At 41.2% G+C, this 72,089-nt stretch overlaps 1 protein-coding gene and 4 pseudogenes across 2 annotated transcripts; 2 read left to right on the forward strand and 3 right to left on the reverse strand.

The window, feature by feature from the left end:
• Nucleotides 1-16,065: 16,065 nt before the first annotated feature.
• LOC117084547 lies at nucleotides 16,066-16,238 on the reverse strand (annotated as a pseudogene).
• Nucleotides 16,239-19,897: 3,659 nt separating this feature from the next.
• Nucleotides 19,898-28,433, reverse strand: LOC117084595 (putative zinc finger protein 730; the record flags this gene model as incomplete). The annotated part of the gene is made up of 3 exons (XM_033213288.1): nucleotides 19,898-19,941; nucleotides 27,371-27,466; nucleotides 28,283-28,433. Coding segments are annotated over 3 exons (291 nt in total), but the record flags the coding sequence as incomplete, so codon positions are not given.
• Nucleotides 28,434-34,276: 5,843 nt separating this feature from the next.
• On the reverse strand, nucleotides 34,277-35,023 carry LOC117084611 (annotated as a pseudogene).
• Nucleotides 35,024-35,037: 14 nt separating this feature from the next.
• LOC117084627 lies at nucleotides 35,038-35,570 on the forward strand (annotated as a pseudogene). The gene has a single exon (XR_004437554.1). The product of XR_004437554.1 is annotated as a sorting nexin-6-like (transcript).
• A 13-nt stretch (nucleotides 35,571-35,583) lies between these two features.
• Nucleotides 35,584-47,854, forward strand: LOC117084563 (annotated as a pseudogene).
• Nucleotides 47,855-72,089: the final 24,235 nt, after the last annotated feature.

The raw sequence follows: 72,089 nt of genomic DNA on the forward strand, positions 1-72,089 counted from the left end.
TTCTATGCCAGCCTCTTCCATTTAAATGAAATAGCACATGTAAAATACTTATCATGGGCCAGGTGTAATGGCTCATGCCTGTAATCCCAGCACTTTGGGAGGCCGAGGCAGGCAGACCACTGGAGGACAGGAGTTCGACATCAGCCTGGCCAATATGGTGAAACCTGGTCTCTACTGAAAATACAAAACTTAGCCAGGTATGGTGGCAGGTGCCGTAGTCCCAGCTACTCGGGAGGCTGAGGCAGAAGAATTGCTTGAACCTGGGAGGCAGAGGTTGCAGTGATCCAAGATCATGCCACTGAACTCCAGCCTGGGCCACAGAGTGAGACTCCATCTCAAAACAAAACAAAACAAAAACAAACAAACAAAAAGACACTTATCAATGGCTGGGCACTGCAGCTTATGCCAGCACTATGATAGACCAGGACAGGTAGACTGCTGGGGCAAAGGAGTTGGATAGCATCCTGGGCAACATAGCTACACCCCATCTGTACAAAAAATAAAACACATTAGCCAGGCGCAGTGGTGCACACCTGTAGTCTCAGCTACCCAGGAGGCTGAGGTGGGAGGATCATTTCAGCAAGAGACTGAGACTGCCATGAGCTGTGATTACACCACTGCCCTCCAGCCTGAATAAAAGAGTGAGACCGTATCTAAAAAAAGTAAAAACTAAAATGCATATCATTTATTCTAGCAGATAATAAGCAAACAATAGATATTAAATATTATTACTAATAAATAGTATTAAATTCAAAGTTCATTTGTTTATGAATGAATGTAGTATAATTTAATATTTAGTTGAGTAGGAAGGTTTTGTGGTAAGTTGTATTATTGTTTCCTGATATTTGATGACCCTCCCAAGAGAATTATATTTTCCTACCCCATAGAGATCAGACTTGGCCTTTTAACTTTATTTGGCCAGTGAAAATAGACTAAAGTAATGTGTGTCACTTCTGAGCATACATTTTAAGAGTCAATGTGTGGTTGATTGCTTTTTCTTCTTTGAGATGGAGTCTCACCCTGTCACCAAGGCTCGAGTGCAATGGTGCCATCTCACCTCACTGCAACCTCCACCTCCCAGGTTCAAGCGATTCTCATGCCTCAGCCTTCCGAGTAGCTGGGACTACAGGCACCCGCTACCATGCCTGACTAATTTTTTGTATCTTTACTAGAGATGGGGTTTCACCATGTTGGCCAGGCTGGTCTCGACCTCCTGACCTCATGATCTGCCTGTCTCAGCCTCCCAAAGTGCTAGGATTACAGGCATGAGTCTCCATGCCCTGCCAACCACTTCTTTTCTCTAAGCCATGAAAATCAGAAAGATGTAGACAGAGGCTGCTTCACCAGCCTGGATTTTGGAATAAAGATAAAAACTAGTAAAAATGCAGTTAATCTGTGTAACAATTCTATGAACAAGAAACAAATCTTAGCCGGGTGGGGTGGCTAAGGAGAGAGGGAGGGAGGGAGGGAAGGGAGGGAGGGAGGGAAAGAGGGAGGGAGGAAGGAAGGAAGGAAGGAAGGAATTATTGTACTTAGGGCACAATGAGTAAACCGGTTCCCAAATAAGTACAGACAAGCCTGCTCAGTGCGTTATCTGTGTTTTTGAGTGAAAGGAACAGCTCTTTGCAGAAAATGAATTTTAGATTTGGCACTAGACTGAAAGCATTATAGGGGCTCCTAGAGCTTTACTTGGAAGAAGAATTGTAATTTTGGATACTGATTTTACACAGCCTTGCATAGCAGGCAATTACTATTAGTATTTATCAAATGATCTCTTTTCAAAAACAACTTGTAGGTACAAAAATCAAAGGTAGGCCTGTAGAGTAGCAATTATTTTGTTTGTTTACTTTCCTAATAAACTTGCTTTCACCTAAAAAAAAAAGTAAAAGTAAAAATTTCGTTGTTAAAAATAAATCTCAGAGAAGTGCATTGAATTTATTCATTATGCAAGAATAAAAACGAATTAAGAAAATCTCAGTAGGATTAGAAAGAGAAGGTAGAATGGCCAGGAGCGGTGGCTCACACCTATAATCCTAGCACTTTGGGAGGCCAAGGAGGGTAGATCACAAGGTCAGGAGTTTGAGACCAGCCTGGCCAATATAGTGAAACCCCATCTTTACTAACAATACAAAAATGAGCCGGGCATGGTGGCACACACCTGTAGTCCCAAGTACTTGGAAGTTGAGGCAGAAAAATTGCTTGAACCTGGGAGGCAAAAGTTCCAGTGAGCCGAGATCATGCCACCTGCACTTCAGCCTGGGGGACAGAGTGAGACTCCATCTAAAGAAAGAAAGAAGAAAGAAAGGAAGGAAGGAAGGGAGAGAGAAGAGAAGAGAGAGAAGAGAAGAGAAGAGAAGAGAAGAGAAGAGAAGGAAAGGAAAGGAAAGGAAGAGGCATGATAATGGAAATGAAACTTTACATAATCATAAAGCAAAGAAGATGTAAGGTCAATCCTATTAAAAATTGTATACCTTTAATAATTATGCTTTTAAAAGTGTTATTACATATATTTGATCATGAAGTTTATAGTTTAGTAGTATAATACTACTAAAAAGTGTATTAAAATTGTTACAAAATACAAAAATTAGCCGGGCATGGTGGCAGGTGCCTGCAATCCCAGCTACTCAAGAGGCTGAGGCAGGAGAATCCCCTCTCTTGAATCCGGGAGGTGGAGGTTGCAGTGAGCCCATATCACGCTACTGCACTCCAGCCTGGGTGACACAGCAAAAGTTGGTATGAAAAAAAAATTATGCAACAGACCTTTAGAATTTTTACATTTTGCAAAAGTAGAACTCAAAACTCAAACCCATTAACCAAGAACTTCCCCTTTTACCCCCTACCCCAGTTGTTGACAAACACCATTCTACTTTCAATTTTTATCAGTTTGACTGCTGTAACTAAGCGAGTTATAGAGAAATGCCACACTTTGAGACAAGTTAAAGAGTCTTTCATTAGCCGGCAACTGAGAGGTAGCTAATGCCCAAAATTCTCTTGGACCAGAGGAAGGGGCTAGTTTTGTTTTTATACCGTGGTCTAAACAGGGGAGGGGGATTTTAGCTGAAGCAATTTTTGCAGAAGCAGAACTGGCAAAAAGTTAAAAAATTAATTGGTTACAAATGCAGTTACAAAAAAACAAACAGTTCCAGGTGCAGGGGCTTAAACTATCACAAAGAGATAAGTGTAGGGGTTTTGGGTGCCGTCCACCTAGTGCGTCCCCAGAAGCTGCTGGTGCAGCTCGCCTCAATATCTTATCAGCAGGTGTGTTCCTGGACGTGCTTTGAGTCAGTTTTACACTAGCTATGCCTGGAGGGAGGTGAAAGGGGTTACAAGTGAAGAAACTAAAATGGAGTCTGTCCGGCTCTCTCTCTGCTAGGAGAGAGCCACTCAGGTTAAAACAAGGTAAGATATCACATTCCTTACTTATGTTTTGGGGAATGAAATCTTTGATTCTTCAGTTATAGCAAGGGGGTTATACTAGGTTCTGAGATACATAAGTTTGACAGAAGTTATGCACTGTTTTACAAAGTTAAGGCACAATTTAATATACAAGGCCTGAAGATTAAACTTAAGAGGAGGAGAAGGGGTCTTGCCAATCTAATAATTAGTTAGTCATGGATTCTACTTGAACATGATTTGATACTAGGGGGTTACTTTCTCATTCTTGTTGGTATCTATTTAGATTTTCTTGAACTCTTTGGAAGTTATCTTTTATGACTCCAGACTGGTTGGCATAGAAACAGCAACTCTCTCCTAGGGCTGCACATAATCTTCCTTGGGAGAGAAATAGTAGAAATAAGCCTCAGCGGTTTTGAAGAACTACTTCAGCTAGAGACTTTACCTGGGTATGTAGCGTATTTATGGCTGACTGGAGGTTGCTTAAATCAGCATCTACTTGCTAAGACAGGGACATTAGTCTAGTCTTTTCTTTAACTAGGGCAGCCGTGCCAATGGCTGCTGACCGAGCTATGCTAAGGTCAGCATAGCTAGGACCTACCCCTCCATGCCGGCTAGGATGGGTACTAGGAGTGGGGCAGCTTTACGAAACCTGGAATGCAATTCAGGGAGAGCGGTAAGAAGTTGCCTTTCTGGCCTGCTGTACACATAGACTTGGGGGAGTACATGAACTAACACACACAGGAGAGCTCCGGGTTTAGTCCTATTGATGCAGTGAGTGAGGCCTGAAGTACAAGCCAACCAGGTATTGTTAGGTGCCTGGTAGGAAACTGATGCGTTTAAGGAAGTAAGTAGAGATTGATTACAGGTGGCCTGAAAGGGAGATGCAGATAAGTTATACCTGTTGCTAATTAGTCAGGAGGGGTTCCTTAACACATCTCCTAGTGTGAGGGCATGGGCTAGTGTATGACAAGAGAGAGAGTTAACCTTGAACATGGCCTCTACTCTTTAACATAATATGGGGGTTTTGCTTTTAGGCACAACTAACAATCTCAGACTAGTTTAGGCTGGGTGAGATTAAGAAGGTGATGCATTTTGTCCAGATTGGACATCAGGTTAGGTTGGAGATGTTGTCATTGTAATTGGGATTTTGGAACTAGGAGTGGTGGGACAGTTAAATTGACCTTGTCTGGGTGTGTTTAGAACATAGGGTCGCCTAAATCAGTTAGAGGTCTGATTGACTTAGGAGGGCCTCATGGGACTAGGACTTTTTTCTGAATGGGGAACATAGTTCTAACATTAAATCCTGAGATGTAAAGTCTTAATCCTTATGACATGCCATAATACTATTGAGCTGAATTACGGTTACGGACAGTTATAGTAAGAGGGCTGCAGTTCCTTAGAGTACATGGTCGAGGATGGGAACTGCGAGTTATGGAGAGGATTGAGCACCAGGTTGATCCTCCAGAGTAAGTGCCCAGGGTTACACACAATTAGTGAGGGCAGAAAAACTGATAGGAATCTCGACAACTAGAGTCAGAGTGATTTCTAGGACAAAGGTAAAAATCAGTGCTCTGGAGTCTTTTTTTCTGCACCTTTAGAGCTCCTGCATCTAGTCCGGCTTCCTGTATGTCCGAATCCTGCAGCCAGGTCAACGTTCCCTGCTCCTGTGGCTGGCAGATTGCATTGCTTTCCATGCGTATGGGCAGGCTCTGGGAATAAAGCACATAAATCAACTGCAAAAGAGACTTCTTTGGAGGTTCCTGCCTTCCAAGTAGTGTTTGCAAATACACGTCCTGTCGTGAAAGAAGTAAGGAGAAAAGAGTAGGATGGAGCAGAGGACGTGATAGGTGGAAACAAACAAAAGAAGTAAACAAAAAGAATTAATTTGATGGCTTCGCCGACTTAGGTGCAGTTTTAAGAGGCTTGGCCTAGGCTTGGGGATCTATGTTTCTTACTGGGCTTTGCTGGCCTTTTTGATGCGAGAGTGATGAATCTAAGCAAGAATGCCATCTAGCTTTAGAGCTGAAGGCATGGTGAGGATAACAGTATGAAGTCCTTTCTAGGCAGGAATGAGTCCTTCTTTCTGGAAATTTTTAACATACACTAGGTCACTTGGCTGGAAAGAGTGGCAGGGTCCTGTCTGGTCAGGAACTGGATTTGGGTGTGCTCCCTGGACAAGCAGCTGGATGATGTCTTGTACTTGTTGGAGAGACTGCAAGTACTGTAATAAATTCACTTGAGAGATTTCTGCTAAATGGATGTCTAGGCATCCTAGGCAGGATAGGTGGAGCCCTTCTCTACATAATTTCAAAAGGTGTAAACCTAGCTCGGTAAGGGGTGCATCTTACTTTAAGAAGGGCTAAAGGAAGTAGTCTCATCTAATTCTAACTAGTTTCTAGAATTAATTTTGTAAGAGTATTTTTTAGGGTGCAGTTCATGCATTCTACTTGTCCAGAGCTGTGGGGTCGGTAGGCCCAATGGAGCTTCTATTTGATGTCTAATGCGTTGCTGACTGACTGAACTACGGATGAGGTGCAGGCTGGCTTATTACCAGACCTTATGACAACAGGCAGCCTGTGTCTTGGGATGATTTCATTTAGTAAAAATTTAGCTACTCAAGTGGCAGTTTCGTTTCTGGTGGCAAATGCCTCAGTCTACCTGGAAAAGGTGTCTACTACACCAGGTGGCACTTATACTTTGCCCGGTGTGGTTTTATCTCTGTAAAGTCAATTTTCTACCTTTCTCCTGGTGAGTCTCCACAGAGACGGAGGCCTGGGTTGGGTTTGGGACCTTGCTTAGAGTTTAGTTGAGCACAAGCTGTACACTGGAGAGCTGCTTGGTTAGCTAAGTCCTGAGGGTGGGGTATCTTGAAACGATTCCTTAGTAGCTGGATGAATTTTACTCCTCCTAAATGGGTGGTAGAATGTAGATGATTGATTAGAGTTTTTCTGAGGGCTCGAGGTATGAAGACTCTGGAAACAGTAAGAATCTATCAACTTTCTTGATTTGTATTAGATCTGAAGCCTGTTTGTCTTCTTCTGTGGAGTATTTTGGGTGATTTGGCAAGTTGGGTTGTGGAAAAGACATGGCAGGCCATAGGACTAAGGGCACGACTGGGAGCTGAGTGGCTTCTTGGCGTGCAGAGTCTACTCTTTGCTTACCACGGGCAACGGCTCTGTCTTCTCTTTGATGTGCTTTGCAGTGAATTACAGCTACCTTATGAGGAAGCCAGACAGTTTCACGCAGGGATAAAATTTCTTCTTTGTTTTTAATAGTCTTTCTTGTTGAGATGAGTAGCCTACACTCTTGATAAATGACTCTATGTACATGTACAGTAGCAAAGGCATACCTGCTGTCAGTGTAAATGTTAATACATTTGCCTTTATTGGAGAACTTGAGTGAGGGTGAGCGATCAATTCAGCCTTCTGGGCTGAAGTATTTGTTGGCAATGCCTGGGCTTATAGCACTTTAGACTCCATGGTAACGGCCGCACCAGCCTTCCATACTCCTTGTTCGAGGAAGCTACTACTATCTGTAAATAAGGTGGCGTCCACCTTCTTTAGATGCAAATCTTGGAGATCAGGTTGGCCAGTTTCCATAGTTTCTAACAGTTCTTGGCAATCATGGACAGGTGTAGCGAAGTCTGGATCAGGAAGTAAAGTAGTTGGATTTAAACACCTTGTGGGAGGGAAAGTCAAATGAGGCTGATCTAACAATAAACTCTGATACTGCAGGATGCAAGAATTAGACATCTATTTGCTAGAAGCACTTTGTAGCAAGGTCTCTATGTCATGTGAAGCTGTAAGGGTTAAATTTTGGCCTAGAGTCAATTTATCAGCCTCTTGGACCAGGCTTGTGGTTGCTGCTATGGCTTGCGGACAGCTTGGCCATCCAGAGGCCACAGGGTCCAGTCTCTTAGACAAATAGGCTACTGGGCATCTCCAGGGTCTTAAAGTCTGAGTGAGCAACGCTTTAGCAACTCCTTGGCTTTTATGAATAAAAAGGTGAAATGATTTTGAGATATTAGGGAGGGCTAGAGTGGGGGCCTCAGTTAGTGCCTTTTTCAGGTTTTGGAAAGCCTGTTCTACAGTGTCAGTCTAAACTAGTGGGCCATTCCTTCTGGTAGCAGTGTACAGGGGTTTAGCAATTTCTATGAACCTTAATATCTACAGGCGACAGTATCCTATGACCCCCAGGAATTCCCGTACCTGTCTTTTGGTGGTGGGAGTGGGGATTTGTAGGATGGCTTCCTTACGAGCACCGGTGAGTGCCTGTTTTCCTCTGTTTATTTTATATCTTAGGTAGGAGGCTCTGGGAAGACAAAGCTGGGCTTTTTTGGCTGAGACTCCATACCTGAGTTCCTGAAGAAGGTAAAGTAGGTCTTTGGTATGTTGCAGGCAGCTGTCAGTAGTTTCAGTAGCTAATAAAAGGTCATCTACATATTGAAGAAGAGGACAATTAGGGTGTTTGTCTCAAAATGGTACAAGAGCTTGTTGGAGGGCTTCCTTAAAAAGGGTGGGGGAATTTTTAACACCTTGAGGTAACTGAGTCCAGGTCAATTGGGTGGTGTCTTCTGAGCCAGGATCTGTCCATTCAATGGCAAATATAGGTTGACTTTTGGGGGCTAGAGGAATAGCAAAGAAAGCATTTTTTAAATTAAGGACAGTGTACACTGTGTGTTCTGGTGGGAGCAGGCTGAGTAAAGTATAAGAGTTAGGGACTGTCGGGCAGACAGTGACTGTCCATGTGTTAACTTCCTTTAAGGCCAGTAGTCATTTGTTGTGGGTTTTTGGACTGGCAAAAATGGAGTATTCCAGGTGGACTGACATGGTGTAAGTATGCCAGCCTGTAACAGTCACTGAATATGGAGATTGATTCCTTTCTTAGCCTGCTGACTCATAGGATATTGCTTTACCTGGACTGGCAAGGCATTGGCCAGGAGTTCTACTACTACTGGCAGATGGTGCATAGCCAGTCCCGGGGGGTTTGACTCAGCCTAGACTTGAGGAAAGAGAGTCTTTAAGTCCAGTAGGAGAGGATTAGTTTTATTTTCTGGCAGTTGTGAAGGTGAAACTAAGAGATATTCTTCTGACAGAGGGATGGTTAGCAGGATCTGGGCAGTGGGAGGTGTTGTGTCTCCTAGCATGAGGTGAGCTTGTTGGGCTGAGAAGGAAACAGATGCCTGCAGCTTGTGGAGCAGGTCTCATTTTAGCAGGAGAAAGGGACACTCTGGGACCACAAAGAATGAGTAGGTTACTCTTTTCTGTCTTAAACTCATCTCTCATGAGTGGGTGACAGAATATTCTTGAATAACTCAACTAGCATTCTGTACAGCCACTTTCTTACTAGAGACACTGCCTAGGGGCATCTGTAGTATTATGTATTCTACCCTGGTGTCAATTAGGAAGCATATGGGCTGGCCCCCTATTGTGACGGTCACCATGGGCTCCCAGGGGCTAAGTGGAAAGGAGCCCTAGCCCTGTCACTTATCAGATTCCTCTGCAGCGGGGAGGGTGAGGACTTTTTTCTCTTCTGATTTTTCCTCTGGCCTAAATGGGCATTACTTTTTCCAGTGTCTTATCTGCTTGCAATAAGTACATTGGTTTTTCTCCAGGGGAGCCCGCTCCTCTTTCTGGCCTTTTTGGCGGGGACCCAGGGTTCCTTGACCATTTTTCTGTGACAGGGGCCTTTCCTTCTTGACTTCCTGAATAGCAACCACTATGATTTTTGCCTGTATTTTTGATGCTTTGTCAGCGGCCTTTTCAGCTGCCTGAGCTGCTTGTTTCTGCTTTTCAAACTCTTGGTTGTCAAAAACCTTTTGGGCTATCTTTAAAAGCTGACCGATGTTCATCTTGGCAAATCCCTCTGGCTTTTGTAATTTTCTTTTAACGTTGGGGGCTGCCTGAGCCACAAATGCCAAATTAAGAGCATGGCTATTTTTGGGAGTTGTAGGGTCAAAAGGGGTGTAAGTCTGATAGGCCTCCTGGAGGCATTCTAAAAATGCTCCTGGTGACTAGTTAGGCCCCTGGACAACTTCAGTTGTCTTAGACAAATTTATAGGTTTTCGAGTGACTCCTTTGATACCTACAAGGAGATATCACTGAAAATCATCTAAAGTTCTCCTTCCACCTAAGGAATTTGGGTCCTAATTAGGCAAAATTAGGTAGAGGGAAAAACCTCTTCAATTTGGTCTCGGGTTTCCTCTTCTGGCCTACTAGCTGTTATAAGGTAATACTTTCTGGCCTCCCTTTGGATAGCTCCCTCTGTTCAGAGGTGAAGGGGTAAAAGGAGTTGCTGACAGTCATCCGAGGTGGGGCAGTGAGTCCAGAGCATGGACTCCATTAGTGAAGTCAAAACCTGGGGATTTTTAGAAAAGGGGGGATTATGAGCCTTCCAGTTGTACAGGTCAGAGGTAGAGAAAGGGGCATAAACTAAGAAGGGAGCTGAGCACTCTTCACCTGGAGGGATTTGAACCTCTCTCAGTGGGAGGAGGGGGTGGCTACCTCCTCCTGCCTCTACAGCAATTGGGAGGCTATCGGCAGAGAGCTCATTGGAGATGTAGTCAAGGAAACAAGGGAAGAAGCCAGGGGAGCAGGAGGGTTATAGGGCGGTGGAACTGGGAGAGGAAAACTTTCTTCTTCTTCAGAAGGAGGCAGTACAGGAGGAGCCGAGGGGACTGAGGGTCGGGGTAAAAATACAGAGCAGCTCAAGGGACCTTGGAAGTGGGATCATGAATGACACATGAACGGAGTGAGGGAGGAGGGCTCCGGAGCAAATCTAGCCATTGATCAATGTAGGGAAACTGATCGGGGTGACCGGGGCTTCCAGTAATGACCTGCCTGAACAGCTGTGGGGTTAAATGACCTTTCTGGGGGCCACCTGGTTCCATACTGTGGCCATTCTACTTCACAGAATGTCCAGAGTTTGCCTTTTTTCAGGCAGACTCCATAATCCTCTGAGAAGCCTATAGAGAAATTCTACAACATACACTGGAGAGGACTCCACTCTTTACAGGGCCAGGAAGAGAAGTTTCCTATTTTAGAGGCAGTTTAATAAGGGTGAACAGAGATATTAAACCTGGCACGGACAGAAAGATTCACAACTTGGGGGGCTGGCGTATCAGAAGAACAGAAATACAATCAGAAAGAGCAGGAAAACCACCACAGCTAATACTTCTTGCCACATGAAGTTGGTTTTCTTAAGCTTCAAGATTTAGGGAGGAGGAGTAGCGGCTGACCCAAGGCCTCTTTGGCCGGCTGGACCTCCTTCCCTTGAGCTATACCCGAAGTATTTTTGGTGTCTGCGTGATTCAAAGGCAAAAAGTTCAAACTCAGCCTTTTCTTTCAAGGGTTTTAGGAGGGAGAGCAGGGCTAAAGTTTAGAGGCTCTGGACTTGCTGTGACACAGGAAAACGAGATGTGCCGGGTAAGGGATAAGGATGAGGAGGAAAGGGACCACTCGGATCTCTCCTAAGGTAGGAGAGTAGCCATGGGGAAACAGAATAGGAGTCCAGAGGGAGAAAAGGAGTAGGAGCCTAGGCTTCTCTGCACAGTCTTCTATTCAAAGGCAGGGGAAACGTTACAGGATGACAGAAAAGGTGGGCAAGGAGGTCTGCAGCATGACTATTTTGGACCTACCACTGATCTAATGTGGAGGCAGTCCAGTTACTAGGGCATGGGATGTGGCAATCTAAATTCCAGCAGCCTTTATGGTGCCAGAAGTTCTAAATGGGTGAGTATTTCCCACTCCTTCCTGTAACAGCACTTGATTTCTTTCTGACAAAAAAGGCAGGACTGGGACGGCCAGCCCAAATGACTGATGAGAAATTTGACCTCCTGTGGTAGAGAATCAGTACTGAGGACCTTGAAGAAGTTCTTTCCCAGTCACCTTGGGCAGTATCGGTGACCTGACATATGAAACTTAGACACTAAATGAGATGATAGACACCAAGCAGGACAATCAACGTAAAACAAACAATAGACCTTAGGGTATATAAACAATTATGGCAGTTTTTATTAGACAGACAAAGGGGTGTCCCGTGATGGGATCAGTCAGGTGCCCGCCTGGCCGCTCCCCCTGAGGGGACTCAGGCTCCTCTTAGCACTGGCAGGCTGGTATAAACCCCCGGCTCGGATCGAGCTATGCCTGATGCTGCCTTAAGCCTTATGAGGTCACCACGGAACAGCAGGCCAGGGCCCACTCAAACTCCGTAGCTTTCGCCATGGAGCTACAAACTGGAAGTTCAAGCACAAGCCCTTGACTTCATCATCCACTCACCATTCACACAGTTTATAACAGTTTTTTCTTATTCTGAAACAGAGGTCTCCAGGAAACTGGAACTTGAAAAGGAGGAGAGATAAGCAGAGAGGAGAGAGAGACAGAGACAGAGACAGAGACAGACAGACTAGTCTTTAGTGGAGAGACTGGCCTGCCAGAAACCAGGACTCAGTCTTCCAGCATCCTGGAATATGGACTGAGTCAAGAGAGGGCCCCCATCAGGGCCACTTCCCTCCCAGAGAGACACAGAGATGCCTCACAGAAAAGCAGGACTCTGTCCTCCAGCGTCCTGGAATGTGGGCAGAGTCAAAGAGGGAGGGTCCCTGTCAGAGCCACATCCCTCCCAGAGAAACAGAGTCAGATCTGACTTACCTTCCCAGGACCAGAGAACTCAGGAGTTGAATTTTTATGGGCACACACCAGTGGTCGATCCGTTCCCCTCTGGAAGACAGGGTCTTATGGGGCCCTGGAACATCTTCGGGGTGCCTCCCCTATAAGTCTGCCCTCAGTCTGGGGGAGCCTGGAATGCGTCCGGCTCTCGCACGGTGGCAAACATCTCACTGGGGCCTCCAAATGTTGTAACCAAGCGAGTTGTAGAGAACCGCCACATTTTGAAACAAATTAGAGTATTTGATTAGCTGGCGACCCAGAAGCAGCTAACGCCTAAAATTCTCTCTGCCCTGAGGAAGAGGTTAGTTTTGTTTTTATACCATGGTCTAAATAGGGGAGGGGGATTTTAGCTGAAGCAATTTTTACAGAAGCAGAACTGGCAGTAAGTTAAAAAATTAATTGGTTACAAATGCAGTTACTAAAAAACAAACAATTCTAGGTGCAGGGACTTAAACTATCACAAAGAGATAAACGTAGGGGTTTTGGGTGATCTTATCAGCAGGTGTGTTCCTGGATCTGCTTTGAGTCAGTTTTACACTACCTATGCCTGGAAGGAGGTGAAAGGGGTTACAAGTGAAGAAACTAAAATGGAGTCTGTCCGACTCTCTACTGGGAGAGAGCCACTCAGTTTAAAACAAGGTAAGGTATCACATGACTACTGAAGATAACTCATATAACTCAAATTATATGCTCTTTGTTATTTTGTTCCTGGCATAATTTACTTAACATAATGTCCTAAAGGTTTATCCTGTGTGTGTGTGTGTGTGTGTGTGTGTGTGTGTGTGTTGCCCAGCTAGTCATAAACTCCTGGGCTCAAAACATTTTTTTGCTTCACCCTCTCAAACTGTTTGAATTACAGGAGTGAGCTGCCACACTGGCCCTAAAGGTTTATCTTTATTGTAGCATGTGACATAATTTCCTTTTATAAGGTATAATTATATTTCATCGCATGTATATGTTATTTTAAAAATCCATTTATATGGCTGGGTGTGGGGGCTCAAGCCTGTAATCCCAGCACTTTGGAAGGCAGAGGTGGGCAGATCACCTGAGGTCGGGAGTTCCAGAGCAGCCTGGTCAACACGGTGAAACCCCGTTTCTACTAAAAATACAAAAATTATCTGGGTGTGGTGGCACATGCTTGTAATCCCAGCTACTCCAGAGGCTGAGACAGGAGAATCACTTGAATCCCGGAGGCAGAAGTTGCAGTGAGCTGAGATGGTGCCACTGCACTTCAACTTGGATGACAGAGTGAGACCCTGTCTCAATTAAACAGAAAAAAAATTCATTTACACATCAAAAAATCATTTAAGCAGCTTCCAAGGTTTGATTTTATGAATAATAAGATTATCAACATGAGTATGCAACTGTTACTTCCAGCTTCTGCTTTGCATATATAGACATTTTTTGTATAATATGCCAAAAAAAGGGTCCAAGTTTTTGTTTTTTGTTTTGAGACAGAGTCTTGCTCTGTTGCCCAGGCTGGAGTGCAGTGGCATGATCTTGGCTCACTGCAACTTCTGCCTCCTGGGTTCAAGCAATTCTCCTGACTCAGCCTCCCGAGTAGCCAGGAATACAGGTACGTGCCACCATGACCAGTTGATGTTGTATTTTTAGTAGAGATGGGGTTCTCATCATGTTGGTCAGGCTGGTCTCAAACTCGTGATCTCCAGTGATCTGCCACCTGAGCCTCCCAAAGTGCCAGGATTACAGGAGTGAGCCACCGGGCCCAGTCCCAAGATTTTTTTTTTTTTTTTTTTTTAATTTAAACATTAAGCTCTCTGGTGCCATTTGTTGGAGAGTCAGTCCTTTTCACATTATTTGGTCATGGTAATGACCATGCAACTAAAAGCTGGAGCTTCTGCTCTTTTCATTTCTGGAACATCCTGTCCATGAGTACCCTCAGATCCACCTCATGCTACCTGACCCAGACAAATGCCAGCCCTGACCGCCTCCCTGCCCGAAGCATCCTGCACCTGGAGGTCCTGTCACCTCTCTTTCTGTGTAGCTGGCTTCCTCCTCTGGCTCCTTCAGCTTTCTTATTCCTGGTTCTCATGGTTAAGCATCTGGCTTCTTAGAGACGCAAGAGTAGAACAGTTTCTTGGGTCCTGAACAGATGAAGTGACCAGGACAAAACCTGTCAGTAAGTAATATTTTGTAATATGTTAGTTGATTTTTTAAATATTAAGCTAACGCTAAATTTGTGAACAAATATTACCTGGTCATGGTATGTACTCATTTTCATATGTTGCTGAGTTAATTTGCTAGTGTTTCTGAAAATTTCTGCATCTACATTTATATGGGACATTGTTCCATAGTCTTCATTATTTCTGATTCTTTTGTCTGGTTTTGGGATCATGGTAATCCTGGCTAATAGATGAATTGGGAAATGTTACCTCTTCTATTGCTGACAGTTTTTGGGGGAAATTGGTATCAACTTTTCATTAAGTGTTGGTAACATTTAAAATTTAAGCAACTTGACACTGAGCTTTTTATGTAAAAACATTTTAAGTAACCTTTTTACTTTACTTGTTATATGGCTATTTATATACTCCATTTAATTGTAGATATAATAAAAAGTGTGTGTATATATAAATGTACACCTCTTAATAGAATCTATTTCTTCAGTGTACTTCTGTAATCTGTGACTATCACATTTTCTAATTTCATAGTATATTATTAAAATTCATATTCTAGTTACTTGACATGAAATAATCTGTAATAAAATATAAAATAAGACTTTAACACTATTAAAAAATAACTCAAATGTTTCTCCATTGTTAGCATGAGAATATAACTATAATTGTGTTATTTAATTCTCGTGTTTACTGTGTGAAACAAATGAGTTACTGAATAAAAAGAAAAAAAGCAAAACTGCTATTTGACCTTGGAATTAATAAATCAGGCAAACCAATCTTCTGTATTTTTATCAATATTTAGGCATGACAGAAAAATGAATTTTAATAAGAAAAACAAAATATTATATTTAAAAACGCTATGAACAAAAGAGAATCTGACAGTCACAGTGATTAGCATATAGGATATGCAGTGTAAGACATTATCTAAGCCATTGAACATTTATAGGCTTCACACCTAAGAATTTAAAGTGACTATATCAAAGATTCATTGAATAAAAAATAATTACTCCTTTTAAAAGATTATGTTTTTAATCAAAATATAATAATTGCATGTATTTGTTGGCTACAATGTCTTTTTTTATTTTTAGATTGAATCTCTTTCTGTCACTCAGGCTGGTGCAGTGGTATGATCTCAGCTCACTGCAAGGTCCGCCTCCCAGGTTCACACCATTCTCCTGCCTCAGCCTCCCAAGTAGCTGGTACTACAGGCACCCCCACCATGCCAGGCTAATTTTTTTTTTTTTTTGGTATTTTTAGTGGAGACAGGTTTCACTGTGTTAGTCAGGATAGTCTTGATTTCCTGACCTCATGATCTGCCCACCTTGGCCTCCCAAAGTGATGGGATAATAGGCATGAGCCACTATGCCCAGCCAAGAATATAAAAGAGCAATTGAAATTGAAGATGAAGCCAGGCACGGTGGCTCACACCTGTAATCCCAGCACTTTGGGAGGCCGAGGCAGACAGATCGCCTGAAGTCAGAAGTTTGAGACCAGCCTGGCTTAACATGGTGAAATCCCATTTCTACTAAAAATACAAAAAAATTATCCAGGCGTAGTGGCAGGCACCTGTAATCCCAACTATTTGGGAGGCTGAGGCAGGGGAATCACTTGAACTTGGGAGGCAGAGGTTGTAGTGAGCGGAGATCATGCCAGTGCACTCCAACCTGGGGACAGGAGTGAGACTTTGTCTCAGAAAAAAAGAAAAAAAAAAAAAAAAGGAATTGAAGATGAATAAGTTCAAAGTTGAAGGTTGTAGATCATATAATCTTTTTTTCTTTTCAAATGTTTATTTTATATACAAAGAACTATCATGGTTTTTCATTGAGTAGATGCTTTGGATAATCCTTTAAAGGAAGATCATAGATCATTTAGTCCAACGTAATGAAACCGATATCCTTCATGTACTGATGGAAACATCGGAGGCACATATGGAGGCCATATTTCTGGATCAGACCATGCCGGTTTGAACAGATGCAACAAGAGTGAGAACCCTGGCCTAATTTTCACGGGTGGCTCCAGTACAGCTGCTGGTGACCCATCTTGCTCTCAGGAGTGCAACAAGGTAAAGAAAAGGATCATATAATCTTATATAAAAAACCATAAACCATGTGGTAAACCTGTCTAGGCTGGGTGCGGTGTCTCAGGCCTGTAATCCCAGCACTTTGGGAGGCCAAGGCGGGTCTATCACCTGAGGTCAGGAGTTCAAGACCAGTCTGGCCAACATCGAGAAACTCTGTCTCTACTAAAAATACAAAAATTAGCTGGGCATGGTGGTACATGCCTGTAATCCCAGCTACTCGAGAGGCTGAGGCAGGAGAATTGCTTGAACCCAGGAGGTGGAGGTTGCTGTGAGCTGAAATTGAGCCATTGCACTCAAGCCTGGGCAACAAGAGAGAAACTCCGTCTCAAAAACAACAACAAAAAACTCTGTCTCAAAAACAACAACAAAACTGTCTAAGCTAATAAATAAACTCAGTAAGTTAGCAAACCGGTAAATTAACAAACAAGTATAAGTTATGGTTCCATACACTGAAAACAAACTGACAAAGTAGAGGAAGAAAATTATTTTATTTACAATAGCATTAAAATAATAAATTTTCAAAAATGAATTTACCTAATGAGATAAACAATCCTTACAATGAGATATATAAAAAATGAATTATAGAAGAGACAGACTTCAGAATATCTATGCCAACAGATTGAAATAATAAATGTTAGTTAAAGTGTCATGTCATCCAAAGCAATCTATAGATTTGATAAACTCCCTATCAAATTTCCAGTGACATTTTCTTCATGATAATGGAAAATACAATTCTAAAATGTATATGAAACTACAATAAACTTTGAACAGACAATACAATCTTGAGAATTTACATTTAACAGAGTTTAATTGAGCAAAAAACAATTTTCAAATTAGGCATCCTCTAAATTCAGAGTAGGCTTAGCGACACTCCAGCACAGACACGTAGTACAAAATGACTTATGGACAGAAAAACCAAAATGACATACAGAAAATGGAATTAAGGTACAGAAACACCCAGATTAATTACACCTTGAGACTCACTTTATTTGAATATGGTTTGAATAGTTGAAATCCTCATATTGGCAAAAACACAGTGGTTGGTGCTGTCACGCGTGTCCGTGTGAAGAGAGTCCACCAATAGGCTTTGTGTTAGCAACAAGGCTGTTTATTTCTCTTGTGTGCAAGTGGGCTGAGTCAGAAAAGAGAGTCAGCAAAGGGAGATGGGATGGGGCAGTTTTACAGGATTTGGGTAGGTAGTGGAAAATTACAGTTAAAGGTTGTTATCCTTTGTGAGTGGGGACAGGGTCACAAAGTGCAGGGTTGGGAGATCATGAGACTCATTGTCCAGGGGAGGAATGTTGGGGTGGGGCAGGAACAAATCACAATGGTGGAATGTCATCTTTTATGGTTCTTCAGTTGCTCCAGGCCACCTAGATATATACATGCAGGTCACAGAGGTTATGATGGCTTAGCTTGGACTCAGGGGCCTGACATTCCTGTCTTCTTATATTAATAAGAAAAACAGAACAAAATAGTGGTAAAGTGTTGGGGCAGTGAAAATTTTGGGGGTTGGTATGGAGAGATTATTGGTGATGTTTCTCATGGCTACTTTGAACGAGATTAGGGGCAGCCTGGGAACCTAGAGTGGGAGAGATTAAACTGAAGAAGATTTTTGAGGTAAGAGGTGATATTTTGGGGTTGTTAGAAGGAGCAATTGTCATATAGAATGATTGATGATGGCCTTGATGTCATTTTGTATGAATTGAGGAACTAAATGGAAGACACAAGGTGCAAATAAGAGGAGAAAAATAGGTATTAAAGGACTGAGAATTGGAAGGACCCAGCATATCCAATTAGAGAGTGCCCAAGGGGGTTCAGCATAATTATTTGCTTGATTGGTGAGTTTTGGGGCTCTATCCTTCATTTTTTTATATGTTGTTATATACCAGGCCAGATTAATTAAGGTAAAAATAACATTCTTCATTTAAAAATATACAAAGTCCCCTTTTCTAGCAGTGAGTAAGTCAAGGCCTTGGTGGTTTTGGAGGAAACAGAAATGCTAAGCCAGCAATTGTTTGTTAAAGAAGGATTATAGAGGGCTCAGAGAGAGTGAGAGAGATTGATAGTGTGGTGGAGATAGCTGGAGAGAGGTAGAGGGTGGCATAAAAATGGGAACAAGAATAAGAGTGAGTATAAAAGTAAAGAATAGGACTTTATGAGGGTGAGAGTATTGGAGGGTTCCCTGTTAGCAAAGATTATCCATTCCAAGAGGGAGTCAAAAGTGGTGGATTGGGGAGAGTACCCGGTGATAACTGCTACGATGGTTTGGAGGATAAGTGTAAACTGGCAGTGTAAACAGGGGCAGGGCATTTAAGACTAGTTGAGAATGGTGAATAGGAGTATGACTAGACAGAAGATAGCAGGGATGACAAGTTTTTGGGGTGCAGTCCAAGTTGGGGAAGTGACTGTGTAAACCCCATTGTAAACAGTTAAAGTAAGGAAGAAGAGACCTAATAAAAATGAAAGCATGTATTAGGTTTATAAGGATTACTATTATCCTTTAGGAATGTAGGTGAGTTTAAGGGAAGTAGGGGTGAATACTTCCAACTTCCAGGAGGAAGAGGAGAGACTGTCTGTCTGACGGTCACAGCTTTATTCTGGAGTGGTGAATCTAATGGGGGAGGGTCCTGCAGATGGATGGCAGTTGGGGTACTATAGATGATTAACTAGGGTCTGGTCCGTTGAGGCTGTAGAGTTTGAAGGGTCAGACTCTTAACAAGAACTGATCGTCCAGCTAGGGTATCTTCACATGGCTGGGTATCTGGAGTAGGCAAGAGAAGACTAGCAGCCTGGAAAATTTCCTGTCTGGCCTGCTGGAGGACTGGAAGATAGTAGCCTAGAGGGCTGGTGTCCGGGATGAGGTTGGGGCTGAGCAAGAAAGTGTGTCCATATAAGAGTTCAAATGGACTGTACCTTTAGCATCTCAAGGACAGGCTCTAATTCTGAGAAGAGCAAGAGGTAAAAGTGCTGTCCAGTCCTTTTTAAGTTGGTGGCTGAGCTTGGTGAGGTGTGTCTTTAAAAGCTCATTAGTCCTTTCTACCTTTCCTGAGGATTGAGGATGGTAAGAGGTATGAAGGTTCCACTGAATACCAAGAGCCTGAGAAACTGCTAGGATGATTTAACTAATAAAGGCTGGTTCCTTATCAGACTGTTTAGAGGTGAGAAGGCCAAACTGAGTAATTATGTCTGACAGAAGGGAAGAAAGGACTGCAGTGGCCTTCTCAGACCCTGTGGGAAAGGCCTCTACCCATCCAGTGAAAGTGTCTACCCAGACCAAGAGGTATTTTAGTTTCCTGACTTGGGACATGTGAGTAAAGTTAATTTGTCAGTCCTGGGTAGGGGCAAATCCCTGAGCTTGATGTGTAGGGAAGGGAGGAGGTCTGAAAAATCCCTGAGGAGTAGTAGAATAGCAGATGGAACACTGAGAAGTGATTTCCTTGAAGATAGATTTCCACAATGGAAAGGAAATGGAAAGGAAACTAGCACTAAGAGATGTGCTAGTGGCTTGTAACCTACATGGAAGAGGTTATGAAATGATAACAGAAGGCCAGGTGTGGTGGCTCATGCCTGTAATCGTAGCACGTTGGGAGGCTGAGGTGGGTGGATCACAAGGTCAGGAGATTGAGACCATCCTGGTTAACATGGTGAAACCCCGTCTCTACTAAAAATACAAAAAAGTAGTCAGACACAGTAGCAGCCACTTGTAGTCCCAGCTACTCTGGAGTCTGAGGCAGGAGAATGGCATGAACCTGGGAGGTGGAGCTTGCAGTGAGTCGACATCGCACCACTGTACTCCAGCTTGGGTGACAGAGCAAGACTAAATCTCAAAAAAAAAAAAAAAAAAAAAAAAAAAAGAAAAGAAAAGAAAAGAAAAGAAATAGAATGGACCTGTGAGGCTAGAAGGAGATATTTTCCTTGGTCCAAGAACCATTTGCCTTGAGTGGGGAAGGACTGATAGGTGGAAACTTCAGTGGGAGAGTAATGACTGATGAGAAGGAGAAAAACTCACCATGAGGACAGAAGTAGGAATACTGGCTGCTTCTTTAGCTGTCTTATCAGCATAATTGTTGCATCTTTGAGAAACATGCTTTCTTTGAGACCCAGAACACAATAATGGGTTGTGGAGGGAGGTATTGAGGATAGGAGAATATATGGGTTTGGCACCACGAGGTGGATAGGCAAGACAATTTGGTTGATAAGGCAAAGATTCTGGAAGACTTTAATCCCTTCAAAATCTGTTGAGGGATGGGATACTGGTGTTGAGCAGGATAAGGGTGATTAGGTTTTAATGGGACAGTCATGTGTGTGTGATTGGTTGCCAGGGAGGGATTAGAGGTGTCCTATACTTGTGGGTTAAGGTGGGGGGTATACAAGAGGAAGACATGAAGGAGGCTTTGGGTTGGGGAGAAGAGCAGCAATATGTGGCTGCCGTCCAGGAATAGTCAGGGTAGCAGATAATTTTGTTAAAATGTCTTGACCTAATAAGGGAACTGGGCAGGTGGGGATAACTAAAAAGGAGGCATAAAAGAATGTTGTCTGGGGGGCATGCCCAAGATGGCCAAATAGGAACAGCTCCAGGCTTCAACTCCCAGCGTGAGTGACACAGAAGATGGGTGATTTCTGCATTTTCAACTGAGGTACTGGGTTCATCTCACTGGGGCGTGTCGGACAGTTGGTGCTGGTCTGCGGGTGCAACTCGACCAGCAAGAGCTGAAGCAGGGCGAGGCATCGCCTCACCTGGGAAGTGCAAGGGGGAAGGGAATTCCTTTTCCTACCTGAAGGAAATTGAGACACACAACACCTGGAAAATCGGGTAACTCCCAGACTAATACTGTGCTTTATCAAGGGTCTTAGCAAATGGCACACCAGGAGATTATATCCCACACCTGACCCAGAGGGTCCCATGCTCACGGAGCCTCTCTCAGTGCTAGCACAGCAGTCCAAGATCTAACTGCAAGGCAGCAGCGAGCCTGGGGGAGGGGCACCTGCCATTGCTGAGGCTTAAGTAGGTAAACAAAGCTGCTAGGAAGCTCGAATTGGGTGGAGCCCACCACAGCTCAAGGAAGCCCACCTCTGTAGACTTCACCTCTGGGGACAGGGCATCGCTAAACAAAAAGCAGCGGAAACCTTGGCAGATGTAAATGCCCTTGTCTGACAGCTTTGAAGAGAGCAGTGAATCTCCCAGCACAGAGGTTGAAATCTGAGAACGGACAGACTGCCTGCTCAAGTGGGTCCCTGACCCCTGAGTAGCCTAACTGGGAGACATCCCCTACTAGGTGCAGATCAACAACTCACACCTCACACAGTTGGGTACACCCCTGAGACGAACCTTCCAGAGCAAGAATCAGACAGCAACACTCACTGTTCAGCAATATTGTATCTTCTGCAGCCTCCGCTGCTGATATCCAGGTGAACAGGGTCTGGAGTGGACCTCAAGCAAACTCCAGCAGACCTGCAGTTGAGGGTCCTGACTGTTAGAAGGAAAACTAACAAACAGAAAGGACACCCACACCAAAACCCCATTAGTATATCACCATCATCAAAGACCAAAGGCAGACAAAACCACAAAGATGGGGAAAAAGCAGTGCAGAAAAGCTGGAAATTCAAAAAATCAGAGCACATCTCCCCCTCCAAAGGAATGCAGCTCATTGCCAGCAACAGAATAAAGCTGGACAGAGAATGACTTTGATGAGTTGAGAGATGAAGGCTTCAGTCAATCAAACTTCTCAGAGCTAAAGGGAGAACTATGTAACCAGCTAAAAGAAATTAAAAACCTTGAAAAAATATGTGATAAATGGCCAACTAGAATAACCAATGTAGAGAAGTCCTTAAAAGAAGTGATAGAGATGAAAACCATAACACGAGAACGAAGTGACAAATGCACAAGCTTCAGTAAAGCGACTTGATCAACTGGAAGAAAGAGTATCAGAGATTGAAGATCAAATGAATGAAATGAAGTGAGAAGAGAAGTGTAGAGAAAAAAGAGTAAGAGAAATGAACAAAGTATCCAAGAAATATGGGATTATGTGAAAAGACCAAATCTACGTCTGATTGGTGTGCCTGAAAGTTACAGGGAAAATGGAACCAAGTTGGAAAACACTCTTCAGGATAACATGCAAGAGAACTTCCCCAAACTAGTAAGGCAGGCTAACATTGAAATTCAGGAAATACAGTGAATGACACAAAGATACTCCTCGAGAAGAGTAACTCCAAGACACATAATTGTCAGATTCACCAAAGTTGAAATGAAGGAAAAAATGTTAACGGCAGACAGAGAGAAAGGTTGGGTTACTGACAAAGGGAAGCTCATCAGACTAACAGCAGATCTCTCGGCAGAAACTCTACAAGCCACAAGAGGTTCAGGACCAATATTCAACATTCTTAAAGAAAAGAATTTTCAACCAAGAATTTCATATCTAGCCAAACTAAGTTACATGAGTGAAGGAGAAATAAAATCCTTTACAGATAAGCAAATGCTTAGAGATTTTGTCACCACCAGGCCTGCCCTACAAGAGATCCTGAAGGAAACACTAAACATGGAAAGGAACAACCGGTACCAGCCATTGCAAAAACATGCCAAAATATAAAGACCATGGATGCTAGGAAGAAACTGCATCAACTAATGAGCAAAATAACCAGCTAATATCATAATGACAGAATCAAGTGCACGCATAACGGTATGTACCTTAAATGTAAATGGACTAAATGGTCCAATTAAAAGACACACACTGGCAAACTGGATAAAGAGTCAAGACCCATCAGTTTGCTGTATTCAAGAGACCCATTTCACATGCAGAGACACACATAGGCTCAAAATAAGGGGATGGAGAAAGATCAACCAAGCAAATGGAAAACAAAAAAAAAAAGCAGGGGTTGCAATCCTAACCTCTGATAAAACAGACTTTAAACCATCAAAGATCAAAAGAGACAAAGAAGACCATTACATAATGGTAAAGGGATCAATTCAACAGGAAGAGCTAACTATCCTAAATATATATGCACCCAATACAGGAGCACCCAGATTCATAAAGCAAGTCCTTAGAGACCTACAAAGAGACTTAGACTCCCATATAATAATAATGGGAGACTCCAACACCCCACTGTCAACATTACACAGATCAATGAGACAGAAAGTTAACAAGGGATCCAGGAATTGAACTCAACTCTGCACCAAGCGGACCTAATAGACATCTACAGAACTCTCCACCCCAAATCAACAGAATATACATTCTTCTCAGCACTACATCGCACTTATTCCAAAATTGACCACATAGTTGGAAGTAAAGCACTCCTCAGCAAATGTAAAAGAACAGAAATTATAACAAACTGTCTCTCAGACCACAGTGCAATCAAACTAGAACTCAGGACTAAGAAACTCAATCAAAACCGCTCAACTACATGGAAACTGAACAACCTGCTCCTGAATGACTACTGGGTACATAACGAAATGAAAGCAGAAATAAAGATGTTCTTTGAAACCAATGAGAACAAAGATACAACATACCAGAATCTCTGGGACACATTTAAAGCAGTGTGTAGAGGGAAATTTATAGCACTAAATGCCCACAAGAGAAAGCAGGAAAGATCTAAAATTGACACTCTAACATCACAATTAAAAGAACTAGAGAGGCAAGAGCAAACACATTCAAAAGCTAGTAGAAGGCAAGAAATAACTAAGATCAGAGCAGAACTGAAGGAGATAGAGACACAAAAAACCCTCCAAAAAATCAATGAACCCAGGAGTTGGTTTTTTGAAAAGATCAACAAAATTGACAGACTGCTAGCAAGACTAATAAAGAAGAAAAGAGAGAGGAATCAAATAGATGCAATAAAAAATGATAAAGGGCATATCACCACCGACCCCACAGAAATACAAACAACCATCAGAGAATACTATAAATGCCTCTACGCAAATCAACTAGAAAATCTAGAAGAAATGGATAATTTCCTGGACACTTACACTCTCCCAAGACTAAACCAGGAAGAAGTTGAATTCCTGAATAGACCAATAGCAGGCTCTGAAATTGAGGCAACAATTAATAGCCTACCCACCAAAAAAAGTCCAGGACCAGATGGATTCACAGCTGAATTCTACCAGAGGTACAAGGAGGAGCTGGTACCATTCCTTCTGAAACTATTCCAATCAATACAAAAAGAGGGAATCCTCCCTAACTCATTTTATGAGGCCAACATCATCCTGATACCAAAGCCTGGCAGAGACACAACAAAAAAAGAGAATTTTAGACCAAGATCCCTGATGAACATCGATGCAAAAATTCTCAATAAAATACTGGCAAATCGGATTCAGCAGCACATCAAAAAGCTTATCCACCATGATCAAGTGGGCTTCATCCCTGGGATGCAAGGCTGGTTCAACATTCGCAAATCAATAAACGTAATCCAGCATATAAACAGAACCAAAAACAAGAACCACATGATTATCTCAATAGATGCAGAAAAGGCTTTTGACAAAATTTAACAGCCCTTTATGCTAAAAACGCTCAATAAATTCGGTATTGATGGAACGTACCTCAAAATAATAAGAGCTATTTATGACAAACCCACAGCTAATATCATACTGAATGGGCAAAAACTGGAAAAATTCCCTTTGAAAACTGGCACAAGACAGGGATGCCCTCTCTCACCACTCCTATTCAACATAGTGTTGGAAGTTCTGGCTAGGGCAATCAGGCAAGAGAAAGAAATCAAGGGTATCCAGTTAGGACAAGAAGAAGTCAAATTGTCCCTGTTTGCAGATGACATGATTGTATATTTAGAAAACCCCATCGTCTCAGCCCAAAATCTCCTTAAGCTGATAAGCAACTTCAGCAAAGTCTCAGGATACAAAATTAATATGCAAAAATCACAAGCATTCTTATACACCATTAACAGACAAGCAGAGAGCCAAATCAGGAATGAACTTCCATTCACAATTGCTTCAAAGAGAATAAAATACCTAGGAATCCAGCTTACAAGGGATGTAAAGGACCTCTTCAAGGAGAACTACAAACCACTGCTCAGTGAAATCAAAGAGGACACAAACAAATGGAAGAACATACCATGCTCATGGATAGGAAGAATCAATATCGTGAAAATGGCCATACTGCCCAAGGTTATTTATAGATTCAATGCCATCCCCATCAAGCTACCAATGACTTTCTTCACAGAATTGGAAAAAACTGCTTTAAAGTTCATATGGTCCCAGAAAAGAGCCCGCATTGCCAAGACAATCCTATGTCAAAAGGACAAAACTGGAGGCGTCACACTACCTGACTTCAAACTATACTACAAGGCTACAGTAACCAAAACAGCATGGTACTGGTACCACAACAGAGATATAGACCAATGGAACAGAACAGAGTCCTCAGAAATAATACCACACATCTACAGCCATCTGATCTTTGACAAACCTGAGAGAAACAAGAAATGGGGAAAGGATTCCCTATTCAATAAATGGTGCTGGGAAAATTGGCTAGCCATAAGTAGAAAGCTGAAACTGGATCCTTTCCTTACCCCTTATACGAAGATTAATTCAAGATGGATTAGAGACTTAAATGTTAGACCTAATACCATAAAAACCCTAGAAGAAAATCTAGGTAGTACCATTCAGGACATAGGCATGGGCAAGGACTTCATGTCTAAAACACCAAAAGCAACGGCAGCAAAAGCCAAAATTGACAAATGGAATCTAATTAAACTAAAGAGCTTCTGCACAGCAAAAGAAACTACCATCAGAGTGAACAGGCAACCTACAGAATGGGAGAAAATTTTTGCAACCTACTCATCTGACAAAGGGCTAATATCCAGAATCTACAAAGAACTCAAACAAATATACAAGAAAAAAAGAAACACCCCATCAAAAAGTGGGCAAAGGATATGAACAGACATTTCTCAAAAGAAGACATCCATACAGCCAACAGACACATGAAAAAATGCTCATCATCACTGGCCATCAGAGAAATGCAAATCAAAACCACAATGAGATACCATCTCACACCAGTTAGAATGGCAATCATTAAGAAGTCAGGAAACAACAGGTGTTGGAGAGGATGTGGAGAAATAGGAACACTTTTACACTGTTGGTGGGATTGTAAACTAGTTCAACCATTATGGAAAACAGTATGGCGATTCCTCAAGGATCTAGAACTAGATGTACCATATGACCCAGCAATCCCACTACTGGGTATATACCCAAAGGATTATAAATTATTCTACTACAAAGACACATGCATACGTATGTTTATTGCAGCACTATTCACAATAGCAAAGACTTGGAATCAACCCAAATGTCCATCTGTAGCAGTCTGGATTAAGAAAATGTGGCACATATACACCATGGAATACTATGCAGCCATAAAAATGGATGAGTTTGCGTCCTTTGTAGGGACATGGATGCAGCTGGAAACCATCATTCTTAGCAAACTATCACAAGAAGAGAAAACCAAACACCGCATGTTCTCACTCATAGGTGGGAACTGAACAATGAGATCACTTGGACTCGGGAAGGGGAACATCACACACTGGGGCCTATCATGGGAAGGGGGGAGGAGGGAGGGATTGCATTGGGGAGTTATACATGGTATAAATGATGAATTGATGAGTGCTGACGAGTTGATGGGTGCAGCACACCAACATGGCATAAGTATACATATGTAACAAACCTGTACATTATGCACATGTACCCTAGAACTTAAAGTATAATAAAAAAATAAAAAAAAAATAAAATAAAAATAGTTCGACATAAAGTTTCTCAGAATTATGCAAATATCTGTGTGTTTCCAGAAACAATGGAAAAGGAGTCAGATTGTGCAGTCTATTATATGCCATGAAATGGACTTTAGCTCTCACTGTAAACTTTAAGTAAGATTACCAAAGGGAAACAAGAATTTTTAGAGATTGAATAAAGATAAAGCAAAAGATGCTTCTATGTGAGAGGAAAAAAAATGTTTTTAAAAGCAAAATAAATAAAAAGAAACAGAAACAATTTCCTTTGTAAAACAGCTTCCCAAATTATTTTTAAAACTGGTTTGTTTTTTTTTTTAAATGTAGATTTATTTTCAGTCTTGTCTATTGTATTTACTCTCACCTACCTGGGGGTTTGGCTACCATATCATATGTCTTCACATTCCAAGGCTCTTTTTCTTGCTCCAGACACGTGATCAGGTCTGGCTTTGAGACAGTAATACCTGTTTTATGAAAAATAACATGAATTTTGCTCATATTCTCCAATTACCAACTTAGTAATGCTCTCAGTAAAGAGAATGTAATGGAATATTCTAGTAAATTAAACCCAAAATAATAATTTATAACAAATTTCTATAATATATTGGGCACAGTGGCTCATGCCTTTAATCCCAGCACTTTGGGAGGCTGAGGCAGGTGGATCAGAGTGAGTTTAGGAGTTCGAGACCAGCCTGTCCAACATAGTGAAACTCTGCCTCTACTAAAAATATAAAAAAATGAGCCAAGTGTGGTGGCACATGCCTGTAGTCCCAGCTACTCAAGAGGCCGAGGCAGGAGAATCACTTGAACCCAGGGGGCAGAGGTTGCAGTGAGCTGAGACTGTGCCATTGTGCTCCAGCCTAGATGACAGAGACTCTGTCTCCAAAAAAATTAAAAAATTTAAAAAATAAAGAAAAATTGCTAAATATTTTAAAATATTTTAATTTTATAGGTTTTTAATTTAACTACCTCGTACTAATTCAAAAATTGGTAGTGGTAATGAAATTTTAAGATGTGGGCAATAATAAGTTGCAACTAAATTTCTAAAATTAACCCTAATCTAGACTGAAGAAAACAAATCAGCTCAGGAAAGTGGAAAGTAAAGGTCAAAATAAAACATTTTGAAATTATTTTCTACATGGACAAATCCTGAAGACAACAAACAAACAAACAAACAACAACAAAAAATAACAACCCAGGATCCGAAAGCATAACACTTTTACAAAAATAAGTGAAACTTATAAGGTATATTAGCAATTGTGTATTAAGGTTATCCTCACCCAGGAAGACCAGGTTTCTGTAGTTATCTAACATCACATGTCTATATAAATTCTGCTGCTCAGTGTCTAGACATTGCCACTTCTCCAGAGAAAATTCTATGGCCACATCTCTAAATGTCAACGCTCCCTGAAACACATAAACACACACACATATTTACCAAGTGGCCATGGGCAGAATTTTAAATTTGACTCAAGGTGAAATAAGAGTAAAGATAACTGGGTCTTACTTATAGGGGTGACTGAAATTATCTAATAACTTTCAACACAGAAATATTCTCTCACGTATACTCTAACTCCGAGAAAAGAGAGTGGCATAAGATCCAAAATATCAGTGTATATATGATACTTTTCCAGATGATGAAGTAGGACATGAACAGTAACATGTACATTTTTGAGTGCTATATTTACATCATACAGAAAGAGTTGTATAAACTTTTCAGATGGAAAAGTCATACTGAGTTAGAAGGTGCTGCACAAATTTTAATGTGTACAATAAACTGAAGATCTTGTTAATGCAGTCTGTGACAGAAGGTCTGGAATAAAGCCTGAGTTTCTGGATCTTGGTGTGGTAGCTCATGCCTGTAATCCCAACACTTTGGGAGGCTGAGGCAGGCAGATCACCTGAGGTCGGGAGTTCGGACCAGCCTAACCAACATGGAGAAACCCTGTCTCTACTAAAAACACAAAATTAGCCAGGCATGGTGGCGCATGCCTGTACTTCCAGGTACTTGGGAAGGCTGAGGCAGGCGAATCGCTTGAATCTGGGAAGCAGAGGTTGTGGTGAGCCAAGATTGTGCCCTTGTACTACAGCCTGGGCAACAAGAGCGAAACTCTGTCTGAAAAACAAACAAACAAAAAAACCAAGATCACCAGTGATGCCAATATTTATGGCCTAAGAAGGCTATTTTGTCAAATTGGAGTAATTGGAAGAGTCTGTGGTCTTTTTTTCCAGTTTTTCTGGCCTGTAACAAACATTAGAGCTTTCATTTTCCAAAGGCAGATAAAGACAAAGAAAACATGAGAAAGAAGGGCAGCTGCCAGATTAAATGTGATGCTTTCTGTACATCAGCTGCATAAAGAAACTTACTAATGAAGAGAGAAATAATTAATTCCATATTGAAGAAATCTGTCAGAGAGCTTCATTAATCAAGTGAGTTATTAATATCAACTGGACTAAGACAATTTTTATGATGTGCTGATGCACACAGGACACAGCATCACTGTGGTAATACTGGCCCTCCAAAAGTAAATTACAGCCTGAATTTAACTATAAAGAAACATCAGTTTTATGCAAAGTTCAAAATACAGATATCTCCCATGTTCTATAATTGTTAATAGTTAATAGTTATTTTAAATAGTCTTTCTTTAGCACCCTGGAGAACAAGTATCTCCTAATAATTTTTTTCAGAACTTACTGGGTAATAAATGCCATCCTGTTTAAATAAGCATTTTCTTCATCCTTTTCTACACAGAACTGATGGAGAACAGAGACAGAAGCTCAACATTAAATGGTCTTTATTTTTATGAAGAACCCAGCCTTTCCCCAATAGGAATCTTGAGCATCCACACCGTCCCATGTTCAACAGCCACAAAGGGAACATTTTTAATGATGCAGATTATAAATTCATGGTGAGAATACTGCATGGCATATAAGAAGCCATGATGTACAGAATGTAGAGAAGGCTCTGGTACATAGGAAAGAAATATTTTTCAGAGATCCTTGACAATTATAAGAATTTAAAATGTAGCTACAACAAACTCATTTAAGAGGAAAAGCACAAGTAGAGAATTAAAGTTTTTTAAGTACTAAAGGCATGGCATTCTAGCAGGCAGAATGGACAGAACTCTTACTCCGAGGCATGTTTAGCTGAAAAAAAATCCATTCTTTATCTTCTCCTCTTTCTCTGGAATTTCTTCTCAGATGAGATTTCTGAAAAAAATTACATCTGCATCTGGAGAATATGCCTTGAAAGATGTAAGCACCACATCTTTACCTGCTACCACCACACTCGTAGGCAGGACCAATACAGAAAAATTCTACCCATTTCTGTCCTTTATAACAGAAGATAATCAGGAACAACAAGCTGCTCCACAGATGTAAAAATACAAGTTTCTCCTTTCCTGTCCTCAGGTGTCCTCCCCTGACAAAGACAACAGCAATTTCTGCTACAGTAATAAAAATGTGGGCCACACTGCCCGGTTCCTAAGAAACCCAAACAGAACAGGTTCTGGGACCACCTGTTAATGCAAAGGTGAGAATTAATTATCATAAATGTATCTTGAACCCTCATATTTGATTCTGGCCTCAACTTTGAGTCACATGATTCTAATTAGAAGCCTGGGATTATAACCATTTAAGCATTGCCTCCCCAGCTTTAACAAGATTACAAATCACTTGGTAACTTTGACCCTATTCTATGAAATGTGATTCTGCAGGTTTTGAAAGGGTACATGAATGGGTGTTATAAACAAGTTTTCTATCAATGCTGATGTTTCTCCACCTGGGGTCATTATTAGCATTAGTTAGAGCAAGCAGGCACAGCTCCAAGTTCCTTACACTTAGCAGTCTTGTGACAACACAAATACTTTTGGTATAAATAAGGACAACCAATCTCCACCTTAAAGTATTATAATCTTTGCCAGCTTTAAGTTTACAGAAGAAACAAAGCAACAATGTTTTTTGTTTGTTTTTTTGTTTTTGAATTTAGAAAGCAACAATGTTTAAATCTGCATTTAGAAAACAACATGTACACATGTAGTAATGCAATGTTTATTATTCAAGTACTACATGCTCAATAAGATGCTGCAGGGCACTGTGATAGCACATTACAGGATTTAATCTTAATAACACACTGTGTATTGATACCAAGTGTTCAATAATTCCCAGTATTTAGAAAAATGACCCAGATTTTTTTTCTGTTTCACTGTCATTGACCTTTTTAAAAAATGTGTAGAATAAAAGCTAAACATAAACAGATGAGAGGAATAGAGAAATGAAGAGTATAATATAACTTACAGGAATTTTTATTGTGTTTATATTTACTTCTTGTGGCTTGGGGAGCAACTACTAGCTCTGCAGGAATGGAAAACAAGTTGCTAAATAAAATGTCTCTGCAAGCACTGGTTTTTTATTTGTTTATTTTTTATTTTTTATTTTTTATTTTTTGAGACAGAGTCTCGCTCTGTTGCCCAGGATGGACTGCAGTGGCGCGATCTGGGCTCACTGCAAGCTCCACCTCCCGGGTTCACGCCATTCTCCTGCCTCAGCCTCCCGAGTAGCTGGGACTACAGGCGTCCGCCACCTCGCCCGGCTAGTTTTTTTGTTTTTAGTAGAGATGGGGTTTCACCGTGTTAGCCAGGATGGTCTCGATCTGCTGACCTCGTGATCCGCCCGTCTCGGCCTCCCAAAGTGCTGGGATTACAGGCTTGAGCCACCGCGCCCGGCCCAGCACTGGTTTTAATAATTTTAAAAAGACCCTAAAATTCATGCTTTATATTTCTCATGTATCTGCTTTTCTGTTTCAGAAAATTGTGAGCACCAGCTCTAAAAGTGGAACAGGATTCATCACCCAAAACTGATCTTTTCTAATCAGTTCTGTGAGGTGAGACTCCAGGGTAGGGCCAGACCTAAATAAGGCCTTCAAAAGGGGTGAATCTGAACAGGACTGGGACAGGGAGTGGACCCTAGCAAGAATTTGGTTCTCTACGCCAATGGGGGTATTTCCAGTTTTGTTTATCCTAAGCTTACCTAAGAGAAATTTGTATCTCAGAGTTTGTGTAATTTAAACCTTTTATAGCCACTTCCCTGTCAATTTTATAACATATACTAATAAGCCATTTAAAAAAATCATTTAAGGTTTCCTAGGATAATTTTATTAAAAGATGAATATGTTTTTTTAGTAAGGTAAAAGAAATACAAATAATAATAACAACGCTTCTGTTCATAAATAGTCCTTCAGGTAAAAACACCAAAAGTCACAACAATATAAAGAATGTGGCCGAAATAAAGCCCAAGTTTTTTTGCACACATTTATTTACCTACTATATGATGCATAATTCAACCTTTTATTCAGTTGCTAGTTTTTATTAGTCTGTTCTCACGCTGCTGATAAAGACATACTGGAGACTGGGAAGAGAAAGAGATTTAATGAACTTACAGTTCTATGTGGCTGGGGAGGCCTCACAATCATGGCAAAAGACAAGGAAGAGCAAGTCACATTTTACATGGATAGTGGCAGGCAAAGAGAGAGCTTTTGCAAGAAAACTCCCATTTTTACAACCATCATATATTCTGAAATTCATTCACTATCATAAAAACAGTGCAGGGAACACCCACTCCCATAATTGAAACATCTCCCACCATGTTTTTACCATGACTTGTGAGAATTACAATTCAAGATGAGATTTGGGTGGGACACAGCCAAACTATGTCATTCCAGCCTGGCCCCTCCCAAATCTAATGTCTTTGCATTGCAAAACCAATCATACCTTCCCAACAGTACCCCAAAGTCTTAACTGATTTCAGCACCGACTCAAAAGTCCACAGTTCAACATCTTTTTTTTTTTTTTGAGATGGAGTCTCACTCTGTCACCCAGGCTGGAGTGCAGTGGTCGGATCTCAGCTCACTGCAAGCTCCGCCCCCCGGGTTTACGCCATTCTCCGGCCTCAGCCTCCCGAGTAGCTGGGACTACAGGCGCCCGCCACCTTGCCCGGCTCGTTTTTTGTTTTTTTTTTTTTTTTTTTTTTAGTAGAAATGGGGTTTCACCGTGTTAGCCAGGATGGTCTCGATCTCCTGACCTCGTGATCCGCCCGTCTTGGCCTCCCAAAGTGCTGGGATTACAGGCTTGAGCCACCGCACCCGGCCAACACAGTTCAACATCTTATCTGAAACAAGGTAAGTCCCTTCTGCCTATAAGCCTGTAAAATTAAAAGCAAGTTAGTCACTTCCCTGATCAATGGGGGTACAAGATTGGGTAAATACAGTCATTCCATAGGGGAGAAATTGGCCAAAACAAAGTGGCTACTGGCCCCATGCAAGTCCAAAATCAAGCAAGGCAGTCAAATCTTAAAGCTCCAAAACGATCTCCTTTGACTCCATGTCTTGCATTGGGTCATGATCATGCAAAAGCTAGGTTCCCATCATCTTGAGCAGCTTCACCCCTGTGGTTCTGCAGGGTACAGACTCTCCTGGCTGCCTTCATGGGCTGGTGTTGAGTGTCTGTGGCTTCTCTGGGCACATGAAGCAAGCTGTCAGTGGATCTACCATTCTGAAATCTGGAGGACAATGGCCCTCTTCTCACAGCTCCACTAGGCAGTGCCCCAGTAAGGACTCTGTGTGGGGGCTCCAACACCACATTTTTTCTGTACAACCCTAGCAGATAGTTCTCATGAGGACTTCACCCCTGCAGCAGCCTTCTGCTTGGACATCCAGGGGTTTCTGTATATCTCTGAAATCTAGGTGGAGGGTGCTAAACCTCAATTCTTGACTTCCATGAACCCACAATCTCAACACCATATGGAAGATGCCAAGGCTTGGGTTTTCCACCCTCTGAAGCAACAGCCTGAGCTCTACCTTGGCCCCTTTTAGCCATGACTGAAGTGGCTGGAATACAGGGTACCAAGTCCCTAGGCTTCACAGAGCAGGGAAGCCCTGGACCTGACCCATAAAGCCATCTTTTTCATTTAGGCCTCTGGGCCTGTGATGGAAGGGGCTGTGGAGAAGACCTCTGTCTGTCATGACCTGGAGACATTTTTCCCACAGCTACCTTAATTTCTCCTCCAAAAAATGAGCTTTTCTATTCTATTGCATTGTCAGGCTGCAAATTTTCCAAACTTTAATGCTCTGTTTCCATTTTAAAACTGAGTGCTTTTAACAGAACCCAAGTAATCTCTTGAATGTTTTGCTGCTTATAAATTTAATTTTTCTTTTTAAATTTTGCTGTCAATAAGTTAATTTTCTTCATCTGAAAAAGCCTCATTGAAAATTGTTTGGTTTAGTTCTCAGAAGCCCATTCATAAGCTCTGAGGAAGCTTGCCTTCTTTTGAGTTACTCGACCTTTCTTCTGAGCAAGGGACATTTTGTGATGGTTCCACTTCTTTTTAACTTTTTTCTTGGGCTTCTTCTCATAGACTGGATTCTCTCACATAGTAGCATGAGCTTTCTTATACATCTCCTTCATGTCTGGAGTTACGCTTTTGTTTATGTATTGCTAGAACAGTTTCCTGTAAGCATCTTCATCTTCCTTCATTAAGTAGTGCATGTAATCTGCAACATTCTGGCCTATGATGTGCTTCTGGTGTAGTACTGCATTAAATCTCTTGCTTTCAGAATCATAACCAGGGAATTGTTTGGTACTGTGAGGGATAAACAAGCCTCCACCTACTGCTCTCTTCAGGAACAAAAACTTTATTGCCAGTGGTAGTTCTGGGAAGGCCTACACCCAAATAGCAGGTAAAGGCACTTGGCTGACCATCAGTGCTTTCCACATTGTATTCATTGCCAGTCATCTCCACTTGGCCTTCACAGATCTTGTCCATGCCATAGGTCACAGATCTTCACCTACTGAGGAGTCTGTAGGCCAGCAGCAGGCCAGTACAATACGCTGCAGTGTAATTGCTTAGGCCAATCTTCACATCACATTTTGGCAGTTTACGTGCATATGCTGTGCATACTATCATGTCCTATTCTATATGGATGTATGCAATCTGACAATATCTCTGTTTGTTACACAAACTATCATCCTGGGGAGCAGCCATGATGGAAGACTTGGATGATGGCCCTGACTTCCTCTCGGGAAGAGAACTGTGGACTTAAAGCAATAAATGTAGATCTTCAAAGTGATCCTCCTCTGCAGGTGGACATCTCTGATGCTCTTAGTGAGTGGGATAAAGTAAAATTCACTGTTCACACAAAAAGTTTATTGCCAAATTTTAAACAAAATGAGTTTTCTGTTGTTCAGCAACACAAGCCATTTATCTGGCATCGCACTTCCTTTGTTAAAAATGAAGACTATGCAGGTTACATCATTTCACCAGCACCACCAAGACCTGATTTTGATGCTTCAAGGGAAAAAGTACAGAAGCTTGGAGAATAAGGGTCAATGACAAATGAAGAATTCACAAAGACGAAACAGGAACTGGAAGCTGAATATTTGGGAATATTCAAGAAGATAGTTGCGATGCATGAAGTGTTTCTATGTCATGTGACAGCACATCCTATTTTGAGAAAATATTTAAATTTCCATGTCTTCTTGGAATATAATCAAGATTTGAGTGTGTGAGGAAAAATAAAAAGAGAAACTTGAAGATTTCTTTAAAAACATGGTTAAATCAGCAGATGGAGTAATTGTTTCAGGAGTAAAGGATGTAGATAATTTCTTTGAGCATGAACGAACATTTCTTTTAGAATATCATAACTGAGTTAAGGATGCATCTGTTAACTCTGGTAGAATGACAAGATCCCACAAAAGTGCTGCAGATGATTACAATAGAATTGGTTCTTCATTATATGCTTTAGGAACTTAGGATATATGAAAGTTTTTTCTACAGATATATGAAAGTTTTTTCTCAAAGTTTCAGAAATGTTTGATGAAGCAAGAAAAATAGAAGCATGAGTGTCTGCTGATGAGGCCCTCGAACTTTCTGACCCTTAAAAATATTACTTAAGAGAAACTCAAGCTGCTAAGGATCTCCTGTATTGAAGGTCTAGGTCACTAGTGGATTATGAAAATGCTAATAAAGCACTGGAAAAAGCAAGAGCAAAAAATAAAGATGTTCTGCTGGCTAAAACTTTCCAACAATTATGTAGTCAGAAATTTGAAAACAAAAATCTCAGTCTGCAAAACAAGAACTTATAGATTTTAAGACAAGAAGTATGGCTGCATTCAGTAAAAATTATTGGAACTGGCAGAGTTAGAACTGAATCATGCAAAAGCTAACTACAGTTGCTGCCAAACTGCCTGGCAGTGCTAAACAAAGACATGTAAGCCACACTCTGCCTTCCTGTTGAAAAGGGCTGCCTTCCTTCAGATTTTATTTTTGTTTTCTTAATGATGTTAAGCATGTATGCTCCCTGGGAACAAATAAAAAACAGCCGATAAAATGGACCTACTCTTTTTCTGAGAAAAACGGAGCAATGCCATGTACAGGCAATGCCAGTCTGTGTGGTGTAATGCTGAACTGTGTTCCCCAAGACAGTGGTCCATTATTGTGCACTCATCATACTCAGAAGTCCAAATTTTATTTTTCTTTAAAGTAGCCTCTATAACTGTATTTAGTTTATAAATAGTATTCCTTATGGATGCCAATCTTATTTACCTTTAAATAATTTCTGAAGTTTAACCTTTTCAGAATGCATTATTCAAACAAGATAAAGATTGCCTTTATTGAATTTTTTAAAATTTTGTTTTAAAAAAGCATTATACACCACCTTAGTTCATTCATGTATAACAGTAAAGCATCTTAATCAGACTTATTTTTAACTACTGAATATTTCTTAGAAGTTTTGGGATAGATTTTATGTAATCTTTGTGAATTCTGAAGGAAAGCAAATGCATTAGTATGTCTGCCTTAAACTTGTAGACTAATTATTGTCAAATAAACAGCAATAACAGTGAGAGTTTTTAACTCTGTGGTCATTGTATCACTCTTTAACATTTGGAGTAGCTATAATAAATCTACTCCTGTATTATGCTTTAAAAAACCCAACTAACAAAAAAACTATCATCTTGTATTTGGGTGTGTTGTATTTATTTTTATCCTGTATCACCAAGCATTTCCAAGAATAATAATTAGTTCTACCCTCTTGTCCTCTAAATTTCATTTGGTATCTCTTAAAAGAGGCATTATTCTTAACAACTTTAACAAAACCTATCCTGCAGAACACAGACTGGCATCCCTGGCTCAACAGAGACCTGTCTTGCTTAGAAATTTCTTCTGCCAGATAACCTAAATCATCTCTCTCAAGTTTGAAGTTTCACAAATCTCTAGGGAAGGGGCAAAATAACACCAGTCTCTTTGCTAAAACATAGGAAAAGTCACCTTTGCTCCAATTCTCAGTGAGTTCCTCATGTCCATCTGAAACCATTTCAGCCTGGATTTTATTTTCCATATCATTATCAGCATTTTGGTCAAAGCCATTCAACAAGTCTCTAGGGAGTTCCACACTTTCACACATTTTCCTGTCCTCTGAGACCTCTGAACTGCTCCAATCTCTGCCCGTTACCCAGTTCCAAAGTCACATGCACATTTTCAGGTATCTTTTCATCAATGTCCCACTCTACTGGTAAAAATTTTTTGCACCAGTCTGTTCTCACACTGTTGATATAAACACACCAGAGACTGGGAGGAAAAGAGATTTAATGGACTTAAACAATACCACATGGCTGGGGAGGCCTCACAATCATGGCAGAAGGCAAGGAGAAGCAAGTCATATCTTACATGGATGGTGGCAAGCAAAATCAGAGCTTGTACAGGGAAACTCCCATTTTCAAAATCATCAGATCTTGTGAAACTCATTCACTGTCATGAGAACAGTGCAGGAAAGACCTGCTGTCATAATTTAATCACCTCCCTCTGGGTTCCTACCACAACATGTAGAAACTGTGGGAGTTACAATTTAAGATGAGGTTTGGGTGGTGACACAGCCAAGCCATATCACTAGCCTAGACTAAAAGTTTCTGTATGGTAAGAACCCCATAACTGCTCTACCTATTTTTCTAATGATAATATGAAATGAAAGCAATCAGTTTCTCTGTTTTGGTTTCCAGACCTCTTTTTCACCCAAGTACAAGAAAACTGGGGAAACTGTCATTTGAGTACCAGCAAAAATTATCTCTTGTATGAGGGAGGAACAAATATAGAATGACTTATTTCTTTTACACTGAGAAACAAGTAGAATGAACCACTCTTGTCAGCCTGATAAAATTCTGCTTTGGATATTCTCAAATGTTTCAAAGATGGCTAGGTAATCGTGAGAGGGTTCCCAGTTACCCCAGGTTGACTGCCCAATGATAAGCCAGGCAGAAGAGACAGGTTGATTCTAAATAAAAAATGGAACTGCTTTGGTGGAGCTCCAGAACCTGGATCACCTGTCCAGATTCTAGCTCTTGAGTAACAGGAAGGACAAGAATACTCTACTCAAGTCTTGCATTTTACCGGTAGGTATAGTTGTGGTTATGGCTCTGGATACTTTCTGGCCTTGATCTTTCACTCCTAAGATGCTTGTTTACATTTACAGATTTGGCCATCAGATTCTATTTACTCTCGGAACCTCTCACAGGATGTAGAACATGTAGCAGGTCACTGAAGTAGTTATGAAGAGCTCAAAAAGCCACACTCTCAAAGGGAAGCTTCAAGATGTCTGTGTTGACATTTCACAATGCAGAAAATGCCTCCAATTAGTTTTCTGTACATATTCAATCCAAAGTCTTGGCCTGTCTTGTAACTACCAGGCAGAGGACAGAACTTATGTGCAGATTCTGGGTGGGATTAACCTCACTCTGCATTTTTGGGTGTTACAGCAAGTAAAGTACAATTAAAAGAGAGGTCCCCTCACAGAAGGTGCTCTTCTAGATAATAGTTTACAGAAATGGAAAAACAGATGACACAACACGAATATAAGTAGACAGTTTATTTGGACCAAGCTTGAGGATTTTAACCTGGGACCAAAGATTCTAGTTGTCTGAAATCTATACAGGTACAAGTGAATTTGTGGCTGGGGTGATGGCTTACACCTGTAATCCCAGCACTTTAGGAGGCTGAGCCAGGTGGATCACTTGAGGTCACAAGTTCATAACCAGCCTGGTCAATGTGGTGAAATTCTGGTAGTTCTAGACAGTATGTGGGAAATAATAAAATAAAAACTTTCTCCAGCCCCAGAGAAACTCCACAATGTTAGAACAGAAAGTATACTGTTTTATTATGAAATTAAACCAGAATGGGACATGCATCACAGTGAATCTGCTTACGAGATTTGAAAGACAGAGAGAGAATAACCATAACTAGTCCAAAAGTAGAAGAATTTACAGCATGATGTCATGTATAGTTCATCCTAAATTCACTGGTAATTAGGGAGGCTATCCATGTATGCTAATTGGTTATGCAATGACAAAATAAACTTTTTACATTTTCACAACAGGAGGTAATTTTGCAACTTGAAGCCAGGTCCCTGCTGATAAGATAGGCTCTCACTCTCCTACTGAAATTGCTGAATAGGGTGTTATGGTTTTGGCTATATTCATTTTAAAGCAATGGCTCTTTACTCCCCAAGGAATGGGTTCGAGCACACTGTTTGCGTTCTCCTGATGGCCAGTGTCCTCTCTTTATGCCTACCAACTTCCATTGAAACACAGTCCACAACACACAGCTCAAAGCTGCTAGCTCACATCTTACATGAACCCCGATGCCACAGCAGCATTCTAGTGTCACATCAGAGAGTGAAGCTTGGGCTGCAGGGAAAACAGCCTGCAGGGCTCCTTCACAATTTACTCTCAGAAGAACTGCACCTTCACAGTAATGGGAATGGGAGCAGTATTTCAGCCTCAGTTTCTATTTATAATGGTGACATTAAAAAAAAATACTGCTAGATTTCCAGCATGAATCCAGATAGAGATAGCTCCAAGAATTCTCCCTATGACAACCCATCTCATTCACAGAGACCATGGGATACTAACAGGGCTTCTGAAACAGACACTCAAAGCACTGGAGAGAAAAACAGCTCTCAATCTAGCAAGATTACATTGAAAGAAAAAATAAGTTACAAGCATCTTCAAGAAAAACTCAGATCAGATGTAAGACTAATAAACTTGGTCAGAAGATAGTCCCCCAAAAGGAATTTTTTTTGAAACTCTCAAAATGCACAGCTACTCTCAGCATGTCAGCATGAGAATCATAAGCCTTATGAAAAAAAAAGGCATGCTCTCAGCAGAATTTTACAAGGGTTCTTTTTCATGTCTTCTGCCCTCCCATCTCCTAACCAGTGAATTGAGGATCTATACTGGAATACATCTGACAATTTTCACCAGCACTTTTTCATGAAAAACTGGAATCTGACTTTGTAATACAGTGGAATATATTTGAGCTTACAACATAGCTAACTGAAGAGTTATTATGGTTTTGGGTCATCACATCACCCATCATGTTTATTTGTCCTGTAATAGCAGCATTTGAATTTAGTGAAATGAAAGACACAAACCATGTTTACCTATAATTATCCCTAGTGGATAAATTAATAAGAAAGTCAAACTAATATCTGCTGTAACAATTTTGTAGTGAATTTTCTTTGGATATTAGCTATAAATATCTAAGTATAAATAATTTTAGCTGGGCACAGTGGCTCAAGCCTGTAATCCCAGCACTTTGGGAGGCTGAGACGGGCGGATCACGAAGTCAGGAGATCGAGACCACCCTGGCTAACACGGTGAAACCCCGTCTCTACTAAAAATGCAAAAAATTAGCTGGGTGTGGTGGCAGGCACCTGTAGTCCCAGCTACTTGGGAGGCTGAGGCAGGAGAATGGCGTAAACCCGGGAGGCGCAGCTTGCAGTGAGCCTGGGTGACTGAGTGAGACTCCGTCTCAAAAAAAAAAAAAAAAAAAAACTAGCCAGGTGAGGTGGTGGGCGCTTGTAGTCCCAGCTACTCAGGAGGCTGAGGCAGGAGAATGGCCTCAACCGGGAGGTGGAGCTTGCAGTAAGCTGAGATCTGGCCACTGCACTCCAGCCTGGGCGACAGAGCGAGACTCCATCTCAAAAATAATAATAATAATAATAATAATACTTTTAAAGTACTTGTCATAATGTATGTAGAACTTTAAAAATATCTATAACCATAATTCAGTTAAAACACTTTATATTTCAAGAGTATAAATAACAATATTAAAATGACTAATTAAGGGATTTATTCAAATATTGTGGCCTTCTATTCATACTATTGTACAAAATGTTTTTAATTTATGTGAATGCAAGTTGTCTACAAACACTACACCTAACTATACTAATTGTACTGAAGTAACAGAAACCAAGGTACACCTACAGACTCCACTATTTAGTGAATAAACTGAACTGTTCTTGCCTTTGCAGTGTAAGTATTTCAGTCTGCAAATATGAGATAATTACCTTGGATAATCAGTTTTGCGTCAAAAAAATTTACTCAGTATCCTTTTTATTCTTTATCATTCTGTGTTGCAAAATTTAATCTTATCTTTGTGCTCAACTTTTGTATGCTCTTAAAGTAAGCTTTAAACAGCCAGGTGTGGTGGCTCATGCTTGTAATCTCAGCACTTTGGGAGGCCAAGGCGGGTGGATTACCTGAGGTCAGGAGTTCGGGACTAGCCTGGCCAGCATGGAAAAACCCCATCTCTACTAAAAATACAAAATATTAGTCGAGAGTGGTGGCAGGAGCCTCTAATCCCAGCTACTTGAATGGCTGAGGCAGGAAAATCACTTGAACTGAGAGGTTGCAGGGAGCTCAGATTGTGCCATTTTATTTCAGCCTGGGTGACAAAAGTGAAACTCTGTCTAAAAAAAAAAGCTTTAAACAAATTTGTGTCTATTTTAAAAGACTAAAAAACAAACAAACAAAAAACAAAAGAAACAAACAAAAAAACCTTTGCCAAAGCAAAAACAAACCAATGGTTCTGAGATCCTAGATGAAGACAATTCTGAGTCAGAAAGAATAACAAAATGTTCATATAGCTGTTACTATGATTTACATATATTTCTAAAAAGCAGAGAAAACTATCTACATGTAATCTAAATGTTTTAAAAAAAAGAGAGATGAATGAAATATCCTCCCTTACTTTCAGGTAAGAGAATAAAGCTTCTTATCTTTAATTTATAATTTATTCTAAAACAGCCAAGCCTCTGGACATGTTCTTGAACACTTGACATCTGAATTTCAGTAGACACTGGATGCAGACATCTAAGATGTAGCCTTGGGCATACTGTGTGCACTTGAAAGAATGTTTATGAAAAAAAGCAGACAGAAAAAATGTTATTAAAAATCCATGCATGCAAATGAATAAAACGAGTTCTGCTGGGCATGGCAGCTCATGCCTGTAATCCCAGCACTTTGAGAGGCTGAAGCAGGTGGATCATGAGGTCAGGAGTTCAAGACCAGCCTGACCAACATGATGAAACCTGGTCTCTACTAAAAATACAAAAATTAGCCGGGCATGGTGGCACGTTCCTGTCATCCCAGCAGCCCAGGGGGCTGAAGCAGCAGGAGAATCTCTTGAACTCAGGAGGCAGAGGTTGCAGTGAGCTGAAATCACGCCACTACACTTTAGCCTGGGTGACAGAGTGAGACTGTCACAAACACACACAAAAAAAGTTATTAGAGAACTATGAAGAGACGTAGATTCTGACTCCTATGACACCCCACATATACTATTAGACAGATCATCGAGGCAGAAAATTAACAGAAATATCAGAACTAAACCCTTGACCAAACAGTCCTAATAGACATCTACAACACTCTCCATCTGAAATCAACACAGTATACATTCTTCTCACCACCACGTGTCAAATACTCTAAAACTGACCACACAATCAGAAATAAAACAATTATCAGCAAATTTAATAATCCCCATATCATACCAAACATATTGTTAGGCCACAGCTTGATAAATATATAATTCAACACCAAGAAAACTGCTTGAAATTATACAATTACATGGAAATTAAACAATCTGCATGTGAATGACTTTTGAATAAATAATGAAATTAAGGTAGAAATTAAGAAGTTTTTTGAAACAAATGGGAACAAAGATACAACATACTAGAATCTCTGCAACACAGCTAAGGCAGTGGTAAGAGGGAAATCTATAGCACTTTTTGATGCTCACATCAGAAAGTTAGAAAGATGTCAATATAATGACCTAACATCATAAATAAAAGAATGAAAGAAGCAAGAGAAAACCAACTCCTAAGCTAGCAGAAGACAAGAAGATCTGAACTGAAGGAGATTTAGACATGAAAAGTCATACAAATAAGAAATCTATTGAGTTAAATCTTTTGAAAAAGTAAGATAAATCACTAATAAGATTAGTGAAAAAATAAGATCCAAATAAACACAATTAGAAATGACAAAAGGGACATTACCACTGACCCCACAAAAATATGAATAAGTATTGAGGTCTACTATAAACATCTCTATGCAAACTAGAAAATTAAAAAAAAAAAAAAAAGGATAAATTTCTGGAAAAATCCATCTTCCCATAACTGAACAAAAACAACAAAACACATCAGTGAGTAGACCAATAACAAGCTCTAAAATTGAAATAGTAGTAAACAGCCTACCAACCAAAAGAAAGCCCAGGACTGGCCAGGTATGCTGGCTCACGCCTGTAATCCCAGCACTTTGGGAAGCAGAGGTGGTAGGATCACCTGAGGTTAGGAGTTCGAGACCAGCCTGGCCAATGTTGTGAAATACTGTCTCTACTACAAATACAAAACTTAGCCGGGCATGGTGGCACTGGCCTGCAGTCCTGGCTACTCAGGAGGCTGAGGAAGGAGAACTGCTTGAACCTGGGAGGCAGAGGTTGCAGTGAGCCGAAATCCCACCACTGCATTTCAGCCTGGGCAACAAAGCGAGACTCCGTCTGGGAAAAAAAGAAAGTCCAGGACCAGACAGATTCACAGCGGAATTCTAACAAATGTACAAAGAAAAACCAGTATTATATCTTAGAAAACTATTTTAAAAAATTGAGAAGGGACTCCTCCCCAACTCATTATATAAAAACAGCATCATTTTATTTATTTATTTATTTATTTATTTATTGAAATGGAGTCTCATTCTGTTGCCAGGCTGGAGTGCAGTGGCATGATCTCGGCTCACTGCAACCTCCACCTCCAAGGTTCAAGCAATTCACCCGCCTCAGCCTCCTGAGTAGCTGGGATTATAGGCATGTGCCATCACACCCAGCTACTTTTTGTATTTTTAGTAGAGACAGGGTTTCACCATGTTGGTCAAGATAGTCTGCATCTCTTGACCTCGTGATCCATGCACCTCAGCCTCCCAAAGTGCTGGGATTACATGCGTGAGTCACTGCTCCCAGGAACAGCATCATTCTAATACCAAAATCTGGCAGAGATAAAACAAAAAAAGAAAACTTCAGGCTAATATCCTTGATGAACATTGATGTAAAAATCTTCAACAAAATACTAGCAAACCAAATCCAGCAGCACATTAAAAAGCTAATTCACTATGATCAAGTAGGTTGTATCCCTGGCATGCAAGGTTTGTTCAACAGACACAAATCAATATGTGTGATTAATCAGATAAACAAACTACAGATAAAAACCACAAAATTATTTCAATAGATACAGAAAACGTTTTCAATAAAAGTTAATATCCTTCACATTTAAAACCCTCAACAAACTTGGCATGAAGGTAAATAGTTCAAAATGAGTTATCTATGACAAACCCACAGCCAACATACTGAATGGACACAAGCTGGAAGCATTCCTTCTTGAAAATTGGCACAAGAGAAGTATGCCTTCTCTCACCCCTACTATTCAACATAAAATTGAAAGTCCTAACCAGAGCATTCAGGCAAGAGAAAGAAATAAAATACATCCAAACACGAAGAGAGGAAATCAAACAATCTCTGTTTGCAGGTGATTCTTTTTCTTTTTATAAAATTTAGCATTAAACTCAGAAATTAAGAAAACAGGATATAGAACAGAGATATTCACTGTCACAAATTTGCCCTGCAAAAATAACAACCGATGTTTCCATAAATCTTGTAATTCACCGATTATCTACAATATTTTCTTATAAAAAGTTATGTACTTTCTTTTTTTTTTGAGACAGAGTCTGGCTCTGTCGCCCAGGCTGGAGTGCAGTGGCGCTAACCTGGCTCACTGCAAGCTCCGCCTCCCGAGTTCACGCCATTCTACTGCCTCAGCCTCCGGAGTAGCTGGGACTGCAGACGCCCGCCACTAAGTCCGGCTAATTTTTTTGTATTCTTAGTAGAGAGGGGGTTTCACTGTGTTAGCCAGGATGCTCTCGATCTCCTGAACTCGTGCTCTGCCTGCCTCGACCGCCCAAAGTGCTGGGATTACAGGTGTGAGCCACTGCTCCCAGCAAAATGTATGCACTTTCTACATCCAAAATGGCAAAGAGATTTTACCTATTCTTTTATTTGGTAGCATTCTAAAGCTAAGTCTTGAAATTCTATTTGAAACCACCCAGCCCACCCCTCCAACAAAAAAAAAAAAAAAAGAAAAAGAAAAACCCTACAGAAAAGAGAAACGTAAACAAGAATTTCAAACAAACAAATGGACTGGATGATGAATTATTTTCGAAACTCACCTCTTTTGTGCCCTCTCAGGAGACACTGCAGTATGTCCCCCTAAGTGCCCCAAGTGCATTTTACTTTGCAAGATTTTTTGCTCCATCTCACTGGGGTCAGGTTACTTTTGTTTTTTATTTTTTGTCTTTTAGGATACTATTTTTTCCATGAATCTCAGAGAATCCAAAGGGCAGAAATCATTTCTGCTTTTCCCTCAATAACAGCATAAGATTTGCTGACCCGCAATGTGTCTCTTAAGAAAGGGAAGCTAGATTGGGTGAAGACAATCTTAATGTCTCAAGTGGTTAGCTTTTCTTTTTTTTTTTTGAGACGGAGTCTCCCTCTGTTGCCCAGGCTGGAGTGCAGTGGCGGGATCCCAGCTCACTGCAAGCTCCGCCTCCCGGGTTTACGCCATTCTCCTGCCTCAGCCTCCCGAGTAGCTGGGACTACAGGTGCCCGCCACCTCGCCCGGCTAGTTTTTTGTATTTTTTAGTAGAGACGGGGTTTCACCATGTTAGCCGGGATGGTCTCGATCTCACCTCGTGATCCGCCCGTCTCGGCCTCCCAAAGTGCTGGGATTACAGGCTTGAGCCACCGCGCCCGGCAGTGGTTAGCTTTTCAAAGCAAGAGTACACCAGGAGATTCCTCTTAGCCCCAGGGCATCCATCTGCTCTCCTGAGAGACTGCACTTCATACCTCTTGTTGTCCTGTGGGAGAAAATGACCCAGAAGCTAATAATCATCAAACACTCTAGCAGACATAGTCATGGTGTGTACCCTGGTTTGTTCACAGCCAGTACTGAAAACCAGGACCAGGAAAAACCTAAAGGGTGGCTGAGGATACATCATCCCATAAAGATTAAAAAACAAAAACAAAAAAAAACTTGACCCCTAAACATTTTCATAAGATCTCTGTGCAGGAAGACAAAAGAAAAAGGCACAGAGATTTTTTTACGATACAGTTTCAGGGAATTATTTTTTGGTTTATTTTCAACGGCAATATTTTCAAACAGAAAGCAAATCTTTTTAAATGTCCCACCCAATGGTTTGTCAAAAAAAATATATAGTATTAAAAACGTACACAAAGGGTAAATAGCTAACAATGTGAATTAGAGACGGAAAGTGGGCATTTGGGACAATCAGAAGAAAGTGGAAATCTAGTATTTTACTGCAAGCCAGAGTTAGGCTGGAGGAATGGGGGTTGAGTGGTAGACTTGGGTACCCTCATGTTTTTTTCATGTTGAGAAGCATGAAAAAAAAATGCAGAAGTTCAGTACCCTGTAGAGTGTGAAAATAGTTAAGTAACAGGCAATTTGAGGTATGTGGCTGCGATGCCTGGATTCCTACTTTAAAAAAGTATATATAAAACTCAAATGTATTTTTTTGTAAATTACTACATTGGGGGAAACAAAATTTAGGCGTAACAAACTATAAACTGCCTATTAAGCTCTGATTACATAATCAGAAAATGTGTACCCCATAAGGTGCAAATTTAGAAACTATGTAACTGTAACTAACCGATTTTTGAATTTGGGTTTCCGCATTATGCATCTTCTAAGTCTTTCCTTCAAGCCCGTCCCATGGATAACAACCACACCCCATAGCTGAGTGCTCTACAATTTTAGAATCATTCTTAATTAAATTCGTTAACATTTTGGCGGTGACTCCCATAAATTTTTAACAGAAGGAAAGAGGAATTGGCAACGCCTTGGATCAAAGCTCTTCCTTCATGAACCCGCTTCCCGAGTCAGGATTCTGCCCTGACGATCCTTCCTGGTCCCTGCACAATCTGAGAGAGACGCGGTGCTGCGGGTGCAGAGCTGCCCAGAGAGGGCTCCAGGCCAGGGAACACATTGCAGGAAAGACAGGACGCCCGGGCCCATTTGTCACCGTAGCCGCCATCTTATGGCTGAAGGGGACTGAGGCCGAGCTGGGCAAGAACTCAGGGCGCAGACTGTGAAGCTGACTGCGGGGAGGCCTGAGTCCCGCCACAGCCACTTCCCACCGGTTCCAATCAGCCCCGTTCCCTCTCTCGGGATGTCAGACCGGCACTCTCACCATTTCTAGGCTTCCAGGGGACACTGGCATCTTAGCTGTGGATCTCCCAATACCCGCAGTTCGCAGGGCTACAGAGGCTGGGCCTCTAGCAGCAGACAACATAAAGCAGAGGGACTAGACCTGCAGCTTCCGCGGAAGCGAGAGCCGCGCCAAATCCCGGAAGCCGCCAGCTCTGCTCCAGCTGCGTCCCTGATTGGATGGTCCCCAGCCCAGCGCCCCTGATTGGATAACGTTTAAGGCCCCGCCCCCTCCAGCCCTGAGTGACAGAAGATGTGATGAGATGCTGGGCTGAATGGAGAGCAAGAGGGTAGGCTGCAGCCTTTCCAGGCAGAGCTTCCTCCCTGAACTGAGCCAGGCCCACTCCATTTCTTCTGGGATGAATACTTCTGGGGATGCGCTTCTGCTTCTGGGGCTGTCAACAGAGGCACTTTGCCTCTCTCTCCCACTCACCCATGTTATGTTATCCTCCAGCTGGCTAACATGTGCTTTGTTCGTGGAGATGGCAGCATTCTGAAAGAAAAACAGAAGCATTCAAGATCATTTGAGCCTAGGCCCAAAACTGGCACACGGTCATGTTCACAGGTTTCTACTGTCCTGAGGAAACACGGACAGCCCGTATCTAGGGTTTGGAAAACAGACTCCATATCTCAATGGGAGCAGCTGTAAAAGCACCCGGCAAAGGATATAGGAGGGATGAAAAATTGCTACAATTTCTGCAATTAGTATGATTCTGCCTTTTTTGCATATGCGGTTTATACAACTCTTTCACATCAAGGAACTTGTCCAAAGACCCAAAAATACTAATTGGCTGGGCTGAACCTCAGGATAAATTCTGACTCCAAAGCTCACCCACCTCCACAGATCAAACTATATTACTAGAGTAACTGCCACAGACCCTTGAAATTCTGGAAAGTGACACTTCTTCAATAGAAGACAGATTTTTTTTTTTTTTTAAGATTTGTGCCCACATAGTACTGCTTATTATTGGAAATAATCCTGTCAATAAATTGCAGAAGCACATGGTGGCTCACACCTGTAATTTTAGCACTTTGGGAGGCTGAGATGGGAGAATAACTTGAGCTCAGCAGTTCAACTGCAGCCTGGGCGACATGGTAAGATCCTGTCTTCATGAAAAAAATTAGCCAAGCATGATGTTGCATGCCTGTAGTCTGAGGTACTCAGTGACTAGGGCAGGAGGATGGCTTGAGTATGGAAGGTAAAAGCTGCAGTAAGCCATAACTGATTACAGCACTACACTCCAGCCTGGGTGACAGAGTGAGACCCCATCTCAAAAACATTGTAGAAACATTTTGAAAGGACATAGAATAATTTGGAAAAATAGCTGAGGGATGAGTTTAGAAAATCAAAGCTCAACAACAGATTATTCATTTTTGATTAGAGAATAAATCTGAAAACTTCTAAAAGAAAAACAGCTTAAGATTAAATTGAAGAGAGTTTTATTGGGCAAAGAGGGATTTGCAAATTGAGTAGCCTGTGGATCCAAAGTAGGCTCTGAAAGACTCCAGCATGGCCACATGATGGTGAAAGATTTATGGACAGAAGAAGCCACGTGACATCAGAAAATGGAAATGAAATACAGGAACAGCTAGATTGATTATAGCTTGGGATTTTCCTTATTTAAACATGGTTTGAACATTTGACATCCTTTTGTTGGTCAAAACACAGTGGTTGGTACAAAAATGAGCACAGTCTATTTACACATTCAGTTAAGTTTCAGTTTACTATGTAAACAAAACAAAACAACAAAACGTATTGACCAAACTTAAACATGAAAGGGGGTAGCTAATTTAGAGTATAATTAAACAGCTTCTCCTTTTTTGGTCATCTTCTCAATTTTGATAGACCAAAACTTTAGACATTGATAACACTGTGTCAAAATCAAAAATGCACCTGGTCTCAGATTCCATCATACAGCAGAACTGTGGGTTTTGTAAAGTGGAATCAAGAAATTCAGGTTTTTATTTTATTATTATTTTAAAGGTTTGAGCAGAGGGAAATCCTTGTGTTGAAATTTGCTGTTTACAGAAGAAAAACAAAACCTGGCCTGTATTAGAATCTACCTATTTCCTTAAATTTTCAGTGTGATTATGTCACAGTTAGCATGAGTGACTCATTTTGGTTTGTTTTTTTCTTTTTTTATTTATTTTTTATTTTTTATTTTTTATTATACTTTAAGTTCTAGGGTACATGTGCATGACGTTTATATCATGTATAACTCCCCAATGCAATCCCTCCCTCCTCCCCCTCCCCATGATACGCCCCAGTGTGTGATGTTCCCCTTCCCGAGTCCAAGTGATCTCATAGTTCAGTTCCCACCTATGAGTGAGAACATGCGGTGTTTGGTTTCTCTTCTTGTGATAGTTTGCTAAGAATGATGGTTTCCAGCTGCATCCATGTCCCTACAAAGGACGCAAACTCATCCTTTTTGATGGCTGCATAGTATTCCATGGTGTATATGTGCCACATTTTCTTAATCCAGTCTGTCAACATTTGGGTTGATTCCAAGTCTTTGCTATTGTGAATAGTGCCGCAATAAACATACGTGTGCATGTGTCTTTGTAGTAGAGTAATTTATAATCCTTTGGGTATATACCCAGTAGTGGGATTGCTGGGTCATATGGTACATCTAGTTCTAGATCCTTGAGGAATTGCCATACTGTTTTCCATAATGGTTGAACTAGTTTACAATCCTACCAACAGTGTAAAAGTGTTCCTATTTCTCCACATCCTCTCCAACACCTGTTGTTTCCTGACTTCTTAATGATTGCCATTCTAACTGGTGTGAGATGGTATCTCATTGTGGTTTTGATTTGCATTTCTCTGATGGCCAGTGATGATGAGCATTTTTTCATGTGTCTGTTGGCTGTATGGATGTCTTCTTTTGAGAAATGTCTGTTCATATCCTTTCCCCACTTTTTGATGGCGTTGTTTGTTTTTTTCTTGTATATTTGTTTGAGTTCTTTGTAGATTCTGGATATTAGCCCTTTGTCAGATGAGTAGGTTGCAAAAATTTTCTCCCATTCTGTAGGTTGCCTGTTCATTCTGATGGTAGTTTCTTTTGCTGTGCAAAAGCTCTTTAGTTTAATTAGATCCCATGTGTCAATTTTTGCTTTTGCTGCCATTGCTTTTGGTGTTTTAGACATGAAGTCCTTGCCCATGCCTATGTCCTGAATGGTACTACCTAGATTTTCTTCTAGGGTTTTTATGGTATTAGGTCTAACATTTAAGTCTCTAATCCATCTTGAATTAATCTTCGTATAAGGGATAAGGAAAGGATCCAGTTTCAGCTTTCTACTTATGGCTAGCCAATTTTCCCAGCACCATTTATTGAATAGGGAATCCTTTCCCCATTTCTTGTTTCTCTCAGGTTTGTCAAAGATCAGATGGCTGTAGATGTGTGGTATTATTTCTGAGGACTCTGTTCTGTTCCATTGGTCTATATCTCTGTTGTGGTACCAGTACCATGCTGTTTTGGTTACTGTAGCCTTGTAGTATAGTTTGAAGTCAGGTAGCATGACGCCTCCAGCTTTGTCCTTTTGACTTAGGATTGTCTTGGCAATGCGGGCTCTTTTTTGGTCCATATGAACTTTAAAGCCATTTTTTCCAATTCTGTGAAGAAAGTCATTGGTAGCTTGATGGGGATGGCATTGAATCTATAAATAACCTTGGGCAGTATGGCCATTTTCACGATATTGATTCTTCCTATCCATGAGCATGGTATGTTCTTCCATTTGTTTGTGTCCTCTTTGATTTCACTGAGCAGTGGTTTGTAGTTCTTCTTGAAGAGGTCCTTTACATCCCTTGTAAGCTGGATTCCTAGGTATTTTATTCTCTTTGAAGCAATTGTGAATGGAAGTTCATTCCTGATTTGGCTCTCTGCTTGTCTGTTACTGGTGTATAAGAATGCTTGTGATTTTTGCACATTAATTTTGTATCCTGAGACTTTGCTGAAGTTGCTTATCAGCTTCAGAGATTTTAGGCTGAGACGATGGGGTTTTCTAAATATACAATCATGTCATCTGCAAACAGGGACAATTTGACTTCTTCTTGTCCTAACTGGATACCCTTGATTTCTTTCTCTTGCCTGATTGCCCTAGCCAGAACTTCCAACACTATGTTGAATAGGAGTGGTGAGAGAGGGCATCCCTGTCTTGTGCCAGTTTTCAAAGGGAATTTTTCCAGTTTTTGCCCATTCAGTATGATATTAGCTGTGGGTTTGTCATAAATAGCTCTTATTATTCTGAGGTACGTTCCATCAATACCGAATTTATTGAGCGTTTTTAGCATAAAGGGCTGTTGAATTTTGTTGAAAGCCTTTTCTGCATCTATTGAGATAATCATGTGGTTCTTGTCTTTGGTTCTGTTTATATGCTGGATTACGTTTATTGATTTGCGAATGTTGAACCAGCCTTGCATCCCAGGGATGAAGCCCACTTGATCATGGTGGATAAGCTTTTTGATGTGCTGCTGAATCCGATTTGCCAGTATTTTATTGAGAATTTTTGCATCGATGTTCATCAGGGATCTTGGTCTAAAATTCTCTTTTTTTGTTGTGTCTCTGCCAGGCTTTGGTATCAGGATGATGTTGGCCTCATAAAATGAGTTAGGGAGGATTCCCTCTTTTTGTATTGATTGAAATAGTTTCAGAAGGAATGGTACCAGCTCCTCCTTGTACCTCTGGTAGAATTCAGCTGTGAATCCATCTGGTCCTGGACTTTTTTTTGTGGGTAGGCTATTAATTGTTGCCTCAATTTCAGAGCCTGCTATTGGTCTATTCAGGGATTCAACTTCTTCCTGGCTTAGTCTTGGGAGAGTGTAAGTGTCCAGGAAATTATCCATTTCTTCTAGATTTTCTAGTTGATTTGCGTAGAGGCATTTATAGTATTCTCTGATGGTTGTTTGTATTTCTGTGGGGTCGGTGGTGATATCCACTTTATCTTTTTTTATTGCGTCTATTTGATTCCTCTCTCTTTTCTTCTTTATTAGTCTTGCTAGCGGTGTGTCAATTTTGTTGATCTTTTCAAAAAACCAACTCCTGGATTCATTGATTTTTTGGAGGGTTTTTTGTGTCTCTATCGCCTTCAGTTCTGCTCTCATCTTAGTTATTTCTTGCCTTCTGCTAGCTTTTGAATGTGTTTGCTCTTGCCTCTCTAGTTCTTTTAATTGTGATGTTAGAGTGTCAATTTTAGATCTTTCCTGCTTTCTCTTGTGGGCATTTAGTGCTATAAATTTCCCTCTACACACTGCTTTAAATGTGTCCCAGAGATTCTGGTATGTTGTATCTTTGTTCTCATTGGTTTCAAAGAACATCTTTATTTCTGCTTTCATTTCGTTATGTACCCAGTAGTCATTCAGGAGCAGGTTGTTCAGTTTCCATGTAGTTGAGCGGTTTTGATTGAGTTTCTTAGTCCTGAGTTCTAGTTTGATTGCACTGTGGTCTGAGAGACAGTTTGTTATAATTTCTGTTCTTTTACATTTGCTGAGGAGTGCTTTACTTCCAATTATGTGGTCAATTTTGGAATAAGTGCGATGTGGTGCTGAGAAGAATGTATATTCTGTTGATTTGGGGTGGAGAGTTCTATAGATGTCTATTAGGTCCACTTGGTGCAGAGATGAGTTCAATTCCTGGATATCCTTGTTAACTTTCTGTCTCGTTGATCTGTCTAATGTTGACAGTGGAGTGTTGAAGTCTCCCATTATTAATGTATGGGAGTCCAAGTCTCTTTGTAGGTCTCTAAGGACTTGCTTTATGAATCTGTGTGCTCCTGTATTGGGTGCATATATATTTAGGAGAGTTAGCTCTTCCTGTTGAATTGATCCCTTTACCATTATGTAATGGCCTTCTTTGTCTCTTTTGATCTTTGATGGTTTAAAGTCTGTTTTATCAGAGACTAGGATTGCAACCCCTGCTTTTTTTTGTTCTCCATTTGCTTGGTAGATCTTCCTCCATCCCTTTATTTTGAGCCTATGTATGTCTCTGCATGTGAGATGGGTCTCCTGAATACAGCAGACTGATGGGTCTTGACTCTTTATCCAGTTTGCTAGTCTGTGTCTTTTAATTGGAGCATTTAGTCCATTTACATTTAAGGTTAATATTGTTATGTGTGAACTTGATCCTGTCATTATGATATTAACTGGTTATTTTGCTCGTTAGTTGATGCAGTTTCTTCCTAGCCTCGATGGTCTTTACATTTTGGCATGTTTTTGCAATGGCTGGTACCGGTTGTTCCTTTCCATGTTTAGGGCTTCCTTCAGGGTCTCTTGTAAGGCAGGCCTGGTGGTGACAAAATCTCTAAGCATTTGCTTATCAGTAAAGGATTTTATTTCTCCTTCACTGATGAAACTTAGTTTGGCTGGCTATGAAATTCTGGGTTGAAAATTCTTTTCTTTAAGAACGTTGAATATTGGCCCCCACTCTCTTCTGGCTTGGAGAGTTTCTGCCGAGAGGTCTGCTGTTATTCTGATGGGCTTCCCTTTGTGGGTAACCCGACCTTTCTCTCTGGCTGCCCTTAAGATTTTTTCCTTCATTTCAACTTTGGTGAATCTGGCAATTATGTGTCTTGGAGTTGCTCTTCTGGAGGAGCATCTTTGTGGCGTTCTCTGTATTTCCTGAATTTGAATGTTGGCCTGTCCTACTAGGTTGGGGAAGTTCTCCTGGATGATATCCTGAAGAGTGTTTTCCAACTTGGTTCCATTTTCTCCCTCACTTTCAGGCACCCCAATCAGACGTAGATTTGGTCTTTTTACATAATCCCATACTTCTTGCAGGCTTTGTTCATTTCTTTTTCTTCTTTTTTCTTTTGGTTTCTCTTCTCGCTTCATTTCATTCATTTGATCCTCAATCGCTAATACTCTTTCTTCCAGTTGATCGAGTCGGTTACCGAAGCTTGTGCATTTGTCACGTATTTCTCGTGTCATGGTTTTCATCTCTGTCATTTCGTTTATGATCTTCTCTGCATTAATTAGTCTAGCTGTCAATTCTTCCACTTTTTTTCAATATTTTTAGTTTCTTTGCACTGGGTACGTAATTCCTCCTTTAGCTCTGAGAGGTTTGATGGACTGAAGCCTTCTTCTCTCATCTCGTCAAAGTCATTCTCTGACCAGCTTTGATCCGTTTCTGGCGATGGGCTGCGCTCCTTTGCAGGGGGAGATGCGCTCTTATTTTTTGAATTTCCAGCTTTTCTGCCCTGCTTCTTCCCCATCTTTGTGGTTTTATCTGTCTCTGGACTTTGATGATGGTGACGTACTGATGGGGTTTTGGTATAGGTGTCCTTCCTATTTGATAGTTTTCCGTCTGACAGTCAGAAGGACTGTCTGTTGGTCTGTTGGAGATTGCTTGAGGTCCACTCCAGACCCTGTTTGCCTGGGTATCAGCAGCAGAGGTTGCCGAAGATAGAATATTGCTGAACAGCGAGTGTACCTGTCTGATTCTTCCTTTGGAAGTTTCCTCTCAGGGGTGACTCCACCCTGTGAGGTGTGGGGTGTCAGACTGCCCCTAGTGGGGGATGTCTCCCAGCTAGGCTACTCAGGGGTCAGGGACCCACCTGAGCAGGCAGTCTGTCCATTCTCAGATCTCAACCTCCGCGTTGGGAGATCCACGGCTCTCCCCAAAGCTGTCAGACAGAGTCGTTCGCGTCTGCACCGGCCCCTGCTCTTCCCCCATTGGACTGCAGCTGTGCGCTGTCCGCAGAGGTAGAGTCTACAGAGACAGGCAGGCTTCCTTGAGCTGCTGTGAGCTCCACCCAGTTCGAGCTTCCCAGCGGCTTTGTTTACCTACTTAAGCCTCAGCAATGGCAGGCGCCCCTCCCTCAGCCTCGCTGCTGCCTTGCGGATAGATGGCATAGACGGCTGTGTTAGCAGTGAGGGAGGGTCCGTGGGCGTGGGCCCCTCCCGGCCAGGTGTGGGATATATTCTCCTGGTGTGCCTGTTTCCTTAAAGCGCAGTATTGGGGTGGGAGTTACCCGATTTTCCAGGTGTTGTGTGTCTCAGTTCCCCTGGCTAGGAAAAGGGATTCCCTTCCCCCTTGCGCTTCCAGGTGAGGCGATGCCTCGCCCTGCTTCAGCTCACGCTGGTCAGGCTGCAGCAGCTGACCAGCACCGATTGTCCGGCACTCCCTAGTGAGATGACCCCAGTACCTCAGTTGAAAATGCAGAAATCACGGTCTTCTGTGTCTCTTGCGCTGGGAGTTGGAGACTGGAGCTGTTCCTATTCGGCCATCTTGCTCCGCCCCCCGGTTTCTGGTTTGTTTTTTCTATATGGACCTAGTGCACAAGCTCAGTCCAGAATGATGGTCTCTGATAATTTTGTTCAAAAAATTGTCAACAGTGCACAGTGTAACCAAAACTCAGGGCCTTAGTATCACTCTGTTTCCATTATTTAGGGTCTTTGTTCTTGTATCATTCACAGGTTATGGTTTCATCCTAGTCACATATGTCTTCGAGTTTCTGATGTTCCAGTTAAGGAGCGACAATTTGATATTCTACAGGTGACTGTATGGAAACATTTACAACTTTTGAGAGAATACAGTGCAGGAGAGAGACTACTATTTTGACTATCAGGAGGATAATACCAAGTTTGAAACATGCTTTTTAGCAAGGGTCCTCATGAACCATCAACATTAAATAGATCAAATAATTAGTTATAGTCTACTTATTTTAATCAAACAGCCTGTTCATTAATCCCCTGCAACTGCATCTCTGTAATAACCAATATATTTCTCCATGTGCAACTGCAAGTATTAGCAAATGCAGACACTTCTGTTTATACAGTAAGTAATCCAAAGATATTCTATTATTCAGCACAACTTTAGTAAAAAATGTAAAGTCTACTGTGTAACCATAGAATTTACAGTGTAATCTGCTATAAAGCCCTATGATAGGGGATAAATTTCTAACCATTGCCTCATTTACTCTAAACCAGGGGGGAAAAAAGACCTATCAAAGGATGCCCATTTAGAAAAGTAACAGCATCCTGGCAATGCTCTTTAACCTATTTTGAATAAGTTCTCTTTAACTTGTGAAACAGGTTAATAGTAGTGGACATACATTCTGGTTCTGATATTACAAGACAACAAATGTCCCATTAAAATTTCTCATCCACAATGGCCTTCCATTATTATTATATTTTTCTAGTTTTTGAGACAAAGTCTCACTCTGTAGCCCACACTGGAGAGTGGCGGTGTGATTTCAGCTCACTGCAACTTCTGCCTCCCGGGTTAAAGCGATTCTCATGCCTCAGCCTCCTGAATAGCTGGGATTACAGGAGTGCACCACCACACTGGCTAATTTTTGTATTTTTAGTAAAGATGGGGTTTCACTAGTTGGGCAGGCTGGCCTCGAACTCCTGACCTCATGATCTGCCCGCCTCAGCCTCCCAAAGTGCTGGGGATTACAGGCATGAGCCACCGTGCCTGGCCTACCTTTCATTTTTTTTTTTTTTTACCTATAAAAGATGTTATGTTTTTTCATATACGTTGGCTGCAAAATTCTTTACATATAAGTATAGCCAAAGAGTGCACACAAAAGATGCTTTTTATATTTCTATTGCTTGCAGAGCCATAAACAGACTTAACTAAGAGTATTATGATAGCAGATGTGTCTTGATTTTTGATCTTATAAAAAAAGCTATCTACGTAAAAGTGTCCATCTCCATTTTAGGAGAAACCTTTCTGGTTAGCTTTACTTTAAGATCTCCTATCGGTTTAAAATTAAAAAGTTTAGAGGGGCCTTTCTAAGTTGTGAGATTATCAACCCAATGTTCAAAGTCTTGAAATCTTGCTTCAGTGTAGATGACAGGCAGATTCAATCTCTGGGTTCTAGATATTAAAGGGTTTTAGTGTCCTCAGTCGGTAGACTGTTAAGGTTTTCTTCACCTTAAGGCTTTCATATGCTTTGTCATAATGCATTAAAGCCTTGTTGAATTTAGCAATATTAGACTTCAGTAGCAGAAGATACATGAGGTTCTCTTAGCTGCACAGGCCTTCCAATGACTGTTTTAAAATGGTCAACATATTTTTTCCACTCTAAATGGATCTGATATGTCATCAATCTGCAATTACAAAAACAATCCAGTCAATGTAGTTGGCTTTGCTCAATACTACTGTATCTATAATATCTTCTTTTTTTTGAGACAGAGTCTTGTTCTGTTGCCAGGCTGGAGTGCAGTGGCACAATGTCAGCTCACTGAAACCTCCACCTTCTGGGATCCAGCAATTCTCCTGCCTCAGCCTCCCAAGAAGCTGGGACTACAGGCATGCGCCACCATGCCCAGCTAATTTTTTGTATTTTTTAGTAGAGATGGGGTTTCACCATGTTGGTCAGGCTGGTCTTGAACTCCCAACCTCAAGTGTTCTACCCACCTCGGCCTCCCAAAGTGCTGGGATTACAGCCGTGAGCCACCACGCCCAGACTAATATCTTGTTTAACAGTTTTAGAACTTGTCTAGAGAAATAAGTATCTTCATCATTGAAGATATTTTCACAAATGTTCCATGAGAAAACAAGTATCCTAATATCCTTTTAGTTACTGTTATAACATCAATCCTCTTGCATGAGAAAATTTATACAAGAAAACATGCATTAAAAATGACAAAAAAAAAATTCTGTATAAATGCTTAAATGGCTCATCAGGTAACAGAAATGTGGGATTATATGTTTCACAAAAAAAATTGGTATTAACCTATTTTAGTAATTTAGAAGGGTCACCACACACAAACAGACACACACTTAATTTATATTTAATTTAGATTATTTTATCTCTTCTATGGTGAGTAATGGAATGCAGAGCTGTTAATAATGGAAGCTTTAAGAACTCAGGAATGAACAAGTGGCTGTTGGCTGTCTGGATTCTCCAAGAGTCCACACTTAACAATAAATTCGTCCTCTTAAATACCAGATTTGTTTCTCCAATTTAGGTGCATAACACTGATGAGTGAGGGGTTTTCATAGGTAATTTGACTTAGGCCACAGAGTTAATTCAAACGATATGTCTAAAAAATTTCAGTACTGGCTGATTTAACATAATATGTGGCATAATATTTTTCTAATATTTAATTAATCTTTGTTTTGCTTGGGTTAGCAGTTTTTTTTTTTTTTTTTTTTTTTTTTTTTTTTGAGACAGAGTCTCGCTTTATCGCCCAGGCTGGAGTGCAGGGGCCGGATCTCAGCTCATTGCAAGCTCTGCCTTCCCCGTTTACGCCATTCTCCCGCCTCAGCCTCCGAGTAGCTGGGACTACAGGCACCCACCACCACGCCGGGCTAGGTTTTTTTTTTTTAGTAGAGACGGGGTTTCACCGTGTTAGCCAGGATGGTCTCGATCTCCTGACCTCGTGATCCGCCCATCTCAGCCTCCCAAAGTGCTGGGATTACAGGCTTGAGCCACCGGGCCCGGCCGGATTAGCAGTTTTATAATAATCAATCTCTTCATTAGGATTCTCACAATCCTTACCCAGTCCAAACAATAAAATCCCAAACTGATCAGAAACTTATACTTGACATTACTCACATTTTCATAAACCTCCTTAAAGACACAATATTTTACAATTTTGCAAGCTTTTGGAGTTTTGAGAAACTACATTAGAATTAGACCATTAACTATGGAAATGACTAAAACGGCTATAAAGAGGCTGGGCACAGTGGCTCATGCCTGTAATCCCAGCACTTTGGGAAGCCAAGGTGGGTGGCTCACCCTAGGTCAGAAGTTCGAGACCATCCAGCCTAATCAACATGGTGAAACCTCTTATCTATTAAAAATACGAAAATTAGCCAGGCATGGTGGTGCATCCTTGTAATCTCAGCTACTTGGGAGGCTGAGGCAGAAGAATCACTTGAACATGGGAGGCGGAGGTTGCACTGAGCCAAGATCACACCATTGCACTCTAGACTGGCAACAACAGTGAAACTCCATCTTAAAAAAAAAAAAGTATAAAGAAATAAATAAAAATAAATGGATTATATCTTCAGCCTACAATAATTTATCATAATAACCATAATTATGACAATTAGCATATACTCACATATATTAGAGTTTTAGAAATTTCATACATTGGCCAGGCGCAGTGGCTCACGTCTATAATCCTAGCACTTTGGGAGGCCAAGGCGGGTGGATCACAAGGTCAAAATATTAAGACCATCCTGGCCAACATGGTGAAACCCAATCTCCACTAAAAATACAAATATTAGGCTGGATGCGGTGGCTCACACCTGTAATCACAGGACTTGGGGAGCCCGAGGCGGGCTCAGGAGTTCAAAACTAGGTCAGAACAGGAGTTCATCAGCCTGACCAACATGGTGAAACCCCATCTCTACTAAAAATACAAAAATTATCTGGATGTGAAACCATGCACCTGTAATCCCAGCTACTCAGGAGGCTGAGGCAAGAGAATCGCTTGAATCCTGGAGGTGGAGGTTGCAGTGAGCCAAGATCTTGCAACTGCACTCCAGCCTGGTGACAGATGGAGACTCCGTCTCAAAAAAGAAAGAAAAAAATTATCTGGGTGTGGTGGTGTGTGCCTGTAGTCCCAGCTACTTGGAGACTGAAGCAGGAGAATCGCTTGAACTCGGGAGGTTGCAGTGAGCCAAGATTGCACCACTGCACTCCAGCCTGGTGACAGAGCAAGACTCTGTCTCAAAAAAAAAAAAAAAAAAAAAAAAAGAAAGAAAAGAAATTTCGTACATTTTGAAATAAACATTAATAACATGTATTAAAATATTAAGTTGTAGATCAAACATTTTTGACAATGCTTTCCATGTAATTCAACTCAACAAATAACTCTGCTTATTATTCTTTTATGTGCTGCATTTGTATTGGCGCTGTATAGCATCCAAAAGCTGAAAAAAAGACACAATTTTTCAGCTGGGTGCTGTGGCTCATGCCTATAATCCCAGCACTTAATGGGAGGCAGAGACAGGTAGATCACCTGAAGTCAGGAGTTCGAGACCAGCCTGGCCAACATGGCAAAACCCCTTCTCTACTAAAAATATGAAAATTAGCCAGGCATGGTGGTGCACACCTGTAATCCCAGCTACTTGGGAGGCTGAGACAGGAGAATTGCTTGAACCTGGGAGGCAGAGGTTGCAGTGAGCCAAGATCGCACCATGTGCTCCAGCCAGGGCAATAGAAAAAAAAGAGAGAGAGACAATTTGTAAGCTAAAATTTGATTTAGAAAAGCCTGTCAAATATGTCAAAGGATTAAAATAGTTTGTTGATATGTGTAGGCTATTTATGATTTTCAACACTTACTAAAACTACTGTGCCTGAAACAATCTCTTACCTTGAATTCAAGTGACTATAGATGGATCTGCTAAGAAGACATTTTATTCTGTTGGAATTTAGCAAAGTATTTGAGTACATCTTCAAATTGTCTTTTGATTTTTACAATGGCAGTGATGTTTTTTAAGATCCCAAAGTCAGAAGCAGCCATGGGGCAAATCTCAGCAGCACATATGGAAATCACATACAGTGAATCCATCCCTCACCCTGAACACATAGTTTTCATCCCAGACTGCATGTAAAAATCACTAGCGATAGGGTGAAGAGGGGTGGGGTGGTGTTAAAAAATCCCCTAAACACTGGTTGCCACACCCTAATTAAATCAGAATTGCTTGAGTTGAACCTGAGCAACAGTGTGATTTTAAACTGTATAGGTGATGACAGAGTGCAGCCAAGCTTAAATGCCACCACTGTAAATTAACATTTTTTGGTGATCTAATTGTAAATTATTTCTCAAAAGAATGTAAAAATGTTTGCTGCTAAGTCATGGCCTTTTAGTCTAACCAGTATTACTAAACTATTCTTCACTGAACCAATCTTGCTATTGGTTTTGTGCCTTAATCAACCCAGTTCCTTATACTGAGTACCCACTGAGGAAGGCACTGTGCTAGGTGCCTCGGCATTGGCAATCATTGCTGTGAGGGAAATTTTTCTGGAAAAAACAAACAACAACAACAAAAATTGCATTCTCTTAAAATAAAAAACATACCATGAACCAGACTGAGGTAAAAATAAAAAGACCTACAGTTTCACCCAAGGGGTAGGGCTGTAATACTCCCCTTGGAATATTACAATCTGCATGATCATGTCCTGTGTTCCACCATAAACAAACCAAAAAATGCTGCCATTATTCTGAGGTAGAGTTAGCATTTTGGGCAAATAGGTACTATGTACTTTTTGTTGATATAAAACATGCATACAAGGAAGGCGGAGCAAGATCGCCAAATAGGAACAGCTCCAGTCTCCAGCACCCAGCGCGAGCAACACAGAAGACAGATGATTTCTGCATTTTTAACTGAGGTACTGTGTTCATCTCACTGGGGAGTGCCGGACAATCGGTGCTGGTCAGCTGTTGCAGCCCCACCAGCGAGAGCTGAAGCAAGGCGAGACATCGCCTCACCTGGGAAGCACAAGGGGGAAGGGAATCCCTTTTCCTAGCCAGGGGAACTGAGACACACAACACCTGGAAAATTGGGTAACTCCCACCCCAATACTCTGCTTTAAGCAAATGGGCACACCAGGAGATTATATCCCACACCTGGCCAGGAGGGTCCCACGCCCACGGAGCCTTCCTCATTGCTAGCACAGCAGTCTGCGATCTAACCGCAAGGCAGCAGCGAGGCTGGGGGAGGGGCGCCCGCCATTGCTGAGGCTTAAGTAGGTAAACAAAGCCCTAGGAAGATTGAACTGGATGGAGCTCACAGCAGCTCAAGGGGGCCTGCCAGTCTCTGAAGACGCCACCTCTGGGGACAAGGCACAGCTAAACAACAACAACAACAATAAAAAAGCAACAGAAACCTCTGCAGATGCTAGAGACTCTGACAGCTTTGAAGAGAGCAGTGGATCTCCCAACATGGAGGTTGAGATCTGAGAATGGTCAGACTGCCTGCTCAAGTGCCTGAGTAGCCTAACTGGGAGACATCCTCCACTAGGGGCAGATCAACACCCCACACCTCACACGGTGGAATACACCACTGAGAGGAAGCTTCCAAAGCAAGAATCAGACAGGTACACTCACTGTTCAGCAATATTCTATCTTCTGCAGCCTCTGCTGCTGACACCCAGGCAAACAGGGTTTGGAGTGGACCTCAAGCAATCTCCAACAGACCTACAGCTGAGGATCCTGACTGTTAGAAGGAAAACTAACAAACAGGAATGACACCTACACCAAAACCCCATCAGTGCGTCACCATCATCAAAGACCAGAGGCAGATAAAACCACAAAGATGGGGGAAAAGCAGGGCAGAAAAGCTGGAAATTCAAAAAATAAGAGTGCATCTCCCCCTGCAAAGGAACACAGCTCATCGCAAGCAACAGATCAAAGCTGGACGGAGAATGACTTTGATGAGATGAGAGAAGAAGCCTTCAGTCCACCAAACTTCTCAGAGCTAAAGGAGGAATTATGTACCCAGCACAAAGAAACTAAAAATATTGAAAAAAGAGTGGAAGAATTGATAACTAGAATAATTAATGCAGAGAAGGCCATAAATGAACTGACAGAGATGAAAACCATGACAGGAGAAATACGTGACAAATGCACAAGCTTCAGTAACCTACTCAATCAACTGGAAGAAAGAGTATTAGCGATTGAGGATCAAATGAATGAAATGAAGTGAGAAGAGAAATCTAAAGAAAAAAGAAGAAAAAGAAATGAACAAAGTCTGCAAGAAATATGGGATTATGTAAAAAGACCAAACCTACATCTGATTGGGGTGCCTGAGAGTGAGGGGGAAAATGGAACCAAGTTGGAAAACACTCTTCAGGATATCATCCAGGAGAACTTCCACAACCTAGTAGGGCAGGCCAACATTCAAATTCAGGAATTACAGAGAATGCCACAAAGATACTCCTCGAGAAGAGCAACTCCAAGACACATAATTGCCAGATTCACCAAAGTTGAAATGAAGGAAAAAGTCTTAAGGGCAGCCAGAGAGAAAGGTCGGGTTACCCACAAAGGGAAGCCCATCAGACCAACAGCAGATCTCTCAGCAGAAACCCTACAAGCCAGAAGAGAGTGGGGGCCAATATTCAACATTCTTAAAGAAAAGAATTTTCAATGCAAAATTTCATATACAGCCAAACTAAGTTTCATAAGTGAAGGAAAAATAAAATCCTTACAGATAAGCAAATGCTTAGAGATTTTTTCAACACCAGGCCTGCCTTACAAGAGGCCCTGAAGGAAGCACTAAACATGGAAAGGAACAACTGGTACCAGCCATTGCAAAAACATGCCAAAATGTAAAGACCATCGAGGCTAGGAAGAAACTGCATCAACTAATGAGCAAAATAACCAGTTAATATCATAATGGCAGGATCAAGTTCACACATAACAATTTTAACCTTAAATGTAAATAGACTAAATGGTCCAATTAAAAGACACAGACTGGCAAACTGGATAAAGAGTCAAGACCCATCAGTCTGCTGTATCCAGAGACCCATCTCACATGCAGAGACATACATAGGCTCAAAATAAAGGGATGGAGGAAGATCTACCAAGCAAATGGAGAACAAAAAAAAGCAGGGGTTGCAATCCTAGTCTCTGATAAAACAGACTTTAAACCATCAAAGATCAAAAGAGACAATGAAGGCCATTACATAATGGTAAAGGGATCAATTCAACAGGAAGAGCTAACTCTCCTAAATATATATGCACCCAATACAGGAGCACCCAGATTCATAAAGCAAGGCCTTAGAGACCTACAAAGAGACTTAGACTCCCATACAATAATAATGGGAGACTTCAACACCCCACTGTCAACATTAGACAGATCAATGAGACAGAAAGTTAACAAGGACATCCAGGAATCGAACTCATCTCTGCAGCAAGCAGACCTAATAGACATCTACAGAACTCTCCACCCCAAATCAACAGAATATACATTCTTCTCAGTACCACATCACACTTATTCTAAAATTGACCACATAATTGGAAGTAAAGCACTCTTCAGCAAATGTAAAAGAACAGAAATTATAACAAACTGTCTCTCAGACCACAGTGCAATCAAACTAGAACTCAGGACTAAGAAACTCAATCAAACCACTCAACTACATGGAAACTGAATAACCTGCTCCTGAATGACTACAGGGTACATAACGAAATGAAGGCAGAAATAAAGATGTTCTTTGAAACCAATGAGAACAAGATATAACTTATCAGAATCTTTGGGACACATTTAAAGCAGTATGTAGAGGGAAATTTATAGCACTAAATGCCCACAAGAGAAAGCTGGAAAGATCTAAAATTGACACTCTAACATCACAATTAAAAGAACTAGAGAGGCAAGAGCAAATACATTCAAAAGCTAGCAGAAGGCAAGAAATAACTAAGATCAGAGCAGAACTGAAGGAGATAGAGACGCAAAAAGCCCTCCAAAAAATTAATGAATCCAGGAGTTGGTTTTTTGAAAAGATCAACAAAATTGACAGACCGCTAGCAAGACTAATAAAGAAGAAAAGAGAGAAGGATCAAAGAGATGCAATAAAAAATGATAAAGGGGATATCACCACCGACCCCAGAGAAATACAAACTAACATGAGAGAATACTATAAACACCTCTATGCAAATCAACTAGAAAATCTAGAAGAAATGGATAATTTCCTGGACACTTACACTCTCCCAAGACTAAACCAGGAAGAAGCTGAATCCCTGAATAGACCAATAGCAGGCTCTGAAATTGAGGCAATAATTAATAGCCTACCACCAAAAAAAGCCCAGGACCAGATGGATTCACAGCTGAATTCTACCAGAGGTACAAGGAGGAGCTGGTACCATTCCTTCTGAAACTATTCCAATCAATAGAAAAAGAGGGAATCCTCCCTACCTCATTTTATGAGGCCAACCTCACCCTGATACCAAAGCCTGGCAGAGACACAACAAAAAAAGAGAATTTTAGACCAATATCCCTGATGAACATCGATGCAAAAATCCTCAATAAAATACTCTCAAACCGGATCCAGCAGCACATCAAAAAGCTTATCCACCATGATCAAGTTGGCTTCATCCCTGGGATGCAAGGCTGGTTCAACATACACAAATCAATAAACATAATACAGCATATAAACAGAACCAAAGACAAAAACCACATGATTATCTCAATAGATGCAGAAAAGGCCTTTGACAAAACTCAACAGCCCTTCATGATAAAAACTCTCAATAAATTCGGTATTGATGGAACGTATCTCAAAATCATAAGAGCTATTTACGACAAACCCACAGCCAATATACTGAATGGGCAAAAACTGGAAAAATTCCCTTTGAAAGGTGGCACAAGACACGGATGCCCTCCCTCACCACTCCTATTCAACATAGTGTTGAAAGTTCTGGCTAGGGCAATCAGGCAAGAAAAAGAAATAAAGGGTATTCAGTTAGGAAAAGAAGAAGTGAAATTGTCCCTGTTTGCAGATGACATGATTGTATATTTAGAAAACCCCATCGTCTCAGCCCAAAATCACCTTAAGCTGATAAGCAACTTCAGCAAAGTCTCAGGATACAAAATTAATGTGCAAAAATCACAAGCATTCTTATACACCAGTAACAAACAGAGAGCCAAATCATGAATGAACTTCCATTCACAATTGCTTCAAAGAGAATAAAACACCTAGGAATCCAACTTACAAGGGATGTAAAGGACCTCTTCAAGGAGAACTACAAACCACTGCTCAGTGAAATCAAAGAGGACATAAACAAATGGAAGAACATACCATGCTCATGGATAGGAAGAATCAATATCGTGAAAATGGCCATACTGCCCAAGATTATTTATAGATTCAATGCCATCCCCATCAAGCTATCAATGAGTTTCTTCACAGAATTGGAAAAAAATGCTTTAAAGTTCATATGGAACCAAAAAAGAGCCCACATCTCCAAGACAATCCTAAGTCAAAAGAACAAAGCTGGAGGCATCATGCTACCTGACTTCAAACTATACTACAAGGCTACAGTAACCGAAACAGCATGGTACTGGTACCAAAACAGAGATATAGATCAATGGAACAGAACAGAGTCCTCAGAAATAATTCCACACATCTACAGCCATCTGATCTTTGACAAACCTGAGAAAAACAAGAAATGGGGAAGGATTCCCTATTTAATAAATGGTGCTGGGAAAATTGGCTAGCCATATGTAGAAAGCTGAAACTGGATCCTTTCCTTACCCCTTATACGAAAATTAATTCAAGATGGATTAGAGACTTAAATGTCAGACCTAATACCATAAAAACCCTAGAAGAAAACCTAGGGAATACCATTCAGGACATAGGCATGGGCAAGGACTTCATGTCTAAAACACCAAAAGCAATGGCAGCAAATGCCAAAATTGACAAATGGGATCTAATTAAACTAAAGAGCTTTTGCACAGCAAAAGAAACTACCATCAGAGTGAACAGGCAATCTTCAGAATGGGAGAAAATTTTTGCAATCTACTCATCAGACAAAGGGCTAATATCCAGAACCTACAAAGAACTCAAACAAATTTACAAGGAGAAAACAAACAACCCCATCCAAAAGTGGGCAAAGGAGATGAACAGACATTTCTCAAAAGAAGACATTCATACAGCCAACAGACACATGAAAAAATCCTCATCATCACTGGCCATCAGAGAAATGCAAATCAAAACCACACTGAGATACCATCTCATACCAGTTAGAATGGCAATCATTAAAAAGTCAGGAAACAACAGGTGTTGGAGAGGATGTGGAGAAATAGGAACACTTTTACACTGTTGGTGGGATTGTAAACTAGTTCAACCATTATGGAAAACAGTATGGCGATTCCTCAAGGATCTAGAGCTAGAAGTACCATATGACCCAGCCATCCCATTACTGGGTATATACCCAAAGGATTATAAATAATGCTGCTATAAAGACACATGCACATGTACGTTTATTGCGGCATTATTCACAATGGCAAAGACTTGAAATCAACCCAAATGTCCATCAGTGACAGACTGGATTAAGAAAATGTGGCACATATACACCATGGAATACTACGCAGCCTTAAAAAAGGATGAGTTTGTGTCCTTTGTAGGGACATGGATGCAGCTGGAAACCATCATTCTTAGCAAACTATCACAAGAACAGAAAACCAAACACCACATGTTCTCACTCATAGGTGGGAACTGAACAATGAGATCACTTGGACTTGGGAAGGGGAACATCACACACCAGGGCCTATCATGGGGAGGGAGGAGGGGGAAGGGATTGCATTGGGAGTTATACCTGATGTAAATGACGAGTTGATGGGTGGTGACGAGTTGATGGGTGCAACACACCAACATGTCACAAGTATACATATGTAACAAACCTGCACATTATGCACATGTACCCTAGGACTTAAAGTATAATAAAAAAGAAAGAAAGAAAATGTGGCACATATACACCATGGAATACTATGCAGCCATAAAAATGGATGAGTTCATGTCCTTTGTAGGGACATGGATGAATTTGGAAGCCATCATTCTCAGCAAACTATCACAAGAACAGAAAACCAAACACTGCATGTTCTCACTCATAGGTGGGAACTGAACAATGAGATCACTTGGACTCGGGAAGGGGAACATCACACACTGGGGCCTATCATGGGGAAGGGGGAGGGGGGAGGGATTGCATTGGGAGTTATGGCTGTGTAAATGACGAGTTGATGGGTGCTGACGAGTTGATGGGTGCAGCACACCAACATGGCACAAGTATACATATGTAACAAACCTGCATGTTATGCACATGTACCCTAGAACTTAAAGTATAATAATAATAAAATTAAATTTTAAAAAAACATGCATACAGAAATATATGTGGAAAGCATTCATTCATGCAAAGCTTAATGAATTCTTACCAAGTAATACACTGCCTGTAGTCCCAGCACTTTGGAAGGCCAAAAAGGGCAAATTGCTTGAGTTCAAGAATTCGAGACCAGCCTGGGCAACATGGTAAGACCCTGTCTCTACTTTAAAAAAATAACAAAAAACAGAGCTATGGTGGTTTTTGTTTTGTTTTGTTGTTGTTGTTGATGTTGTTTGGTATTTTTTAAAAGTAGAGAGAGGATCTCACCAGAGGGTCCAGGATACTTGGAAGTCTGAGGTGGGAGTCATAAGTCTTATTAAAAAAACAGGCCGGGTATGGTGGCTCACATCTGTAATCTCAGCACTGTGGAAGGTCAAGGCGGGCAGATCAAAAGGTCAGAGGTTTGAGACCAGCCTGGCCAACATGGTGAAACCCCATCTCTACTAAAAGTACAAAAATTAGCTGGGCATGGTGGCACACAACTGTGGTCCCATCTACTCAGGAGGCTGAGATAGGAGAATCACTTGAACCTAGGATGTGGAGGTTGTAGTAAGCCTAAGCTGTATTGTTGCACTCCAGCCTGGGCGACAGAGCATGATTCCGTCTCAAAAAAAAAAATATATATATATATATATACACACATATATTGAAAATGGTATTTATAAATATTTGGATGCAGATACTTTGAGGCTGTGTAAATACACTGTTTCTCATTTAACTTTAACCCATAATTTCTGCATTCCCCAACACATCTTGTCGACAGTAATTACTGTGGTGTCCTACTGATTTCCTATATTGCATTATTCATCTACATTGATTAGTACTTGGAATTTTGTAGTTTTTTTCTTTTTTCTTTCTATGTTTTCCTGTCCAATATTTTAAAAAATCAATATTTTTAATGGACTCATAGACATTTCTTTATTCAAAGAGTTATAATCCAAGGCTATGATTATTTATTTTGTTTCTCACATTGTTCCAGCTTGGGCTGCCAGAAAGTCTTTCAGATTGGCTTCATTGACATGTCTTCTTCTGTTGTTCATAAAGTACTTTTAACTTTCTGGCTTCACAAAATACTCTACCTTAACTTGGATTTTCCATTTCAGTGCTAGACTTACCTATTTTTACAATAGTGTTATTCCCCTTATTGAGGAATAGTACTTAGAAACCATAATATGAAAGCTGGGTATGCTGGTTAATACTGGGGTGTCACAGCTTCTGAAACCTTTCAGCAGACAGAGTTTGACAATATACTTACCAACATACACTCATGTATGAATAAATCTCTTTTTCTCTGTCTCTCTCTAAATGAAGATATTATGAAACATGTATTTATCCAAATATTCCTAGTGGGGATGGTGGCTCATGCCTGTAATCCCAGCACTATGGGAGGCCAAAGCAGGTGGATTGTTTGAAGCCAGGATTTTGAAACCAGCCTGGCCAACATGGTGAAATCCCATCATTACTAAAATACAAAAATTAGGTAAGTTGGTACACACTTGTAATTCTAGCTACTCGGGAGTCTCAAACATGAAAATCCCTCGAATCTGGGAGGTAGAGGCTTCAGAGAGTCAGGAATGCACCACTGCACTACAGCCTGGGTGACAATGACTCTGTCTCAAAAACAAAAACATGTGCAACTCCAGTCCAGCATCATATCACTTATTCTAAAATTCTCCCTTTGTTGCTAACATTTTTCAAGTTCAAAAAACAGGCAGTAATTACGTGTGTGTGAGTATACGACAGCATTAATTTATATGCTTATGAAGAAACAACACCAACAAGAATACAGTTTGTGTATTGTTTTTGACTCTTGCAGTATTCAATCAAAACATTGTGTTTCAAAGTGATTTAAATTAAGACCTTTCATTCCAACCTTTTTTTTTTTTTTTTTTTTTTTTGAGATGGAGTTCTCTCTCTTGTGGCCCAGGCTGGAGTGCAATGGCACGATCTTGGCTCTTCATAACGTCTGCCTCCAGGTTCAAGTGATTCTCCTGCCTCAGCCTCCTGAGGAGCTGGGATTACAGGCATGCTCCACCACACCCGGCTAATTTTGTATTTTTTGTAGAGAGAGGGTTTCTCCATGTTGGTCAGGCTGGTCTCAAATCCTTGACCTCAGATGATCCACCCACCTCGGCCTTCCAAAGTGCTGAGATTACAGACATGAGCAACCATGCCGGCCTCATTCCAATCTTCTTTCATAGAGTTAGGTAATATATTTCTATTAGGTTAAGCTCTTTTTAAAATTTTCTACATTGTATCTAAATATACTCCAAATCATTTGTTTCCATTCCAGAGGATGGAAAATAAATCTGACTAAAATTTAGGGATCTTCTAGCTCAGTAAAATTTCTAGGGGTCCTGTGGTCCAGGGCCTGTCAAGATATTCTTTCTAAGGTAAAAGGTAAGTTGTTGCATTTGGCCCCTCGTACAACCAAGAAAGAGGCACAATGTCTAGTGGGCCTATTTGGATTTTGAGGCAACATATTCCTCATCTGGGTGTGTTACTCTGGCCCATTTATTGAGTGATCCAAAAAGCTGCCAGTTCTGAGTGGGATCCAGAAAAGGAGAAGCCTCTGCAACAGGTCCAGGCTGCTCTGCAAGCTGCTCTGCCACTTGGGCCATATTACCCAGCAGATCCAATGGATCTTGCGGTGTCAGTGAGAAATAAGGATGCTGTTTGCAGCCTTTGGCAGGCCTCCCTAGGTGAATCACAGCAGAGGTCTGCATAACTTTTTTTTTTTTTTTTGAGATGGAGTCTTGCTTTTGTCATCTAGGCTGGAGTGCAATGGCACGATCTTGGCTCACTGCACCCTCCATCACTCAGGTTCAAGCAATTCTCCTGCCTCAGCCTCCTGAGTAGTTAGGATTACAGGCATCCACCACCACGCCTGGCTAATTTTGTATTTTTAGTAGAGATGGGGTTTCACCATGTTGGCCACGCTGGTCTCAAACTCCTGATCTCGGGTGATCTGCCCACCTCGGCCTCCCAAAGTGCTGGGATTACAGGTATGAGCCACCGCACCTGGCCAGCCTCTAGGATTTTGGAGCAAGGTCCTGCCATTTTCTGCAGCTCTCCTTGTGAGAGACAGCTCTTGGCCTGTTACTGGGCTTTGGTAAAAACTGAACGTTTGACTATGGGTTATCAAGTCACCATGAGACCTGAACTGCCTATCATGAACTGGGTGCTTTCTGACCCATCTACCCATAAAGTGGGTCATGCACAACAGCATTCCATCATCAAATGGAAGTGGTATATATGTGATTGGGCTTGAGCAAGTCCTGAAGGCACAAGTAAGTTACATGAGGAAGTGGCTCAAATGCCCATGGTCTCCACTTCTGCCACCCTGCCTTCTCTCCCCCAGCCTACACTGGTGACCTAATGGGGAGTTCCCTATGATCAGTTGACAGAGGAAGAAAAGACTATGTCCTTGTTTACAGACGGTTCTGCATAATATGCAGGCACCACCTGAAAGTGGACAGCTGCAGCACTACAGCTTCTTTCTAGGACATCCCTGAAAGAAGTTGGTGAAGGAGGCCGGGCGCAGTGGCTCAAGCCTGTAATCCCAGCACTTTGGGAGGCCGAGATGGGCGGATCATGAGGTCAGGAGATCGAGACGATCCTGGCTAACACTGTGAAACCCCGTCTCTACTAAAAAATACAAAAATCTAGC

Source organism: Trachypithecus francoisi, unplaced genomic scaffold (genome assembly GCF_009764315.1).
Source record: "Trachypithecus francoisi isolate TF-2019V2 unplaced genomic scaffold, Tfra_2.0 Contig00500, whole genome shotgun sequence".
Taxonomy (NCBI): domain Eukaryota; kingdom Metazoa; phylum Chordata; class Mammalia; order Primates; family Cercopithecidae; genus Trachypithecus; species Trachypithecus francoisi.